General features: G+C 41.0%; 3 protein-coding genes across 9 annotated transcripts; all 3 read right to left on the bottom strand.

The window, feature by feature from the left end:
* Positions 1-2,507: 2,507 nt before the first annotated feature.
* Positions 2,508-14,036, bottom strand: LOC131243552 (uncharacterized). 4 transcript variants are annotated; one of them, XM_058242988.1, is made up of 4 exons: positions 13,780-14,036; positions 7,731-7,989; positions 5,150-7,623; positions 2,508-5,046 (listed from the first exon to the last, which is right to left on the bottom strand). In XM_058242988.1, exons 2-4 carry the CDS (start codon positions 7,746-7,748, stop codon positions 3,585-3,587), a joined length of 3,954 nt encoding a protein of 1,317 aa, XP_058098971.1. In that variant the 5' UTR covers positions 7,749-7,989; positions 13,780-14,036; the 3' UTR covers positions 2,508-3,584. The 4 variants fall into 4 exon arrangements, with proteins under 4 accessions (XP_058098971.1, XP_058098974.1, XP_058098972.1 ...); XM_058242991.1 differs by having other exon boundaries at positions 7,731-7,880; positions 13,780-13,860; XM_058242989.1 differs by having other exon boundaries at positions 13,762-13,842.
* A 3,747-nt stretch (positions 14,037-17,783) lies between these two features.
* On the bottom strand, positions 17,784-30,824 carry LOC131243551 (uncharacterized). Of its 4 annotated transcripts, none has more exons than XR_009170121.1 (5): positions 30,605-30,824; positions 23,431-23,583; positions 20,813-23,292; positions 17,953-20,730; positions 17,784-17,845 (listed from the first exon to the last, which is right to left on the bottom strand). XR_009170121.1 is itself a non-coding variant. In XM_058242987.1 (4 exons), the coding sequence occupies exons 3-4, from the start codon at positions 23,242-23,244 to the stop codon at positions 19,059-19,061; spliced, it is 4,104 nt and encodes a 1,367-aa protein (XP_058098970.1). In that variant the 5' UTR covers positions 23,245-23,314; positions 23,431-23,583; positions 30,605-30,824; the 3' UTR covers positions 17,885-19,058. The 4 variants fall into 4 exon arrangements, 2 of the variants coding, with proteins under 2 accessions (XP_058098970.1, XP_058098969.1); XR_009170120.1 differs by having other exon boundaries at positions 17,785-17,883; XM_058242987.1 differs by lacking the exon at positions 17,784-17,845 and having other exon boundaries at positions 17,885-20,730; positions 20,813-23,314.
* A 5,483-nt stretch (positions 30,825-36,307) lies between these two features.
* Positions 36,308-51,707, bottom strand: LOC131243550 (glucuronokinase 1-like). Its single transcript, XM_058242985.1, has 6 exons — positions 51,279-51,707; positions 46,442-46,591; positions 44,597-44,785; positions 43,923-44,039; positions 40,030-40,190; positions 36,308-36,586 (listed from the first exon to the last, which is right to left on the bottom strand). Exons 1-6 carry the CDS (start codon positions 51,567-51,569, stop codon positions 36,343-36,345), a joined length of 1,152 nt encoding a protein of 383 aa, XP_058098968.1. The 5' UTR covers positions 51,570-51,707; the 3' UTR covers positions 36,308-36,342.
* Positions 51,708-72,089: the final 20,382 nt, after the last annotated feature.

The raw sequence follows: 72,089 nt of genomic DNA, 5'->3' as shown, positions 1-72,089 counted from the left end.
CTGCACAGATAGATTACTCCCTCGTGAATCGGAACAAGGCAAGTGCGAGTTGCATTGCGACAATGGCTAAGAGAGATGAGTTAGGTAGCTGGGTTCAGAGTGTTGTGGGTAAGAGGTTTGAGAAAGACCTCTTTGCCTTATATAGGAACCATGGAACCGTTTAAGAGACCTGGTGTAACTGCTCATGCAGTAATTAACTAGACCATGCAAAAACTACTGCATGTCGCTAGCCTAACAGTCGGAAATGACTAACCACTGTGTCTAAACGGCTAGCATGCAACTAGCCTCCCACAAGCAAAATGGTAAAAAAAAAAACTGCCAAAAATGGCTAGTTTCTCACCAACAGTCAGAAATGAGTTATTATATTTATGAACCTGAACCAAAACGTCCAGCGACCCTTGCTTATATAAACAAAGCTTGGTTGGATCATTCCATCATCACAACCAAACCAACTCATTCTTCATATACCTTCAAGTGTTCTCTGATCAAGCCAGTAGGTTCATTACGAACCTAAGACCGTCAAGTCCATAAGAACCAGACCAATGTAGTTGTCGAATCCAGCAAAGCTAATCTTCATTTTTCTATTTCTTTTCATTTGGAAAATTTCTCTTTAGTTTTTATCTACAAGTAAAACTGTATTTATAGAGTTCCATCAATGGTTCCTTCGTGCTTGCTGAACATAGAACCATAAACAGGCTTGTCTAATCCTGTAAGCTATTTACCTGTAACTTGTCAGCAGTCTCAATTATTTTAAGAAAGAGCGAATAATGCTTTAAGGACAATGTGATCACACGTGCTTCGGTTGTCCTTAATATTATATTTGTTGGTTTTATTTTTTGGTTTCCCATTTCCTTTTATTTTATAGTAATTATTAATATGTAATTTGAGATTATCAAATCTTAACATTTTGCATGATCTTCTTTGAGAAATGTCTCATTCGGTTTGTTACAGGGAGCTCATAAATATGTAGAAATGAAAAGGGTGGATATGGGAGCGAGCAATGCAGGATGTGTGCTTTGGTGTACCTGTGATTTTGATGGTTTAGATTCACCAATAATCTCAACCAGTATCTAGTTGGAGCTATTGGATTAAACACCAAAGGTAGGTACACCCAACCACACTCCTGCCAGCGGGGGCAATCGATTTTCATCAGCAACAGTCCAGGACAACTCTGAAGGTCCACCTCAATCAGCCAACCCATTGAAGGAAGATTGAGTCAATGTTGCTCAAACTCGGAAATAGTGTTGTCAAAATCCTGTGATTTATGATTTATGATTTGAGTCAAATCTTAAGCAAAACGATTTGAATCCCACTTTCGAATCCATTGTTTTTTTTTTTGGTAATGAATCTTACCATTTACAATTCAAATTATTCTTGCTCTTTTCAATTTTAAGCTTCACTTACCTTTCATTTAATGTTTTTAAATTGGTAAGGGCTTTAAGAATCATTGAGGAAAAACTTCAAAAAATGAAAAAGACACATTTAGAAAAAGTAAATTATTTTATTTTGTTCTTTATAAGAAATTAAGGGATAAGTTACTTAAATTACTTATGACTCAAGTAACTTACCGTGCTTTCTACTTATTAAGCTTAAGTAATTAACTTTAAGTAAAAAAGTTATAATTTATCTTAAACCAAACATACTTATCTCAAATAAATTACTTATCCATTGCTATAAGTACAAAAAATAAACTTATTTGGTGGTATCCAAACAGGCCCTAAATGATACATATTCTCTTCGACATTAAATTGTAGAGCTTTAAAATAAAATAAAATAATAGTTTCTTCTCAATTGGTCAACACACCGAATTGGTAAGTCATTTTTATGGATGGTTACGAGACATTGAAATCAAAATATCTTTTTTCATCCGTTTATAAAATCAAATGCTACCTACATTTAGAAAATTAACAAGAACATAAAAATTTAAAGAAATCTTGATAAATTTTTTAATAGTTTCTTCTCAATTGGTCAAAACACCAAATTGATAAGTCATTTTATGGATAGTTATGATTATGTCAACTTGCGTCTTGTGGAATAACAGCTAGAAATCAAAATATCTTTTTTCATCAGTTTACAAAATCAAATGCAACCGACATTTAGAAAATTAACAAGAACACAAATTATTAAAGAATTCTTGTATGTTTTAAAAGAAAATTTCTTGATAGACTCAGAGATGAGAATCCTTTAACAATATAATGACATGCATATTGATGGCAAAAGGATGATTGCCAAGTTTTTTTGTTTGGTCTGATTATTTATCTTTTCCATATTTGCAAGTCGATACGATTGAACCCCTACCACAAATTGCAATACAATAACAATTTTGATAACATTGCTGGGAAATTTCCAATCCTACTGAATCTGAAAGACAGTGCAGTGTCCTTTCCAGATCATGCCAATATAAGCAAAACAGCCCCCATGACAAAGCCAGTCATGGAGAATTGGTTTTCTGTAGAACTAAAAGAAAAAAAGGCCCCATTCAAATAACCTTTTCCATAACAGCAAAATCACATTGATGAATACCTCACCGCTAGGAAGAAAATTTCATCAATGACTCAGTTCAACCACAGTGGACCCCAATTAATCAGGAAAAGACTTAACATATGATGACAATGATCAGTCAGTTCAACCACACCTGCCTACATTGGGGGCTCTCCTATCATACGACTGGACAACCTTCCTTCATTTGACAATGATTTCAACATCACTTGAGCATTATCAACCAAAAAGAACATCAATTGCATATACATTCCACAGAAGCCAACACGCAAACGTAACCAATGTTTCGAGAAAAATAGTGATACGGATGGCAATTGAATTTAGAACCCCAGTAGAGATCCCTCTCAAACCGCTGCTCAATCCAAACTGCACATTTGATCACACGACCAATCATGCAACTGCGTGAAGTCCAGTTTGTTATCTTAATGCAAACAGCATAGAAGATTTCGTGAAACAAGTGTAAAACAAACCCAATTTCCCCCATCTTCAACAGCAGAGAGTGCATACCCCTCAACTTCTGGGAATCATCATCTCCCACTACGATGAATTTATGACGGTGGAATGAGATGGCAATGAGTATGAAAGGCTTGTTGCATGGACCAAGAAGTGCAGTTCAAAATACACAAACCAATTTCAGCCATTGAATCTTCCTGACAATTCAGAAATCTGAAAGCCTACCTGTACTCCCAATTAAAGAACTGAAGAGATTTTGCAAGGAGCCTATAAATGGCGCTTCGATAAAGAACTTAGTAGCACAGAACAGCTCTTTACAAAAGGATAATCAGCTGGACGGTCTAAAATCAACTAGCAATATATCGTCTTGGACGAAAACAGTAAACAACAAGATCATGAAGACTCCATATGTACAGACCAGTAAAAGCCTTGGCTGCTTATTGCTTAAGGATGAGCTAAGATGCCCATGTTCACTGAAATGGCCAAGCTGAATTTCCTACAATTACTTATTCACCAGCTAAAAGCCAAGGGTAGCTTTGAGCATATTGTATACTTCTTCACTTCGAAGAGCACGCGTATGAGTTAGCAACTACATCGACAGAGCAGAACCATACCAGTGAAAATGAAGATGATTAGAGTCTTCTCTTTTTCAGTCGGATACCATCATAATTGGGGTCATGCCATCCCGGACCACCATGCCCATAATTCTCCTCTTGCTCCTCTATGCTTCTTGGTCTCCTAGGGTTCCCTAGTCGGAACTTGATATGGCGGTCGAAGTCCCTAGACACGGCTCGATCACGGAATTCTGCATCATCTTCAGGACAAATTCTACCAGGCCTAGAACCATTTTCTGCATGATAAGCAAAGGCTTCAGCATCAGCACCGATATCACAGGGCCTAAACGGACGAACCAGTCCTCGTCCCTCATTACACTTCCGTCTCTCATCAACACATTCATCATCCGCAAGCTCATGACCTCGCCCAGAGTGCGAAGCTACAAAGAACTCGTCGCCTTCCATCCTTTCTCGAGGGTCTATCATCTCCAACCTCCTAGTGCTTCTCCTTGTAACCCTGCCAGATGGACTCCTGCGAATCAAAAGGCGTCTCTCATGTTCCCTTGGAGGACCTGCATCTCTAATGTCATTCGACAATCGGGACATGAAAGGAGGCGAACCATGCCTCCTACCCATCACATTTTCTGGAAAGCAGGGGTGGCCATGAGGTGGTCTCATTCTTTCAACTCTGAAAATCTGTGGAGGCCTGCCATGCATCAGTTCCGCACGTCCATCGAACCCAGCAGGAGATCTCCTTCTAGGTGGAGACCCTTGACAAGGAGAGCGCGATCTTGGAGGAGATCTGGAGGAACCTTGAGGCCCACGTAGAGAACGTCTCCTTTGGATAGGAGAAAGACTCCTCTCTCTCCGTATGAATGGATTTTCTAATCTTGGATATTGAGGTCGACGGCGTGTAAATAAAGGATCCATCATATCTGGCATGCCCCTAATGAAATTTTCCTGATGCTTGAGAACAATCATACCAGGGCCATCTCCACCGATACACCTTTCGGGGCTAATGTCTCTCAGAGATCTACGGGGCATTTGCACTCCAAGTGGCATGGGCCCTTCTCTCCCTCCAGCCTGCCTAAGTAGAACCATCTCAGGACCACCTCCACCAATGCACCTATCCGGGCTAGTGTCTCTCAAAGGTAAGCGGACCATTTGCATGCCAAGTGGCATGGGACCATCTCTCCCTCCAGGAGATTGCCTTCTTAACTGCAGATGGCGGAAACTTTGAATGTCGTCATTTTTAGGCTTCCCCCCTGCCCTGGCAGCATTTACCATAGCACCATCTGGTGGAACAAAGCTGTCTTTTGTGGCAGCAAAAGCAGTGGCTTTCTTGTGTCTAGGGAGTTGAAAATCAGTTGTGATTGGATATTGTTCAGAAGCATAATCCCGATTTGAGTCACCTAAAGCATCTGACCAGTTGTCGATCCGTCCTCTGACGGGTAAAAAAACCGATTCAGATTTTCCAACTGATTGATTTTGGTTCCTCTCTCTGTCAAATTTCCGAAACCCATCCATGCAGATTTCATCTCTGAAACAAAAAATAAAATAAAATAAAATAATAAGAGAATCAAATGCATTTGCAAAAATGAAAGAGAAGTAGGAGAAGCAGAAAGAGGGACCAAGGAACATACCTGCTCCCCCGTGGATGTAACTTATCACCCCTGTCAGGAAATTTCTCTTTTCCAGTTCGCGATGGCAATGACCTAACTGGGTTAGATCTTGGTCTTCCTGATGAAGATCCATCATCAGCCCGAGCCAAGTTGATGATACGGCTACGGTTACCCTTACCATGAACATCTTTATTTGCTTCTTCACCAGTTACACATGGCTGCATCTTGGGGATATTTGCTTGGCTAGCTTCCACTGGGTTATGTTCTTTGACCTTCTCCCGTTGGTTTTTACTGTCACCCTGGCCATCATCTGTGACTGTTTCTTGACTTTCACCAACAGATGGATCAGGCATTGTTTCAATGCCCTTCGAGCAAACCCGTGGTATCCTCCGAGTGGCCTTGCCAGGTCTCTTCTTTCCAGATGCAACAGTCTCCACTTCAGTGGATGGCACTGCACTGTTACCTTGATCTTTCTTCTCACTGCTAGGAGCACTATCATCTCCTCCAATACAATGATCACTTGTTTCACAAGGAACCTCTGTTTTACTCTCTCCACCCTCAATATGTGATGATATAGTAGCACAATCATCCCTAGGAATGCCAGAATCATCAGCTTCCTTAACATCTGAATGTTCATGATCTATATTTCCTGCATTTCCCACATCACTGATACCCTCAATAGTATTATGCACCAATGGTTCTCTGACCTCACCATCTTCATAGTCATATTCATCACTCTGTTGCTTACCCACCATACTCATCATGCCAACTGCATTTTGGGAAACAACTGATTCAAGTTCATGAGTGGGAGGATCATCTACAAGGATATCACCTGATTTGTTAACATTCTCATCCCTATAACCTTCAGCTACTCCGTCATTCACAGATGAATGGACATGAAGCTCATCTGAAATGGATTTAGATGATTTGGAATCTGCACCCTCAGAAGAAGTCATTTGTGCAGTGTCCACCATCTGGTCACTAACCACCAATTCTTGACCATCGGGACCTACAGATTCTAAACCTGAGGTCTTGACAACATTTTCACTCGTTGGGGCTACCTCTCCATTAATGGGCATTTCTGAGGCATAACTATGAAGCTCCAACTGGCTTGATATCCCCTCAACTGCCTTGGGGCATTCTTGCCTACTCTCCTCCAACAGTTCAGATTTTACAGCTCTAGAATCTATAGACTTCAGCCTGCTAGGATGTGGAATCCTAATGCCTAATCGACCGGTCCCATCAAATGGTTCAGGTTTAGGGGTTCTCTGATTTACCAAATTCAGAATGCAGCGTTCAACTGTTTTACAGCCTCCTAGACTACCCACCTCGAGTGGTTCTGATTTTACAGGTTTTAAACCAACCAGTTTCACATTACTCATTGATGGCATTGGTTGACCTGACAAATTCAGAACAGATGCTTTTCCCATTGAATTTAATTTACTTGATTCACTAGCAGGGCCTTGACTCAAGGACGCCAGCAAACAAAGAGGTGGACTGAGCTGCTTAAGAAGGCGAGCCTTAAAGTTATGATCTTCATCAGGAAGTGTGGTGGAGCTTGATAATTTTATATCACTCTTACTTTCAACAGGTGAGTGTTTTGAACAAGTCCCTTCTTGTTCTTTAAGACCCGTATCCTTTGGGCCTATCACAGACTTCTGGTCACACATGCTCCCCAGATCCAACCCATCAGTTCCATTTGCTGGGTGGTTCATACCCGAATGGCTAGAAGGGTCATCCCAAGTTTCCATCATAGTATTCAAATCCCACTGCGATCTTTCCGCAGGCAAAGGAGTGCAACCAGCATTTGATTGGGCATGATGGACATTATCTTCTTCCTCGGCCAAAGCTAGACCTTTCAGCTTCCCCTCGTGAGCACCAAAGCAACTCTCACTGGCTACCAATGAATTTTGATGCAATTTCTCTTGCTCCTGGGAGCTCCCTCCATTATTCTGACCTTCTACAGGCAGCCCAGAAGGTTCCCCCAGTCCCAGTTGCAATTCAGTATTTCCTGAAGCTCCCTGAAAAGCTGGTTTATCATTTGGCATAAAATTTTCTTCACCAAAAGGTTCCTTCAGAGCTAATAACAGTTCAGTCTTTTCTGGAACCCTCTGAAATACCAATGGATCCTCGGGAATATTTTTTTTCTCATTGTTCATTTCCTCCCCAGCACTGGCAGTACCTGTTGAATGCTGGAGATGTAACCCAAGAGAAGTTGCATTGCTTGACAAAAGTTTTAAATTTCTATCAGCAGAATATCCTCCTCCATCCTCCAAGGAATAGCGCTTTGTATTAACAGAAATCTCTGAAACCGGCATCCGAGATAATTCCGGTACTGAGATGGACTGTTCATTTTGCAGTCTGTCCGGCTCCCCATGCGGTGAAGAAGGTATTTGAGAGGGAGAAGGAGATCGAAGAAACGGAAATCTCCTTTTCTTGATGGGTACGCCAGCAAAAGAATCACTGGACTGCCGACCAAGAAAAGCGACTCCAAGCTGCAAATAGAAAAATTCAATAATCAAATTTTGACTAACAACAATATAATTTCCCATGCTAGTGAATAACTTTGTTTAGCAAATACATGTAAAATTTTAAAAAGTACCTCCTCAGATACTGGCATATCTCCAAGTTTCTTTATAGATGGAAAAAACAGACCCTGTTGTGTTTATTTGAACCACCAGCAAAGGCACACCGGCTTTTGCTTCTTTACTATGCTGATGCAACTTTGATACTTTCTCTGAAATACAGTGAGCTGTCACAGAAGAAGTTTTTGCTACATAAGATGATGGAGTTGGCGAAAAGCTATCTCCTTGCAATCCTCGATCTCTCTCACAACTACTCCATACACATAGGCAGGAACTCTAGAAGAACAAAGACATAAACATTGATAAATTATTTATGGCCTTGCAGTACATGGATTGAAAATGAAATAGAAGCCACTTCAGACTGAATGTATATAACCATGCAAATTAAAAGGCCACATGGGGCCAAAAAAAAAAAAAAAAAAAAACTTGGGTAACGCTCCTTTGGCTGAAAGGATGGAAGGTATAGGTGGAAAATTTTAGCATTAAAAATTCACAAGCCACTGAAGACCGACAAAAGGTAAATAGCAGGCAGAGCGGAATAGTGAAACAAAGTAGTGGCATGGTCAGCAATTATCTGGTCAAGATTAATAAGCAAACTGGAAGAGGTAGATTCCTTTGTCCAAGTAAGCAAATGTGTCTACAGGCAGTGTTCAAAGTATTGATACCACACCATCTATCACCCTTGGGATAAGGAAATGTCTCGGGGAACTTTGGGAAATATTGCATGTATTTCATTATGTATCATAGTCTCAGGGAACCATTAGGGAAACTTCAGGAAAATGGTGGTACTTTTCAGTGAAACTTCAAGAACTTAAAACATTACAAAAAAAAAACCATGCATAACAGTTTTCCACTGTTCGAGGGACAAAAATCTGCATTGTCAGCCATAAGTGATGCAAATATATCTGAAATGATCTGACATCATTCAAACTTCATACGATACAAGCAATGAAACACAAACAATTTAACCAAGTTAGCACAAAGAGTGCTGGCATGCTAAATTCGAGAGGCATCTTTTTATGACTACCGGTGTAACTAGAGGAATAAGGTATTAGAAACAGTAGGATCTTATGCATCAGAAAATACATTTGGTTTCGTGCCAAAGAGGTCTACTACTGAAGCTATCTTCATACTTGGATAGCTAATGGAGAAATAAAGGGAGAGGAAAGATCTCCACATGATCCTTTTTTACTATGAGAAAGCTTAAAGGGTCCAGAGTTAACCAAGTGGGTGTTAAGAAAGAAAAAAGTTTCAAGAGGATATGTTGGCATGATTAAGGATACGTATGAGGGAACAATAACAAATGTGAGGACCACTAGTTGAGAGACAAATGAGTTCCCAAGTATTATATGCAAGAGTCAGCATTGAGCTCGTACCTTTTTCCGTTGCTTATGGACAAGTTAATGAGGCTTTTGCAAGAAGAGATCCCAACGTGTATGTTGTTTTTTAGATTACATAGTTTTGTTTGGGGGGGGGGAGGGAAGCCAGATTAAGCATTTAAAATTAGTTGGACTATCAAAGTATATGGAGTGCAATTTTAGTAACAATAGGAGTGAAAAACCACTGTGGTGTGAGTCCATGGGTGTGTGTGTGGTGTGAGTGCGTGTGTAACAATAGGAATGAGAAAGAAAAATTAGTTAAGATTGCTAAGTACGAAGTTTCCCAAAATGACCAATTTCAATATTTTGGGTCGATACTTCATGAATGGAGAGATTGAGAAGGATGTTGCCAAAGAATCCAGGCAAGGTGGAAGAAACGGAGATGTCCCACTAGAGTTTTATGAGATTGCCGTTTACCACACCAACTTGATGAGAAATTTTATAAAGTAGCTATAAGACCAGCCATGCTTTATGGGATAGAATGTTGGGCAGTAAAGGAATAACATGTTCATAGGATGAGTGTAGCTTAATGATATTGAGATGGATGAGTTTGAAGTCATGGAAGTGATGCAAGACAATTAACCACTTGCTCTAAAAGCTCAAATTGATCGAGCATGGAAAATTAATTCCTTTATCTCATAGCCTAGGCCCCAAATCCATAGGTTAGGTCCTCGACTGAACCCTCCTCATGCGCCCCAAATCCATGAGTTTCGCCCCCTCGTGGGCCCCAAATCAGATGTGTTCTGTGAGTTGCCCACCCCAAGTGTGCCCCCGCATCCCACAGGCCACCCTACTCGAGCCAGGTGTGAAAATGCCCCTACATTAGGAAGGATAGAACCAGAAAGAAATGCATTCAAGGGAACTTAGTAGCAACACCAATAGGTAATGAGATGAGGAAAAGTATACTTAGATAGCTTGGTCGTGTGCAATGGAGACCAAGAACTACGCTGATTAGGAGTGAGTTGGTACAAATTAAAGGCTCTAAAAGGGCAAGGGGAAGGTCCAAAGGGATGTGCGTGGAGGTGGTAAGAAAAGACTTGATGAGCTATGGTCTAACTAAAGTTATGGCCCTTTATAAAGTGGAATGGCAGAAAAAGGATTCATGTAGCTGACCCAAATTATTTGAGATAAGGCTTAGATGATGATGATGACAAAGTAGGATCTTATGGAGTGAACGACCCACAGATAAAGGGAATAGAACATGGGAGAAACAGCAGAAAGCAATTAAGGAAAGACAGACTGCATACAGGCCTGATTATTAAGACTTAAAAGAGTGTCGTTCGTAAGTAAAAAGACAACGCCTTTTAAAGGAAATGACGTGACAAGGGAGATGAAAGATACAAAGAAGATGAGACTTTAAGTAGAGAAGATCAATCAAAAGAAACCGATTTCATTACGTTTTCTAAGTGGAAGATAGAGGAGGGAGTTATCATAGTTGCCATTGGAAATATCGCAGATATTGCGATATATCAGCATGTGTTGATAGTATGATACCATGTGAATCATGCTTCACCATTCCACTCTATCAGTGACCACATCCTCAATTAAACCATAGGTCCACATGAATGCTGACTTCAGATCCCAAACTCATAAATTAGAACCTTGAACAGTGTAGAAGCATTCGCTGAAATCCCAACAACAATGTTTCATGGTTGCAGCCAACATCTACTGGTATTATTCAGGAGACAACACACCAATAAACCGGAACCATAAAAAGAACAAACCTAGAGTACAACTCAATTAGAGGAACCATGCTAAAAATATGAAACATGAGTTCAGAACACCCCCATTTCCTGTCCAACTTTAAGCATGTTCTAAAATAAAGTAAACCTGAGCCTAAAATGGAACCTGGTATTAATCAGAAAGTCCACTTTCCCATGACATATTCATACTAAACAACTGTGAAAATGAATTACGTCAGAAAACTCTAAAATCTGATCTCAGGATAAGGACTAAGGACAAGAACCAATTTCTCAAACCCTGCTCATACAGTATAAGAAAGCTGCTTCTAACTTTCAGCAGGATGGTGTCAAGCATGGTCATTCTGGTTTCATTTCTGTGTGAGTACAATTAAGAACTGGTCAGAAAATAAAAGATCAATCACACAAGTTCAAGACAAATGTATTGGGAAGCCATCCACCCAAGAAACAACCTCTTGCTCCAACACAAACATACATCTTGCCCTGAAGCTCTTGTTTGCACTGCAAGCTCCAAAGCTTCAAACATTATCTGACAAGTGTAAGCTCATCTAGAGCAAGCAAGCTGCCCTTTCTGACTTATTTCCCATGTGAAAGTTATCCTAAGTAGTCGGATGGAAAGACCATACAGTTCGAATGTGACAAAAATTCATGATGAAGGCACCTTTTGCTGCAAGACATTGAAGCACTTACAAAAATTATGAATTCAACCCTCACTTCTATTAAGCAAATTTCCACAGTTATCACTTGGTCCAATTACAAATAGACTAGCCAAAATCCACTAAGACATTTTGGATAACCAAATCAACACCAAAGTAGGGGCACCGAGTGTAAATAAGCAAAATAACCCTCAGAAAGAGACATCAGAACAGCTCAGCATCCTGTGAGAATAAGTAAGAGGGTGAGTCTTCAGTACCCTCATCAGACATCAGAAATTGGTCTCCTACAATCTAAAATTGAATGAATGCACACTTTAGCACAAGCAAGGTTATCCCTCTCTCACCATAAGGGCCATGAGAATGAGATTTGGACAAGAAGCCACTCCCTATTCGACAGTTTGAGAACCAAAGCAATTACATGAGATCCAGGCCATTCGTCCAGTGACCTTATTATGAATGTGCCATGCTGCTAAGAGTCTCATCCACAGGAGATAGGACAACGCTACATCAATGATTGTCTAATTGATGGTTTTGAATGCACGGTTTTAGTCACGTATGCATTCAACAAAAGGAAAATAGACCAATTTTATGTCTGAGATCCTATTGACAGAGAGATTAACAGTGCATGAGAAATTCATTAAGGGTCACAGCTTATGAATGATTGATCATCAGATGGTGCAAAATCAACCCCTTTACAGCCATTGAAAAATTTCATCAACACAATTCAAAATCGCTGAGTATATCATATAATCTCATGGGTGGATCACCCATAAAATCGAGAAACCCACAAACTGTCATGATTTGAGGGGGAAAAAAGAACATGAAGAAATGAAATCAAAGAATGAATGACGAGAATAATCAACTTCGGGCTGTCAATGGTCTGGGGTGTTGGGGTTGTATTTTGAAATGGAAGGGCTATGCCTATTCAAAAAACTAAGTTTGCTTGGCCTGGCCCAAGCTAGTTGACAGCCCTACATCAACATACGAAGAAATTCTGAGGCTTCCAGATCTTATCAGTAACAAATGACAATTCTGCATGTGTACCTGCACATGCATGAGATCCAAACCATTAATCAGGAGGCCCAACCATGTATCTGTCCATGAACTAAAAATCAGGCAGGTCCACTCACCATATCGAATGCAGGTTGTTGAACCATATTTTCTGTCATTCACTCCATCTTTAACGCGTGACCCACAAAATAAATAGACCAGCCTGATCCTTAGGCCAGGACAATGGGGGGCATGCATGATAAACGGCTCAGATAATTCTGGCACTTGCCAGTAGATGCGCATGTGGGTTAACAGAAACATTATCAGTTTATCTTTTTTGCTTGCCCCTCTACAGCACCCATGGAGCCCCACAAGCAAGCTATAGGCAGATGCATGCCATGGATTCCAGATCCATCAACCGGACCCACCAAGCTCTTGCCCAGAAATGGGGCCATTCCTATCATCAAGCTGCCACGTGTACGGAAACGGCAGACGCTAAGAAAGAAAGGGCCATTCATGTCCGGACGCAGTTTGGCTGGTGACCCCAAAACCAGCCAGCTAGCTGGTGTCAAAGCTGTGGGCCCCACCATGATGTATGTGTTTTATCCACGCCGTCCACACCTTTTGCGAGCTCATTTTAGAGCATGAGCCCACAAATGAGGAAGATCCAAACCTCAGGTAGAGCACAACACAGGAAGCAGTGGGGATTGAACCCTTACCATTGAAAGCTTCTGGGGGCCCACAGAAGTTTTGGATCAAGCTGATATTTGTGTTTTCCCTTCATCCAGGTCTCTGTGACCTTATCAACAGGTTGGATGGCAAATAAACAGTACAGTGGGCCTTGGGAGGTTTTCAACGGTAAGCATTCAATCAACACTGTTTTCCTGTGATGGGTCCACCTGAGATTTGGATCTGCCTCATTTTTGGGCTCATGCTCTAAAATGAGTTGGAAAAACGGATGGACAGCGTGGATAAAACACACATCATGGTGGGTCCCATAACTGACACCAGCTAGCTGGCTGATGTTGGGGTCACCAGCCAAACCACGTCCTTCACGTCCGACCAAGCTGACAAGACGAAGAGCCAAATTTTCGTGCTAGGATGTGATTGGCCCGCCCGATGAAAGGTTTGGATCTCCCAAACGTGTCCCAAGACGGCACGTGCTCCTGCCTCTAGAATCGGTAAAACTCCTCATCGCCAAAAAGATTAAAAATAAATAAATAAATAAAAATCTATCTTCCTCAATCAAGAGCAGAAAATGTAACAGAAGTATCAAAGATATCTCACAACATATTTTTTTTTTTTAGAAGGGAAGAAGATCACCGGATGATCATGGATTACCTGACCTAGAATAGAAAACAGAAAACCCTACGTGGTTTCCTGTTCTGGAATTGCAGAAAGCTCCTTCTCTCTCTCTCTCTCTCTCTCTCTCTCTCTCTCCTGAAACCCTAGAAATCGAAAACTGCAGTCTCTTGAAACCTTAGAAATTGAAAACTGCAGTATAAACCCTGGAATCCAGAGAAATCCTCTTTCTCTCTCTTCTATGATTTGAGCACACTATCTGAGAGGCAGAGGTGGCTTTTTGACGTATGGATGCAAGCGAGTTTTTGATACTCTGAAAGATTATCATGATCAATACGCAGGCCCTTAGAAATTGTACACGTCGACAAATCAACTCAAATGAAACCGGCTAAATTTTCGCCACAACTGGTTGAAAAATCATAATCTTTGATACTTTCGACACTTGCTACTTGAAATAAGATCATTGGATACTTTCAATTTTAACCGTCCAATATATGTCCACCAATCCCGTATTCAGACAATATAATACCATTAGTTTTTGGTTCACGCTACATCTAGACAAGTATACATAATTTGAACGGTTTAATTCCACTTAATTTCATGGCACGTGTGCGAGTCCAAAATAATTTCTAACTGCCTGCATATCATCCATCCGACTCCGTCAGAGTACCAAAATGTTTCACCACGATGCAGTCAAACTTTGCCTGCGCACTAAGAAATGTTATATAATCCATGTGGTTCATCCTCAAGCGCCAAAAAGAAACGCGCCACACATGATAATTTATAACACGTGTGATGGATCCGACACGTGTAAGGAAAGTTCGTTTAGAGAGAAAGTAATTCTGGTCCATCAATTGAGGTGGGTCACGGGTGAATGAAGAAACAGACAGTTAGAAAATTGAAGCATGCGTGCAACTTGTACGTGCTGACGAGGAAGCGGATCGCGTCCTACCCTGCCCGTCTCTACGCAAGAACTGGCAGATCAGTGTGGGGCCACCGTGATGTATCTGTTTATCCACGCCGGCTGTCCCTTCTCTCATGTCATTTTTAAGGTATGAGCCGAAAAATAGAGAGATCCAACGCTCAAGTAAACCACACCACAGATGCCGCCCATGATCGAGAAAAGGGACGGACCACACGTGAATAAAGGTGGCCCCCTCACGCATCTGCCCGTTCCCGGGCAGAGATGGGCGGGGTAGGACGCAATCCGCTTGAAAATGCAGCGTTTGAAAACGAATTCCAAGTTGATTACGACGTAATCTATCTGACACGTGTCAGTCTCTAGGAGCGGTAATCCGCCTCGGGTTTTGCGAAGACATCGAGAAGTTCACCGCTCCACACGAGCTAACATGAATCACGTGTAAACTATCCGAGCCACTCATTCAAGTGGGGACCATTACTAAGAAACCCATGCTCGTATGGTAGAAAATTACCAACCGTTAATCAATCTCTTTCAAACGCCCGCTACTTTCAATGGCTAAGAAGGAATTAGATTCAAAGGAGCGATGAGTTTTCAAAACATGCATTCGCGCGTTTAACAACGGAATTTTCTGGAAAGACAACAGCAAATTTGAGTGCACCGTCGATCATGTTCCTTTTCCTTTCGTCTTTTTAAAAAAGATGCTATTGCTACAGTGTCTTCCAGGAAAAAGAGATGCTACCGTAGAGAACCGGAATACGATAGAACCATCTCTCTACAGTATAGGTGGCAGCTTTACATATCAATCCAAACCGTCCAAACTGTGGGGTCCACCATCGATGAAAAATGTATAAAGAATTATACTTATCAGAAAGTCGTATTCATTACAACTCTTTAGTTCCTACCGTTGATTTTGCCCGTTATTTCCAAGGACAGTGGATCAGATGGTTGCGAGCATCGAATCTACATTTATGATGAATTAATTTACATTTATAGCAAGGCCCACTAGAAGAACAGTTCCAATGGACAAAAACATGCCACGTGTACTTTAATAGCAAGACGGCCATACCATATTTGCGTTCTTCTGCCTCTATTGTACGATCTCTTATCTTTAATAAAGAGTGCTACCCACTTGCCGCCCAAGTCTCGTCACTAGCATCATGCATGTCGTAGACAGCTGCGCCTGTCGTTTTCTTATTTATCTGATACTCCAGCGGACTAGGATGCTTCATACTCACCCGCCCAGCAATTTTGCATGTAGCATGAAACTTAAACTGAACCGTTCAAAATCGTGGGACCCATTGCACGTCCAACGAAAAATTAAAGTTAGGTCACTGGAATGAAAATAACCCCTGATTAGCAGAGTTATATTCCACCGATGGTTTACTAGTTATCGTACTCCATCAGATTACAAGAGATTTTTTTCACGTGAAATTATTCTATGCGTCGGCATTACAGTACGACAGCATTATGTATCACATAGAAAAAAAGCGTACGACAGCCGAGGGAGGAAAACCATGTTAGGAAGATAACCCGCAAGAAACGGCATAATAGCTGGTGACCCAGCCACCGGTGATATATCCCTGGTGAACTGACTGTGGAACCCTCTGTGATGTATGGTTTTTTTGTCCACACATCTGTTGAACCGAGAGAGGATAGTGATCCCACCGTTGAAATATTCCAAGGGCCAACCATGATGATTATCTTTGCCACCAAACCTGTCGATTAGGTCACAAAACTGTAAAAAGGGAAAACACAAATATCAGCTTGATGCTTGATCCAAGCCCACGAGATTTTAAAAAAAACTGGTTGGCGTGCAATACCCACGGCCTCCTGTGTTGTGGTCCACTTGAGCTGGTATGGATAAAACACATCGCGGTGAGCCCAGCAGGAGCCATGAGGCAATCTGCGTCCAATCCGCTGCAGCACACGGGGCAGGGGGTGCACCAATCGTCTTTCAATCCAGTGAGCCTGCATGGCCACGGTTAATTACCATTGATTTAACGGCTACGATCATCCAATTAAACCGTATTTTGAATCCAGCACGTGGAACTAGTTGGCCATTCAATGGTATGTTATCCAGCCACGTGTACTACAGAGAAGGCTCTACCTTGCGATCTTCGGTAACATATGCCGTCGAGTTAGACGGTCCAAATCAAGGGCCCCAGCTGCAGAAAAGTCTAAATTACCGGAATCACGTTGATTGATACTCAATTACCTACAAGTAATAGAGTTGACTATAGTTTTATAAACAAACGAATCCACATTTTTTTTAATTTCAGAAATAATCCCGTGCTCTCGGGTATTATTTAACTCGTAGGTCACCTTTTTGTATTGGCACATTTGAACAACTGATTAATTGATCCAGACCGTTCATCAAGTCAAGCATTGGACCGTCTGTCAGGTCGACCACACATCAACGCTCATTAGATGAACCAATCAGTCGATAAATTAGCCCTCTGACAATCTTAAAGTGGGCTTGAGGATTGCTCAATCCTCGGAAGCATTTCTTTATTGGACCTATTCTTTTAAAACAATAATCTTCACCATCCGATTTTATAGGCCATAGAACGGATGGTTAGAATCATCCAATCAGAATAAATAGTCCAGATCTGGATTATAAATGTGTAAAGATCATTAGGTGTGAGCAAACCTAGAAGGTGTTCACGTGACCTGTCTGAAAGTGGAGCGGCCGCAAGGCCGGCAGGCCGACGAAACTGCCAGTATCATGGCCCAGTTCCATCAGCATCACCCACCTGTACGCCAGCGAACATCCGTATCATGGCCCACTTCCGTGGGCATCACCGGCACCGCCCAGTTTGTACGGGCTCCGACACCCGGTGGGTGCTTACGTGGACTTCGATTCGACCATACATCAAGCATGAATAATGGGATCAACCACCTCCCATTTAAAAACATAATTATATCGGTACTGTATTGTCAGGAGAGAGAGAGAGAGAGAGAGAGAGAGAGAGAGAGAAGGATTACAAAGTTTAGAAAGTTGGCTTTAGATCAAATATAAATACACAGCTGCACAGATTGCTGTCCGGAAACAGCAATGGGACAGCAATGGCCCACCAAACTTCAGCCAGTCGGGCCCAACTCCTATCCACGCAGTCCATGCTTCATCAAGGGAATGATTTCACTAGAGGGGGCGGGCCACGCCCGTCACTTTCCATCTTAAACCTGCAGTGCTCAAAGCAAACTCTTCAGAAACCCAAATCCTACAGAGAAATGGAAATTTAAAATTTTTTTAAAAATAAAATAAAATGTAAGCATTTTGAGATTCCTACTGTTTCCCATTTCGCCTAGAAGAGATCTTCACTAACAACCCAATCCAGCTCACAGCATTTTAAAGGCTCAAAGATCAACACAAAACCCATGTGTCAATCAGATGGGCACGGGACAGGCGTTCCATCAATTTCACATCATCAGTCGAGCATAGCATCGAAGCAAAAGCAAGAGCATCAAAAGGTGACCGAATCGATGCCCCCATCAAAAGGGGGATTGCAATTCAAAGTATGGATGAATCATCAAGAAGCAGAGAGATCATGCAACAGCTCAAACTTCTTTCCGTTACGTTGAAGTAGGCTCGCCCAATGTACAACCCACTTCATCTTCAGCTGCAAACTGAGGGTGATTTGGCAATCTAAATGGTGTAGTCTCGTCTCAGGAAGACCCGTCTGAAGAAATAGCCATGAATTAGGTAATGCAGCCACAGTGTATATTGCTCGAGATAAAGCATAACAAGCAATGGCCATTAAAATGCTCTTGATTGCCACATTCCACGAATTCAAGCATCAAAGACCGTATAATGCTGAAGAGATTTGACTAGAGCCTTCACGCATTGAAGCATCAAAGACCGAATAATGCTGAAGAGATTTGACGAGAGCCTTCCCACAGTGCGTCATCCAAGTAGTACACTTTGCATTCTCACTCTGCCCAAGCACCAGTTTAGATAACAGTAGTTCAGAGATGTGAATTTTATAACCTCAACATTGCAGCTGAGTCTCACATGATTGTTGATGAAATCAAGCAGCAATCTTTAATCTTAGGATGAAATCAGCAACCATTTCACACAGTATTCTGCTTTTATGTACAGAGACCTTTGATTGCTTTATTGATACAGAGAAGCCAAGATGCACGCTCACCCCAAAAGAGCCGAATTCTCTTGTAGTTCTTAAAAGTTATTGATCCATCTAAAAACCAAATCAGCCACTTCGACCGTATAATTCTCCACTTAAAACTGCACATATATAGATATATAGATATGAGTCAGCAACTTCATCAGCAGAACAAAGTTAATTAATCAACCACAAGGGAGGCCCGCTCTTATGCCCACTTCCATCCTACACTTTGAACATAATGGGCGGACATGTGGCATTGAAAAAGAAGATTACTAGTTTCTTCTCTTTTTCAGTCGGACAAGATCATAGCTGGGGTCATGACATCCTGGCCCACCATGCCCATAATCATGTTCTTGCTCCTCTATGCTTCTTGGTCTCCTAGGGTTTCCTAGTCTGTACTTGATGCGGCCATCGACATCCCTTGAATCCCCTCTCTCATGAAATTCAGCAGCACCTTCAGGAAAAGCCCTACGTCTAGAACCACCTTCCGCATGATAAACTAATCCATCACCATCAGCAACAACATCATGAGGTCTACAGGGACGAAATGGTCCATGCCTCTCACTAAATTTTCGTCTCTCATCAAGACAGTCATCACCCACAAACTCAAACAACCGATCGGAGTACAAAGGTCCCAAGTGTTCATCCCCTTCTGCCCTTTCTCGAGGGTCTATCATGTCAAACCTCCTATTGATTCTCTGTACAACCCTGCCAGATGGACTCCTCCGGAGAAGAGGCCTTGGAAGATCTTGTTCCTTTGACGGACCTGCATCTCTTACAGCATTAGACAATCTAGATGCATAAGGTGGGGAACCATGCCTCCTAATCATCATATCTTCTGCAATACAAGGATGCTCAGGAGGCACTCTCATCCTCTCAATTCTGAGATTCCGTGTGAGTCTGCAGTTCATCAGTTCTGAGCGTCCATCAGGAGAGCGTGTTCTGGATCTCGGTGGAGATTTGGAACCAATTCGAGGTACACGCAAAGGACCCCTCATCTGCATTGGTGACAAGCTCCTCTCTCTCTGTGCAAATGGATTTGGTATACGTTGAGGTTCGGGACGTGGAAACGAAGGATGCATCATATCTGGTAAACCCCTAACAAACTTTTCTTCGTGCTTGAGTACAACCCTATCAGGGCCGCCTCCACCAATGCACCTATCTGGGCTAATGTCTCTAAGCGGCATATGGGCCATTTTCACACCGGGTGGCATGGGCCCTTCTCTCCTTGCAGACTGTCGTCTGAGAAAAATCATATCAGAGCCATATCTATCTGGGCTAATGTCCCTCATAGATCTCCGGGGCATTCGCATGCCGAGTGGCATTGGCCCCTCTCTCCCTCCAGGATGCCCAAGTACTATCATATCAGTGCCACCTCCACTAATGCGCCTCTCTGGGCTAATGTCTCTCATTGGGCTGTGGAGCATTCGCACATCAAGTGGCATGGGCCCTCCTCTCCCTCCAGGCTTCCTAAGCATGACCATGTCAGTGCCACCTCCACCAATGCACCTGTCCCGGCCAATGTCTCTCATAGATCTGCGGGCCATTTGCACATCGAGTGGCATGGGACCATCTCTACCTCCAGGTGATCGCCTTCTAGATGTCAGATGATGAAAAAACTGCATATCGTCACTTAAAGGCTTCCCCCGTGCCCTAGCAGCACTTACAATAGCACCATCAGGTGCAATAACAAAGTCATCTCGTTCACGCATCATGGCTGCAAAAGCAGTGGCTTTCTTAGGCCTAGGAAATTGAAAATCAGTTGAACTACTACAGTGCTCAGAAGCATAATCCCAATTTGGATCACTACCACCACCTAAAGCATCCAGCGAGTTGTCGATCTGTCTTCTGCCATGCATAAAATCCGCTTCAGATTTTCCTATTGGTTGATCTTGGTTTCTCTCTCTTTCAAATTTCCTGAAACCATCCATGCAGCTTTCATCTCTGTAAAAAAGAAAGCGAATCAAACTCTGGGATAGAAAAACGGATAATAACAGTAACAAACAATGAGAGCAAGGAGTATTACCGCTGGTGGTTTAGTTTATCACTCTTGTCAGGAAATCTAGCTTTTCCAGCTTGCAACGGTGATGACCTGCCTGGTATAGATCTCGTTCTTGCAGATGGAGATTCATCGCGTGCACGAGGCAAATTGATAATACGGCTCGAGTTGCTTCTACCATGGACATCTTTAACTGCTTCTTGACTTGCCACAGCTGGCTTCCTTTTGGGAAGATTAGAATGGCTTGCTTCTGCTCGGTTAGATACTTTGACATTCTCTCGTCGGCTTACAGTGTCAACCTGAACATCATCTGTGACTGGATGTTGGCTTGCACTAACCACCTGACTGGATGCTGTCTCAAGGTTCTTCAACCCATCTTTCCTTCCCGTGCAATCCCTTGGAACCTTCCGAATCGCCTTAGTAGATCTCTTCTTTCCAGATGCAGCAGTTGGCACTTCAGTGGCCAAAGATGCATGCAAACACGGCCCTGTACTCTTATCTTCATCTATCTTCTTGTTGATAAGATCACTATCATGTTCTGCAATGCAATGAGCATTGGTTTTCTCACCAGGATTATCAGTTTTACTATCAATGCCCTTAGTACGTGATGATACTGTGGCACGATCATCGCCATTACCACGAGAATGGTCATCTTTGCTACTATTCGAATGCCCTGCTTCTCCTGCATCACCAACACCAATACCCTCAATGGTGTTATGAACCAACAGATCTCTTACCTCGCCATCTTCATAATCATTGTCATCCTTCTGTCGCTTACCAACTGTATTAATTGGACCCTTCACATCATGAGAAGCATCTGATTCATGGTCACACTTACCAGGATCATCTTCTTGGGTATCAGCAGTTTTATTAGTCTCCTTATCCTCATAACCTTTAGCTACCCCATTATTCATGCATGAATCTACATGAAGTGAATCTGTGGAAATGGATTTAGATGATTTGGGATTGGAAACTTCTGAAGTGGTCACTTGTGCAATCTCTTCCATCTGATCAGCAAGCAGCAATTCTTTAAGATTGGGTCGCACAGATTCGGAAACTAAACCCAAGCCCTTGACAACATCTTCAGTCGCTTCCTGGGATAACTCTCCACTAACAGGCAATTCTGAATGATGCTCAGACTGGCATGATATTCCTTCCACGGCCTTGGGAATTTCTCGCCTACTCTCCTCCAACGGTTCAGATTTTACTGCACCAGAAACTATGAATTTCATATTGCTTCCCTGCACAGTCTGGAGTCCTACTTGCCCACCACCATCAGATGGTTCGGGTTTTGGTGTTCTCTGATTTACCACCTTTTTGTTGGCTACCTGACCATCACCTTCAAGTGGTTCAGATTTTACACATTTAAAATCAACGGATTTCATATTGTCTGCTGGTGGTGTTAGATTTGCCGAAGAATTCAGATTAGATGACCCAGTCACTGAATTCAGTTTAGTTGTATTACTAGCAGCTCCTTGCCTGAAGGATGGCAGGTAACTGGGAGATGGATTGAGCTGTATACGAAGGGGAGCCTTGAAATCAGAGTCTTTCTCAGGAAACAAGGAGGAGCATGACAGCCTTATGCTGTCCTCACTCCCAACAAGTGCCTGTTTTGCTGAAGTTGCATAGGTCCCTTTGGGTTCTCCAAGAATCGTCTCTGCTGGGCATATCACAGGCTCCTTGTCACGTATGCTGCCTGAACCCAACATGCCAGTTCCATCCGCTGTATGGTTTATGGCTGAACTACTCATAGAGCCTTCCCAAGTCTCCATCATGGTATTTAAATCCCAACGTAACCTGTTTGCAAGTAAATGAGTGCTATTGGAATTTGATTCAGCAAAACTACACTCATTCTGGATATCATGTTCTTCCTCAATCAAAGCCAGGTTTTTTAGCTTGTCATGGTGAACATCAGAGCAACTCTCATCAAGCAGCTGTGAATACTGATACAATTTCTCTTCATCCTGACAGCTCCCTCTACTACTTTGACCTTCTATAGATTGCCCGAAAGGTTGCCCCAATGACAATAGAGAATCAGAATTCCCTGAAACCTTCTGAAAAGCAGATTGATAGCCTGGCATAGATTTTTCTTCCCGAAAAGGGTCATTGAGAGTTAATTGCAGCTCAATGTTCTCTGTACTTCTCTGACATGCTGACTTTTCCTCCATTATAAGCTTTCTTTTACTGCTTATTTCTTCCCCAGCACTAGCAGTAACTGTAACATCAGAATGCTGAAGACTTAATCCAAGAGAACTGTCATTCCTAGTCAAAGACTTTAACTTGATATCGGTGAAGCATCCTCCATCCTCCAAGGAATAACCCTTGACATTGGCAGAACCCCCATAAACTGGCATCCACGTTGACTCAGATGCTGAGATGGACCGTTTGTTTGGAGCTACATCAGTTTCGCCTGTCAGTGAAGAAGACATTGGAGATGGTGGCGACGAAGACTGCGCCATCAGGAATCTCCTTTTCTTGATAGGTACACCTGCAAAAGTATCACTGGCCTGCCGACCAAGAATAGTAACTCTAAGATGCCATTCATTAATCAGAACTCAACTGAAGCCAGTAGAGGATATATATTCCCATTCACTTGATTAAATAATGTTGTTTAGCAATGTTAGCAACAAAAATAGAAAATGCACCTCTTCGGATATCGGCATCTCCATAAGTTTACTGTTGGAGAAAATAGAATCTTGTTGTGTTTATTTGAAGCAATTTTCCAACCATTCTCCTGAGATGAGGCAATAGGGAGAAGAGGAACGAAGAAAAGCCACCATACTCTGTAGATATGACACCTGCAGCACATGGATCAATAATGAATATAAGAAGCCAATTCAGGTATAGGTGAAGGATTTGAGTAACAAAAATCCCTTATCAAGGATACATGTAGCAGCAAATCACGTGCAAAATTAAATAACTACGCACACATACATACATAGGTCAAAGGCGTAACAAGATCAGCAATTCTCTGGATAGGTTGATAAGCAAAGTGACCAAAAGAAACAGAATACTTTGATCCTGTCAGTGAATGCATCCATAAGGATGGCAACCATCGATCTGCCTGCTAATAATATAAAGGCAGAAAGAATTATCCTGAAACTAGCAATTGAATATGTGTGTGTTTATAGCCTTTGTTCATAGGTTCATAATCATACATGTCAAGTATGGTTAGACATGTATCCGAAACCCATGAAACTTTCTAAGGGCGTGTTTGGGCGGTGGGATTAGAAGGGATTAGGTGGGATGGGATTCAAAAAACATAATTATTACCCATGGCAGGGATTGTTCCCTGTTGCCACGGGATAAGATTAATGTCATGCTTTGTTGGTAATACGGTGGTACATTGAATGGATATACCCACCATCATTTGAAATTACTGAGAATAACACACGTGTTATATCTAAACCGTTCATTTGTTTTGTAACCTCATTTTATGGCATGGGCCTAAAAATGAGGTAGATCCAAAACTTATGTGGCCCCAAAGAAGTTTTCAATGGCAAGTATTCAATCCCCATTGCTTTCTATGGTGGGGTCCACTTGAGCTTTAGATTTACCTGATTTTTTGGCCCATGCTCTAAAATAATCTCGAAAAATGGGTGGACGGTGTGGATATAGCCCACACATCATGGTGGGACCTACACAACTTGCTAACATTGAGTAAAATTAGCACGAGACCCAATGCAATTCCATCTAGTCTAATTCCAAGCTTTTCCATTCTTCCCAAACATGGAGTGGAATTGGCACAGGACCAGATGAATCCCATCCCACCTAATCCCCTCTAATCCCACTGCCCAAACACGCCCTAAAGGTTTACAACTCGAACACTCCTTGAACAGCAAGGAAGCAATCATCAAAATCCCAAAGACCAGATTCCATAAATAGATTGCAGAAAATTTTTATTATAAAGAAAATGGGATACAAAACTCCAAATATGCGATGCATAGCCTAATTTTGTTAACAACATCTTTAGCAAGCATGTATACTACTGCATTAGCTTCACTTAGAACAAGGCTAAAAGAAAAATTGATGGGAAAATGTGATGCCATGCTCTCATTGAAAATTAACTGGGCCTCCAACCTAGGTTGCAAGACTTGACCACCGAGGTCACAACATTGGCTAATCTCCTTCAACAACAAGTAGCATTTAAGACATCATAGAAGCACCTGATCCCTACCTTCATTGCTTCCAATTTAGTGCAATTGCTCCAAACCCCCTCCAGTCATGAGAACACCAATCTCATCATCTTTTTAGTTTTAACTTCCACCACCAATTAGAAGCAGATACAAAACACCAGTGACTCTCCCAAATAACCAGCCCAAAAAGTCGAATCTAAGACTTGACAGCGGAACACCTTGCAACTCATCTACAATGAAGCTCCATTCCCTAAGAGAATGCTTGATCCTATCCTTCAGGAGTAAGAGATGAGCAGTACCAATTGGATATCCTAGTATTAAGTTCCTTCCGATTATCCCACAAACTTGTAAGTGAATCATTCTCCACAAAATCTGCCCCCTTGGTCGGAAAATATACTTAGACGGGCCTTTTGAAGAGGTCCTCCACTTAATTAAGTGAGGCCCGCAAGATCCGAACATCATTACTCAAATAGCAGTGATTCTACCTAGTGATGCAGCTTCAATTTATATCCAGATCAAACGTCGAAACATCTTTGAACTCATTCACAAAGGAAGCCCCATTTCATAAGAGAGCTCAATCCTATCCTTAACCGGTCGAGAGATGATGACTACCCATAGAATATCCCCCTTTTCTTTTCTTTTTTAATGGCCAACCATAAATTTCCTATTATTCAGTTCTTTCCAAAAGAACATAAGGTGGTGAACAAAAGCGTTCTCCACAAAATCTTCCCTCTTAGGAGACAACAACATTAGACCAGCCTTTGAAGCAGACCACCAAATTAGGCAAGCCCAATGCACACAACTTCAAAAAAGGCTAGAGGAATATGACTCTTCCTTTGAACAACTGAGGTTGTGTTGGGCTCTATCAGCAAGAAAAATATTAAATGATTTTTGAGTCGTCAACTCCTATTAGAACTTCCCAAAAAAAATAATCATGAAGTGCTACTCATGTGGATACGAAGCTTTCTTTCCAATACAAAAACAAAAAAGCCCCATTTTGCTATTGTTGGAAATTCTATTACTAGAAACTCCCAAATCAAGAAATTATTTTTCTTCACTCCTGAAATGGCCATGATCCAAAATGCAGCCTTAAGAAATATGAATAGAATATATGTACCAAGATGTGAAACAGTGAATGGACAAGTGGCCCCGTGTTAGTGTTTTCTCCAACATATAAAACAGATATTCCATTTCCTTAGATTGTCCAATGTGAGGATCTTTCTGTTCATTGAAGCCATCCAGCAGAAAGCTTGCGCAAATGTAGGAGAGAGAGCACCAAACCTTAGCTTTAAGCAAAACTAGGAGACCCGGCAGTGCACAACAACTCAAGGGATGCTTTTGCAAAGAAAAACCTGGAGCAGAGGGAGCTCAAATTCTCTCATCAGACTCATTAAACACAAGATGTACCCCATTAAGCAGCTGCTCAAGCAACTCAGACTCCATACAATCTTTCCTTAAAAGGCCCCACTTCAAAATCCCACATTCCATGCTACCCGGCCTCCAAATTAGGCCTACTGACATGACTCAGAATACAACACCAATAGCTAGAACCAGAAAAGGAACAAACCCAAGGAATTTTGGTTTTCTGACACATCAATCATAGCATGCCAAATATGTGATGTGGTTGGAAGAAACCGTCTTATTTCTACTAAGGGCCTGATTGGATTGAGGATTATCACAGTAATATAATTGAAACTTGCAATAACTACAAATTCCTTTAGAACTTGTTTGGATTACTAATCACCATTGTATGTAAAGGAAAAGTGTCATCTTTATGATTTTACAACCACCAAATCAAACATAGGAATTATCAGTGTTTTCAGCAGACAAGTAAAGGAATTTGTAATCGTTGCACTTTTTCATGGCATTATTGCAGAAATATCAAATCCAAATAGCAACAATAGTGCACGGATGTAATGTTTTGGCATTAAAGTAATGGAAAACCACCATTATTACGATTTTACCACTGATAAACCAAACACAGGAATTGACAATCAAATGCAAATGTTGTAAGGAGATCGGTGAAGGAATTTGGAATCATTGCACTTTTCCTTTACATTACTATGGTTGGTAATCAAAATTTGTCATTACTTCTCTTGAAAACATATGCATTTGACTGAGGATTGTTGTGTTTGGTTTATCAGTGGTAAAATCATAATGATGACACTTTTCCATTACATTAATGTCCAATCATCAAATCCATACACTAATGTGTATATTTGAATTTGAGATTTCCATGGTAATGCAATTCAAAAGCAAAATGATTACAAATTCCTTTACCTGTTTCCTGAAAATATCTGCATTTGACCGACAATTGCCTCGTTTTCAAGGTGGTAAAATCATAATCATGGCACTTTTCCATTACATTACTGTGGTAATCCCCCATACAAACAGGACCTTAAAAGGAGGTTATGAATGAATTGTAGACCATCCAATAAAACCAAGCTCAAAAATAGAATCTGGCGTTAATTGTGAACTAACTGCTTGCAGATCAGTGACACACTAGACGAGTTACTGTTGAAACACAGATAACACTCCACAATACAGCCTTCTTGTGCTCTTCAACAAAGTCCATTCACATCTCTCCATAATGAGTACGATCCCAATGTATGCCTCCAACTCATAATGGAGCTCACAAACTTCCTGCTACCAACTGCAAAATGAACTCTAAATCGACCATCGACATAAGAGTTTCTCTCCCAAGAAAGTATGATCATTAAAGGAAATCAACCATTTTATGGAACTTTCAGGGTGAACTCTGTCCACTAAGTTTTCTGAATGTAAGCAGAAGATCCAAGTTCTCTAATCCTGCTCCAACTTCCAACATGGTTTAAAAAGTGCAGCTTCTAGCTTTCAGCAACTTGGTGTCTAGCATGCTCATCTTGGCATAATTTTGATGTGACTACTACGGTACTACCAGAATTGATTTTAACAGAACATTATCAATCACTTACATTTGAGCAACCCATGCGCTGATGGAATCCTCAGAACTACATGAGATGGGATGAATCATAGACCCCAGCCCCATCCTCTTGTACAAAAGAGTGGGGAATATCATAAATCCATCTCATTTGCAAACCCAAAAGCCGCCATTGCATCCTCCTTATGGGCTCCCTTGAGGAGGAAGAGAACCCTCCCACATAAAGGTCAGAAATTGAGGTACTTGCAAAAGCTGTGAATTAATCCCTCATGCTTGATAATTTACTTCTGTAGAGTCCATATATAGCAAATCTACACAGGTATCACTAGGATCAATTACAAATACACTTTCTGTCAAAATCAAGAGACGCAAAACTAGAGCAATCTGGCTTTAGATAGCCGAATCAAGAAGGGACAGGACACCGATAAGGCATGAATGAATCCCTCAATAGCATTCCAAGACAAACAACAAATATGTATTGGGTGTCCTTATGGTCTCTCCCAATCTAAAACCATGCATAGGCACACTTTAGCACAAGTTGGGGGCTGATCCCTCCTGCCATAATGCCAGAAACAAAAACATATTGAGTAGAAATGCCATAGATAACAACAGTTGCACAGGTGGGTCCCATCTTCTCGCACAAATGCTATCTACGAGCTCTATTATGGATGGGCCCTGCCATTAGAAATCTAAAATTGCTCTGATTGCTGGCTTGCAAAACCACAGCTTAGACAGTTGTCCATATTTGACAGAAGCAAACCAACCAATAGGTCTTTGATCTACTCATTGGGAGATTTTTGAGGCATGGCTCATTCATTTAATGAATGGTTAATCACATAAAGGTGATGAGTTCCTTGTGTATGCTTGCTGGCTGGGGGGAAACTATTGGACTCAATCGAAATTTGCAATCTCTCCTAAAAGAAACACAGAGGAGTTTCCTTTTTACTTCCTTTGAAAGGTAACTGTAATTTCATTGAAACCCAAATGGAAGAGAATACATTAAGAAAGAGGCACGAGGAGACGACGACAAGTGTCTCCCATTTTGCAAGAGTTTCAACCATCTCATTAGCATCCCTCTGCACATTGGAAAAGGCAATACATCTTATTCTTGCAAAAAACTCAAATCTCAGAAATATCAGAGGCTAATTTCCACAAGCCTAGCATCCCCACCAATAATAGACAAGCCAGAATCCGAAAGTGGCATTCTGAAGAGTTCCCCACACGGTCAAGATTCCATTCTTAGAATCCATGGTGCTGCAGGGACTGGAAACATTATGAGGAACTCACCTTCTCAATTTGAATTATGCAATCCAACCCGGAGGTGTCCGGGTTTCCAAACGAACAACCAATAAAATTAAGCTTCAAATGCCCAGAGGGCTTCCACTGGGCTTTGACCTTAGGCCTTCCTCCCACAATCCATTGCCCCTCTTGAATGCCGAAATAGTTCCGCTTAACAAGTGCCCCAAAACTCCAACGTAACCATCCTCCAATCAATAACTAGACACAGACCATTAAAGTTTCCTATCAAGAATTTCATCAATGAATGTCAAAACTGCAAGTTTAAAAATAATAATAATAATAATAAAAATCCTACCAGAGATAATGATATGCACAATCAACATTTTTCCCAAAAAAGAAAATTTGAGAAACCTACAAAAATGAACAGCTTGAGAAAATGAAGGTTGATGAATGCTGCATGCAGATAGAGATGAACAAGGGGGGAAAAAGTGTTTGGGAACAGAATCCCATCATTTTGACCAAAAAAATACCAACATTTATGGGTCATTTAGATGCCTCTAAATGTGCCAAGTTGTAAATGGTTTACAGGTAAATCATTTACAATGTTTTTTATGGCCTTTTTGCATGTAAATCATTTACAGGCTGTCAATGATTTGTAAATCATTTATTACAGCATTTACACCCATCTCATTTACAGGCAATCAGTTTGGATTTCATTTACAGACTCTCCCTTTACAGCATCCAAAGGACCCCTTACAGATACTATCAATAAGACTTTGATTATCCTATGCACAAAACTAACAGGCACATGTATAAGTGGGACAAGATCCAAGCCATTAATCCAATAGACCTGCCGCCTTTATGTTCTGGTGCAAAATAGACTGGTCCCATAATCAGGTGGGTCACATGTGTACAATGAATGTGGACCGAACATTTTTCAGCTGTTCATATCACATAAATCTTGAAGAAATGGTCTTCAATGATGAATTGACCAGCCTGATTGTTAGGCCTGGAAACGCAATCCTTACATCCAGCAGTCCACCATGAGCACAAGATCAACCGTCGATTAGACGGTTCACACCATATGACCTTGCCAAAATATCCATCCGGTCCAACCATCATGTGGGCCACGAGTAAAGAAATGATGGATGGTAAGAAGGCGAATACTAAACGGTCCGGATCCATCATACACATGTGGCGCACCTGATAAGTGGACCGGCCCGATTTTCATCTCAGTACACAAACATGATAGGGTTAGTCAGCTGAAGGGCTCAGATCTCGCGAACATGCGGAAGGTGGGCACGTGTGAGACAGAGATCAGTTAGAACTCTCATCACGTAAACAAACCAACGACTTTTCTCCAATCCAGAGCACAAATTCGAGCAGAAGCATCAACGAGTTCTCATCAGAGATAAAAAAAACCTCAACAGAAATCGAAAAAAAATAAAATACTAAAAGCCCAAGAAGGGAACAAAAATAGGGATGCATCGCACAAGAAGAAGATCAGAGTAGGAGATGGATTACCTTCTCGAGGAGAGAGGAAAAACCCTATATTACAATCGAGGTCTCTCTTTCTCTCTCTGTAAAACCCTTGAACCGATTAAAATCTCAGTCTCTCTAAAAACCCTAGAAAAGATCGAAAATCTGCTTTTTCTCTTTTCTAAAAACCCTATGATCGAGAGCTTTGCAGTCTCTCTCTCTCTCTCTCTCTCTCCCCTTCTCTCTGTCTCTACCACTGAAAGCAGTTTTCCGCCACAGGTGTCGTGTCTTCCCACGCTAGGGTTCTTTATTCCCATTTTGCTAGAATACATCCTGGTGTATAGAAATAAGATGCATCGTGACTCTTATCCGTTGGATTTAGGTCCTTTAAATGACCGAGGCCGTTTATTTGTTATGGTTCCTTATGGATGGTATACTTCCTTAAAAAAAAAAGTCTAATATAGAATATTTCAGTCTTTTGATTATAGAAAGGTTACTTTGACCGTTCATATTGAAAGCAAAAGAGCCAAATTATCGAAGCTTGATATAAACCAGTTGATAACCTTCATTTATTGTCTATTCACCAAAACAAATTGATATAAGACATATAAACGGTCTGGATCACTTGATGATGGACCATATCCAATGGATAAAGTCCCGACGTACCCCATTTCAATACATCGCGATGTATTCTAACAATCGTCTACTTTATAATTGATGCACTGCCCACGTCCTGTACGGGCGGGATTATAGGATCTTCCACCCCGGCTTTTTAATAATTTAATTTTAGCCCAATTTCAATATCTGACCAGTGGGCTCATGATTACAATAATCCAGACCATTGATCGCTTCCATTCCAAATTCATTTGACTTAGATAATTCAGATCTAGTGGCCCACTTAATCAGACGTTAAAGACCGACTATGGTGTGGTCGAGGATCCTCTAAATGGACTGCAACACAAGGCTCCCCAACAACTGTTTTATGCAGTACGTAATGCATGTGGGCCCCACTATATTGTACATGTAAAATCCACTCTGTCTATCAGATTTTATACTCGTTTTTAGGTATGCAGGCTTAAAATCTGCTAGATCTACAACTCGCATGGACCACGCCACATAGAAAAATGGGATGTGATGACAACCATAGGTTTGTATGTGGGGCCAGCATCGTGTGTATAATTCATCAAATCAGTCAATCAGGGGTATATCACTAGGATGAATAGAAAATACAAATATCAGCCTTATAAAAAAAAACTCAATCGATCTACACCGAGTGAACTTATCAGATTTGGTAACAATTTCACATAGTTCTCATTTGAGTGGTCTATATTAATTATAAATACATATTATTTTATATATTTACTGTCAAAATGAAGGCTTTCACCTGATGGACGGAGTAGATTTTATATTTATAAATATAACATTGTGAATACCACAGAGCTTGGGTTTTTTAAGCGCGGACTAAAAGAGGTTTTGCAGAAGATTCCGGTCCACCGCAGCCACGTGACGTAACCGACACCCGTCGGTTTACGTTTCTGCTAAAATACGCCTCGGCCGCCAGAGTAGAAACGCAATGTGTACTTTTCCAGGGAGTCGCAGCGTTTACACGTTCCAGCTTTGAATTACGTCTATCTAGTCCGTTCATAAGGTGGGACCCACGGTTTGGATGGCGGGGTCAAAAAACTGTTGGGAATAACACCTTTGAGACGGTTGAACCAGCACAACGTTGACCCGTGTATTACCTCTCCAGATACATATGACAGGCGGACTTTTCAATTGGAGCCGTCCATTGGGTGGCCGGCCAGTCTTTGTCCATATTCAAACGACAACTGTAGCCGTCAATTTTCTTTGCTTTTATCATCCGTGAACGGCTTTGATTTACTTGAAAAGATGCCAGGGATCATTACATCCTTGAAAATCACCCTGCCACTTGTCATTGCGCGAAACGGGAAAGGATTGACTACTCTCCCTGCCAGCAGCCCCGTGGCTGATGGTCGGTGCTCTGTGGGCCCCACCATGATGTATGTGTTTCATCCATTCCATTCATCCATTGTTAAAGATCGTTTTAGGGCGTGATACAAAAATTGACAGAAATATATATCTCAGTGGTATCACACCACAAGAAAACGATAGTGATTGGATATCCACCATTAAAATCCTCCTAAGGCCCACTGTACTGTTTATTTGACAAGAAATCTGTTAATTAGGTAATACAGGAACAGATGAAGGGAAAAAACAAATATCAACTTGATCCAAAACTTTTATGGCCCCCGAAAGGTTTTTAATGGTCGACGCTCATTCAACACTGTTTCTTGTAATGTGGTCAAATTGAGATTGATACATAAATAATTTTTATCCTTTTATCATAAAATGATATCTAAAAATAGATGGACGGCATGGATGAAACACATAAATCATGTTGGAACCCACAGAGCACCGACCAGCAGCCATTGGCTGGTGGCAGGGGGAGTAGCCAATCCGCGTCCGCGCGAAACCCAGCTCCGTCGGCCCACCGATGCTGAGTCTTAACCTCGTCGATTACTTGCAACCGTCCATCACTCCAATGGCTCATTGATGAGGGAACCAGCCAAAACCGGGGCCGAGGACCATATCAGAGTGCCCGACGAACATGGAACCGGACTGCGTACTGAGTAAACTCTGTGGGGTCACCGTGATTTATTTATTTTATCCACTCCATCCATCCATTTTATCATATAATTTTAAGCCATTAGCCTAAAAGTTAAACATACCCCAAATTCGAATAGAACATAACATAGGAAATAGTGTGAAATAGTGTGAATTGAATTTCTACGGTTGAAAATTTATTATGGCCCACATAAGTTTTGAATGAAGCTTATATCTGTGTTTTTGCTTCAATCATGTTGTCTGATTTTATAAACAGTTTGTATGACAAATATAAATCATTGTGGCCATAGGAAGATTTGGACTGTGAAAATGGAAAACGGAGGGCGGTGGTTAGTACTCCATGGGCCTCAACATGATGTATCTGTTTCATGCATTTTTACTTATTATTTTAGGGCTTGATATAAAAAATGAGAGGGATATAAATCTCAAGTGGACCACACCACAGGAAAGCAATAGTGATTGGATATCCACCATTAAAATCCTACTAAACCCCACTGTATTGTTTATTTGACATCCAATATATTGATTAGGCCATACAGACCCAGATGAAGGGAGCCCTCAAAAAGCTTTTAGTGGTCCACAGTCCACATTCATTCAACATTGTTTTCTGTAAGATGGTCCACTTGAGATTGAGATATACTTATTCTTGGTCTCATACCATAAAATGATCTAGAAAAATAGATGGACAGCCCAATGAAACATATACATCATGGTGGAGCCCACATACCACCAAAGGGGAGTAGCCAATCCGTTTCCAAATACGACAAGGTGAGGCTTCACCGTACGATCGAAGTCCGGACACCATGCAATCGGCTTCCATAAAACACATACATCACAATAGGTCCCACAAAGTCCTGCAAAGGGTCGCCACATAATCACATCTCGAAGGATGCGGATTGCGTCCTACCCTAGCCTGGACAGATTACCGGTCAGAGATCTATGGGGCCCACCCTGATGTAAGTGTTTTATCTATGCCGTTCATTGCTTTTATAAGATCATTTTAAGGTATGAGACAAAAATTGAAGAACATACACAGCTCCAATGGAGCACATCAAAGGAATCTGCAGTGATAATGACACTCACAGCTGAAACCTTCATAAGGGCCACTGTGATTGTTTTCTTACCATCGAACATATTAATAAGGTCATGCAGACGTGGATGAAGTGAAAACACAAATATCAGCTTGATCCAAAACTTCTCCAGATCCCAAGAAGCTTTTAATGGTGAACGTTAAATCCCCACTTTGTGGTCCATTTAAGCCCTGGACCTGCCTCATTTTTTGTATCTCACATTATAATGATCTGAAAAAAAAAATGATTAACAGAGTGGATAAAACACTTACGTCACGGTGGGCCCCACAGATCCCTGCCCGGACAGTAATAGTCCGGGCGGGGGTAGGACGCAATCCGCGTCCCATCTGGAAATGCTAGGTGTGGTAGCTTGTGTTCCGTCTCCAATTGGGTATTAGCCTCACCTGTTTGTGGTAGGATTTGAATGGATTGCACTTGTTCAGTCCATTCCTATGCAAACAGCCTTGATAAAATAATAATAATAATAATAATAATAATAAAATAAAAAATTGCTTCTATAAAACATATACATCATGGTGGTCCCCACATGGTCCTGCAAGGGGTTACCACGTAATCCAGGTCCGAATTTACTAGGCATCACCTGTTCCATCCCCTAGAATTATTTGATGGAACATTGATTGAGCATTGGCCTTGCTTGTACGTGTCACAATTTAAATGGATGGCTTGGTGTTGTTTGCGATGCTTTACAAAGCATGTTTGAAAGTTGCTCAATCTAAATTATTGTGATTTAATTGGTCCACATCATCACACATAGAGTTGTACACTAACCGAGCTAACTCACCCGACTTCACTTGAAAGGGCTATAATCAACTCAGCTCGAAACTGGGTTCAAGCTGAGTCGAGTTAATTTTTTTAGCTTGAAAAATTTTCGAACCAAGTTCAAACTGGAACAAACTCAACTTGACTCGGCTCAGAACTCAACTTGGTTTGAATCAATTCGACTCGGATTGGGTTCACTTAATGTAAATATTTTGTTTGTGTGTGTATGTGTGTGTGTGTATCTTGAACTCAGCTAGTAGGCTCGAACTCGTACTAGGCTTGAGCTTGCCCGAGCTGCTGACTGAGCCGAGCTGAGCCGGTCAATCAAGCTAGAGGACTGAGCCAAGCCGAGTTCAAGTTGGAGTAGTCTGCTGGCTGAGCTAAGCAAAGCTGGGCAAGCTTGACTCAATTCAACTCATGTACAACTCTAATCACACACTCCATTTAATGCAACCTTGCTAACAATGTCAATGAAGATGTGGGCCAGCCAAGATGCATAAAAGCAATATTTTCACAGGCATGGATTCTGATTCCCATAAAATGGCATGGCAAAACATTACTTGAAAGTTACTTGTCCCTATGATTTATGTGGGCCACACCAAGGAAAACAGTTTAGAAGGTAAGTATTGCCCTGTACACTGTTTCCAATCATGTGGTCCACACGAACAACGGAAGAAGTGTTTTGGGCCCCAGGCCTCGCAGTGGGTGACACACCTACTGGTTGTGCTGGATTCCACATAAACACAACGGTGCCCAATTGAGCAGATCGCCTTTGCTGGCCTGGGTCAACCTGAACCACCATTAATAAATTCTAGCTCAACTGGCAGACTGAGTGGAGATACCTCGTTTCAACACTTGAGGTCTTGGTATCGATCCCTAGCGGGGGTGGCTAACATGGAGTGTGTGTACTGACATGGGGTTGTAAAAAAAAAAAAAAAAAAACGCACTCAAAAGGTAATTAGATTAATGGGGTAGCTTATTGACAACTTCTTTGAAAAGGGCACCCCGAATATATATTATATACTAATTAGGGAGTTGTTTTGTAAAATTCCTTGCGGAGGGGGCCCACATTCTTAAACGTTGGGATCGAGCTTTATACATGCCATTCATTGACTGCAACACATCCTCCATCTGCTGACCCACAGCGCACATATCGATCAGTGAAAAACAAATTTTCAAAAAAGAAAAGATAAGGAGAGACTCGAAACTGTCCAAAGGCTACTGAATCAAAAGATCAGATGGATATGATATGGAGAAAAGAGACTATTGCGGTCCCACATATTATTTCTACTTAGATAAGGTTTTTAGATCCTCATCATTAAGGAAAGAAGGAACTACAATAGCTGGTTGAACAATGAAACCTGCCTCATTGCAAGCATCCTCAAGTAGCTTTACTTGGGAAGGCCCATTTGGACAGAATGCAATCACAGCTCCGCCACTGCCCGTGAACTTGGCTGCTGCACCGACCTTTCTAGCCAACTCGATCATCTTTATGTTCAATGAGCCAAGCGCGGCATCCCCAAACATGCGCCTGTGACACCCACATACCAAAAAATAAATAAATGACATCAATACATAAATAATAAGGGCATTGACATATAGCACCATCCCTATTCCCCTAAGGAAAATAAAAAATAAAAAAAAATAAAAATAAAAAATAAAAAAAACACCCTCCATCATGTGTATTCCTAAATAACCCCTTCCCTTTTACATTTGTGTCAAAAACCACCTCGTATCAATATCCATCTGTAAAGCGTTGATAGAACCATGTCGTAGCCATTATAGTTGATTGTTGACTGTGGAAAAAGATATATTACCCTTGGGTTTGGGAGAGGACAGGGTTAGGGTTAGGGTTTTGAGCAAGGTGTTCCATAATGGACAATTACCATTATGATACGGGCCGTTACAACCCTTGTAATGGCTGTTACGACCTTTTTATTAAAAAAAATGGAAAATTTGTTTTTCGACTGTTACAGAGCCGTTATGTCTGGTTTTTTCTGTAATGGCCATTACGGTTGTTTCAGCCATATGACACGTAATGGCTACGACCATTACAGCCATCACATAACTGATTTTGAATACCTTGGTTTTGAGAGGTTGGGTTTAGGGTTGGGAATCGAGAGAGGGATACTATTATCATTTTTAAAAAAGATTTTGCGAGCCTAATCATGGCTAGTTTTTCTGTCTAAGAAATTGACCACAGCATCTGCCCTCCCATGTGTTTGGTTCCATTGGAAATAGTGTCTTTTAACCAAACTATGAAAACAGAAAGTATTATTTCGGAAGAGCTTTGCTAAGCACGCATGCGTGTGCAATAGAGCTATGTACATGCCACAGTTTGCCGACCAGGACTCGGCTTGGGACTAGAGAACTTGTTCAGAAAAGAAAATAAACAGAGAACTTTTCTTCTTCAACAATTAATTTTATTTATTATTATTTTTTAAAAACGAAAGTAAAATGAGAACTTGCTCAACCCATGTTCACTTGCCCTAGTCAAGCTCGTTATGCATTGATTTGGGAAACCAGGCCCAAGTCATGTGGACCCCTGGTTCTCCCAACCCAGTGACCAGGATTGTGAACGGGACTGGTCGACTCAGGCGAATCCGTCCACTTGCCTAACTTGCAACCTATGGTACATACCACACATGTGCCAGGACTTGTGACTCATCCAAACACAACCTTAGTCTAATAAAGACTTGCAACTAGAGCTGGGCAAACCTGACCCGATCCGCTGGATCCTACCAGATCCGACCAGGTCCGACCTGATTCGAGCCGAACCGACGACCTGAATCGGTTAAGTTCGAGCAGGATCAGGCAGATTCGACCGTTAATTCGGTTAGGGTCGGGCAAAGTTAAATCGGACAGCAGCGAACCAAAATTCGATCCGTTTGGAACCAATCTGATTCGGACCAGACCGGACCGGATCTATAATTACTATTTTACCCTTAACTATATATATATATATATATATATATATATATATATATATATGCACGCACACACACACTTTTTACCCTACCCTCCCTCTCTACCCGAACCCTAAATCCCCAAACCCTCTCTACCCTACCCTCCCTCATGCTTTGAATTTCCTTTTTAGCCCCTATCGTAATCCCACTTCAAGCAAATAAAAATTCCATTGGAAATCTTCAGAGAGAGAGAGAGAGAGAGAGGATGGGGAAGAAGGTTCTTCTAATATGTCTTTCAGTGGGATTTCTTGCGGTATTGACTGCCACTTTAGGTTTTGCTGCAGAGGCTAAAAGAGTTAAGGTAAATTAGAAAAGAAGCCCCTTTCTTCCATTTCCTGGAGTTTATTTAAATGGGTCTCTTTTTTTTTTTCTTTTTCTTTTTTTTTCCTTCATTTTAGATATGGGTTTTAGGCTCTTATAAGTCTCAGCTTTTTTTTTTCTTTCTTTTTTTGTCATTGTCCAGTTTCAGTAGTCCTGTTTTTGGATTTTTCTTGATATGGATTTCTTTAATGGAAATATTGTTTTTCTTGAACAGGGGTTGCCTTTCCATCATTCAACTTTTCTTTTATTTTGGATTTTGGTCTTAGTTATTTGGAAATGATTTTCATTGAGAGCTTAGTATTTAGCAATGCTTTTGGGTTTTGTTTTCTACACCCACCCCTGATTGATTTGTATACACCCATTTTTCATCTTGGGATATTGAATAGTACAAATGGGTGTGTGGGCAATCAAAAGGAGTGGGTGTAAGTAGTGGTTCCTTTATTTTTTGTGGTTGTTATTGAAGAAAAATGGACCGATCCGAATTTGGCATAATCCGATCCGACTCGGTTTTTCTGACCGAGTCGGACTCGAATCGGTTCAGGCCAGTATGGGTTAGGATCGGATCGAGTCAAATGACCCAGACTCGGTCCCAGATCGGACCAAGTTCGGGTCAGGCCATGCAGAACTCGGACTGAGTCGAGTTGGACTCAATCCGATTCGACTCGGTCCGATGCCCAGCTCTACTTGCAACCTATGGTACATGCCACACATATGCCAGGACTCACAATTTTTTTAAAATATAGAAATGACAAGGAAAAAAAAGAGGTCGTGCAGCTATGTTATCATTATTTGGACTTCGGACAACTGCCCATGAGTGAAAAAAAAGGATCAAGTGCCCATGTGGTGTGGGTTGGTGTGTGGGTGGGGTGTGTAAAAAAAATGGCTTTTCTTTGTTTGACCCATCAATGTCCTCCAATGTCCAATATATCATTTAAGGGTCTAGGCCTCAATATCTCCCATATTAGATGATCCAAGCCATTCAATGAAAATGAACAACGATAAACAGTAGTCCATCTATGGGTCCCGAATTGGATGGTTAAGATCATCCAACTGGGGGCATTTTTGGGGGGTCTCCCAAAAATCCATGCCTACCATATCAACTGTTTGGCACATCAAACTATACATGTGCAGTTTGTTGGCCAAGCAAATGCTGGATCGGAGTCATCACACAGCATGTTGCCCCAAAAACTAGAACCTGTGTTATTCATATATATAAGAGGCTCTCGAATCCAACCGGTTGGACTATTAAGTCACAGTCCACCTAGTGGATAACTTCCAACCTTTCACGTGTATGCGACATCCAATCCGTCCAATAGGTTGGCCCCATCCAACCACACTTGTATTTTGCTATTTATCAATGGCTAGACATTGTTTTCTATAGTGTAGCCGCCTAATGAGTAGATAGGGATGATTTTTGCTAGGTTGTCCTTGTGGGGTGGCCAACCTATTAGAATGGTTGGATGTCACATGAACTTAACAGGTTGGAAGCTTTCCACTGGGTGGACCATACCTTCTAGTCCAACCCGTTGGACTTGAGACCGCCTCTTTTTTCACTGGCTTGTTTACAATAGTAGTTGACATTTGTTGAGAAGTGGGTTGCTATGGCTACCACATTCAAAGAACAATAATCATAACTTTTCAACGGATTATGCATGGAAACTTCATTATGATTATTATTTTTAAATACCTTCGAAGATCAAAGTTCTGATTCATAAGTTCTGCAAGTTTAGCATAGTCCTTTCCTAGCAAAACCGTCTGACCTTCCAATGCTATATCGGCAACCTCTTTCATTGATGATATTATAAACTCATCGCCATCAAGCCACCTCTTGCGAACAGTGCTATGTACCTGCAATGACAAATCACTCAACAATAAGAAAAAGCAAGCTAAACATAGTTGCAGACATGCAGACGCACATATAAATCATGTAGAGGCTACAACCTCTAGATGAGAGGGACAGAAAAGCTCTCTAGCTATACTTGCAGTTGGCCACGTGGAAACTCCAATAAATAGATCTTGACTGTCCATTTAGTCCAGAGAGCTCCCCATGGTTCACCGTACCATATGAACTTTGCCTACTTTCAGATCATCATTCATTAGACAGGGTACAAAAGTCTTTTTTAAAAAAAGGTGAAAAAAGAGATGGTGTGGAGGCTTATCAAGTAATTCTAGAGAACCATAGACAATCTTAATAACTGATTTTTGAGAACCATAGACAATCTAATGTGGGGCCAATTGAATGGATGTGGCTATTCCCTCAATCAGCAGGGCCTCTTACTCTTATCTCTCATGAATAATATTGACCACATGCTTCGGACAAAATGTTGGGCAGTTGAGGAACAACGTGCTCATAGGATCAGTTGCTGAAATGAGGATGTTAAGATGGATGAGTGGCAAGACGAGGAAGGATAGAATTGAATGGATGAATTGACTTCCGAGTAGCACCAATAGGTAATAAGATGAGGGAAACGAGACTTAGATGGTTTGGTCATGCATAACAGAGATGAAGAATCGTGCTGGTTAGGTGTGAATTTGTACAAGTTGGAGTCTCTAAAGGGGCAAGGGGAAGGGACAAAAGGTCGTGGATGGAGGTAGTAAGAAAAGACAGGATAATCTATGGTCTAATTGAAGGTATAGCACTTGATAGAGTGGAATAGCTGAGCAGGATTCATGGACCCGACCCTAATTAATTGGGATAAGGCATAGATGATGATGAACAGTATTGACCATCCATTTTTGCAGGACCTTGATGGGACAGGATCATTCAATCGGTCTATTTTTGCACGAAGGATCATGAGGAGTGAGCTGGACTGAATTGAAGGTCCAAATCAATCGATTATCAGTTAGTGTCCATGTGACCAGATTCAAATTTGTCATGAGGAGCTTCCGAAACCAATCAGATAAGCAAGAATAAAGACAATTAATTTCAAGCTGCATTTTATCATGCTTATAAAAGCATGCATGTGACAATGTGGTGCATATGCACCAGAAGACTCACCCTTGGGGCTGTGAACAGGTACCTAGGTCCATGGAGATCCCTACTACTTGACCAGATTTAAACAGGTCTGGTTCCAAAAATCAAACATGACGATAGATCAGGCTCTCTCTCAAATCTACGAGTAACCAAACCCAACTCCCTACAGGTACACCAGTACCCTACCCAAAGCCAACCCTTTGGCAGCCCTACTAACCTTATCCTTGCCACATTACCTTAATTGTTAGGGGACTTCAGGGCACAACCATACTAGAATACTCGTACATCCCACAAAAAGCTAATCTACACCCAAATCGTCTCCATGATGACACTAACTGTAGTTTCATTTTTTTTCCTTCTTTTTTTTTCTTTTCTTTTTTTGGTACTTTAAAATTCCCCATAGGGCCTTCTAGAAATGAGCCATTGAGTGATATTTGGGCCGTCACTTCTCTCAACTTATTTATCTTTTCCCTTTTTTTTTCAGATGAGGAACGATTTCATTAGAAGATAGAAACAGTTAAGGTAATGGATAAAGAGTCATTGATATAAAGGGATTCCCAAGCAATGGCTTTCTTGACTAACCAATCAGCAAGGGAGTAGACTTTTTTGGTAAGAAGATAAACCGAAAATGAATACAAAGATAACGATCCTTCTATTTCATTTATAGAATGAATTGCTGCTTCCATGCTGCCTGCATGACCCTGGCAACCATGCTAGTGCCCTCTCTGAATCAGCTTCAGTGATGATCTTAGCATGCCCTATCCAGTCTTTAACAGACTTCAGAGCAATTTTAATTGTTTCAAGCTCTGCCTAGTTGGAGCCAGCAACAGGAAGAGGGCCTCAAAAAAACTTAAATAAGTTTGCAATGGATAAATTGATGGTCGCTGGTCCCTTCATCTCTTGCAAAGAATGCACATATACGGTAATGCTTAGTTGCATTTCTTCAAATTACAAATTAATCATTTGATAAGGCAGTCCAACAAAAAGCCTCAACTCTAGGATCTGCAAGAGAACCCCACACTTGAACTCAATCCATGATCGAAAAATTCTTTATCCAAAGGTTCCTCAAGAACTTGTTGGAAGAGAAGTTCTGACTTGTCAAGTGAGCCTAAATATGCTTATCTGGCTCATCTACTGAGAAGAACGCTCTATCAAGACATTAAGATGTTCTTCAACCATCTGAACGTCCTAATCCTGCAAGTTTCTTCCGAAACTCAGATTCCAAACCACCATGACTACCCAAACTCCATAGCAATCCTTTATTGTCATGAATAGTGGTGTATTGCAAATGTAATCAAGAAGTCTTTGAAACAGCGATGTGCACCCTGCCATTTGTCCTCTCAAAATCTGTTTCTCCTCCCATAACCCACTGCCAACTAAGAAATATGTACCTTTTTTTAGGATTTACCAAAACCATCTAAGACATCTAAAACATGGAAATAGCCCTCCATTCCAAAAATAGAACCCCCTATACACATGCTGCCACAGCTGCCACCTGGACAAAATGCCCATTTCTTTTCATGAATCCTTCTAACAGCCAATTCCTTACTATATTCTTGAGTTTATTTGCAAGACTTTGAAAAGGGAAAGATTATAAGTGGAAGGTTCACTAGAATTGCTTTTATGAGAGTGGTGAGGCCACCTAGAGAAAGATGCACTCTTTTCCACAAAGCCAACTTCTTCTCAAATCTTCAACAATGGATCCCAAAATGATGAACTCTTGGATTTGCCCTGAACAGCAAAGGTGGGCGAAGGGATGGATTCCACTGTGCATTTCAAGAGAGAAGCCACCCTTTCATCTTGAATTGTGAAGATTTTTTGGAGATAATGGTATGGAAATTCACAAGCAACCTCTACTAACACCCTTCGAAACTTGTGGATACCATTAAAAGAGTTATAGGCATTTCCATGCAACAGGCCTGATGGCCCCCTCAGTTTATGTAATTCAGAGGGTCTTAGAGGTTTGGTTGGGAGTTTGATGATCGGGATTTAGATTATGAAGACTGCATGGTATGGTAATGCATCAAAGGAAGAACAATAAAATTTAAGCAAGGAATTGGACCATTCATGCTCGACTATCCTGTGGGCCACAAGAGAAGACCTTTGAATAAGGAAAGTACAGAAAAATGAAAGGACAAGAGAAGTTATTTAAGGTAGCATTTAACTTTTGTCACCCTCTCCATTTCAGTCACTTTGTCTAATATACTCAATATGAAATGAAGGTTGACATAATCCAGCCATTTGTCCAAGTTAACCTTTTGAACAGTAAAGAAAGTTAGTTTGGGATTTTTAATGAATATAGGTGGTGAATTTCATATTTATTATGCATGGACGTGTCAAAATGGGCATGCACAGCAAATCAGCTCTAGACGCATCTTAATATGTGCCACTGGTTTTTAGGTTTATTCATGTTCAACACCCCATATCTATCTCCGATCCAAGTTGCATTGGACCTGTCCCAATCCTATTGTGCTGCTGCATCAATCTTGACGACCTCGGATAGTATCGTAATGCTCTCAACTAAAGACAACTGATGCATTGAAATGATCTGATCAATGTATGGTGTGTATTGAAAGGGAAAAATGAAGGCATTATGAGAAACGGACCTTCCCAGAATCACTTGGATTTTCTGCATAAATGAGATGGAGTTGAGGAAGAAGACTAGTATCCATGGGCGTATATATTCCATGCCCCAAATCATCCATATATTCCTTGCTAAAATCCTGCAAAATCATTGTTGAACGTCAGTATTGGAAAGAACAGTACAGAACTAAGCAATTGGCTACAGATAAGAGTAGGAGTTCAAAGCCTACCATGGAACGTACATGCAAGGCCTAGGCTCCACCATGAATGCACCATGGCCCAAAATCAGGCTGCTCTGGCCATCAGTCAGGCCACAAATATACAAAGAATGTGGGCTATTGGTCAATTTTTCTCACCATCCATTTTTCTGATAGACATACGGCCTACTTGACCACACCAACTGGGCAATGGCACATAGGGCCCACCAGATGAATGTACATCTCTCCCACACATATGAAACATTGGTACATGTTGAGAGAGTTGGGTTGCAACCAATCCTCCAAACATCAACTTCAAGTTTGGATTAGGATGTCCCACCAAAGGGCCAATAGAGGATTGGTACATATGGGGAAGGTAAGATCCAAACATCCCAATCCCACTCTCACAAGTGGCCATGTCATTCTCATCACTAAATTAAATGCATTAGTAATCATCAATTTCCTAATTACATCCTTTCAAAAATTCAAATGTCCCATACCATGTAAATGAGCCCCCCGTAGACTTGTGCAACTCGATCTTGTAGCCCGGCAACGATTCCAAGTTCTTTTTCTGCACTAAGAATGAGGTTGGGCCTGATCTCCACTTTAATCAGATGCCTGACTTTGTAGAAATCGAGTAAGCAGTTTAAGGCAGCACATACTATAGCACTCGAACCAGAAAGCCCTGCCTAAAAGATCAAAATCATGCAAGTTCTCTGTCAAAATTTCCAATTAGCAACATTGCATTTGCAAGTCAATTTCTGTGGGGAGATATGGACTGCAGAACAAATTTGAAAAATATGTATGGTACTCAGGTATTATTCCTTTATGTATAATCATGTGCATCACTCCAATACATACACTGTGCATGCATATCATTTTACATAGAAACTCATAACACAATTAATATATGAAGTGATGAATGTTACTATTATAGGCCCTACATGCTTAGTATTATTTTATAAGTATGTAAATTAGGGTTTTGCTAACATATCTCTCAAAAAAAAACAAAAGCGTGGACTTCCCCACCTTCATGGGGAGGTTGGCGATATCAAGCTTTTGAATGACAAGAGAGAGGTCCCATCCTCAGTTTGGACAGTCCGTTCAATAGTAGCATTGGGAGCAACCCATGGTGCAAGGATCACGCCAATCGGATGAATGTCCACTTTCCATGCTATTGATCGGATGCTTAGGATCATCCGCTTAGCATGATTTTTTGCACCATGGCTTGTCCCTAGTTGTATGAAATGGACGGTTCAAACCGATGATTGAGTGCCCCACGTGTCATTCAAAAGCTTTGGGGACATTGCTAACATACCCATGAAGGTGGGGATGTTACCAAAACCCAATAAATAAAAGTATAAATCTCTACATTGACAAATGGCCCATAATCCGACCGTTCGATTTGGAACAGAAAATGTGGGGGGTTTCATGTTTTAGTTAACATTGGTCCATCCACTCTGGGGTCTATTGGATGAACCGTCTGGATCACTTAACCATGGTCCAAACTTGTCTTTGCTGAAACCCGAGAATTCTAGGCATACTCTCAAGCTTGATGATCATACATTTCCTTCATTTCAACTTTGGTGAATCTGACAATTAGTTACATGCTCAGAATGTCAAGAGCAAAAAGAGAAAATATTCTAGAGAAAACAAGAACGAAGCCAACATATATGAGTATTCTAGAAATGGTTTATGATCAATATTTCTAAAATCAACTTTGAATTTGGAAAAATGCCCATAAAAATTTGGAAAACAACTCGTCGTGTTTCAATGAATGGATAAAATGTAATGGAAAAAGGATTCTCATGCCATAATTACTTAACAGGATCTTCAGAGGAGATCTGATCCACCTTGGAGGACAAAATTTTTTATCTGCCACTTTCTAGACTGTACAGGTGGCAATGTCTATGACCCAAACTGTGAATTCATCAGGGACAACCACGACTGGGTCACTGACCAAAGATCAGTGAGTGGGCCATTCTGAAAAAATGAACAAAAATCACTAAAATCCAGTTGGTGATTTTGGTACAACATATTTCATATAGTTAGTATTGTCCAATCATTGTGAATTTTGGTCCATGGTCCATTTGTGGAGATTTTTGATGAACGGATAGTTTGGATCATCATACACATGTCACAAGAATGGTTTAAAGCTGGGAGGATTTCATCCTCCCCAGGCGGCCTGGATCTCCTCCTATGGATCTTATAAGTTCAAAATGTTATATCTTGCAATTTTGACCTGAATAAGCCAATTTATTTATTTAATAAAGTGACGTACACTATCAAGATGGCACAAGTCAATCACATGAAATTTTAAAATGATGACGGTTCAAAAGCTTCACCTGGCGAGGTATATTGGTTTCATATGATAGAGTGAAATTTCCACCTTTTAGATCAATCTTGTTCTCAGCACAATAATTGAAGAAAACCATACAAACTGACATAAGTAAGCGGACTCCTCCATAATAACCCTCATTTTGCAACCGATTCACCTGAAAAAGGATAACCGCTGATCAAAAAATATAATATGTGTTGAAATTTGAGCCATTGGTTCACTTACGGTTTTAGAAAATATTGCAGAACTAGACATTTTACAAATGGCTGTTTTCTCTTTGATTTTTTTTTCCAAAGAGACTTGATTCCAAACATTTAGGAGACATTCTTAAAGTGATATTTTTACAACCTTATTTAATTAAACAAAAAGGTAACTGTGGAAAAGAAAAAGTTTTTCGCAGATGTCACGTTTTCCACCGATTGCAACAATAAACCTGTGATTTTTTTTTTCCTTTCCACACTTTTTCTAAAAAGAAAAGAGCAATTTCCTTGCAAAAACCTAATGATCTTGCTTTCCACAATTTTATTTATTTATTTATTTATTTTGGTTTTTTGAGAGACGATACTCACTTTTTAATCATTGACCGTTTCACTTTTCCATGGAAATAACACTTGCTAAAACAAACAACCTTCAGAGAATTATTTTCCATGAATTTCCTTATCCACGATTTTCCTCATATGTGATGTTTTCTTTTCTAATCCTACTTTTTGGATTCCACTGATCTAAACAAAGCCCTTAATTTGAATAGCGAACTCAACACTATCTATTATAGGCTTATGTTTACCACTTAACTAAACTAGATTTCAAAGGCTTATGCTAACTGCCGCCAATGAACTAGGTTGTGTGTCTCCATTTTCATTCAATTTGAATAGCAACCCCAACATTACCCATGAATCTGAGACTAGGACATCTTTCCACTAGTTATGGTGTCACATCAGCACACGTAAAGTTTCTAAATTTGGTCTTAATTCCCAAGCTTCGTTAAAAGATCATGGTGGTGTTATTGGTTTTTTTTATTTGTCAGGTAACAGTATAAATAAATATATAGGATAACAAATCTGTGAGAAGAAGTGCCTGCTTCCCAAGTAGTGAAAAGAATCCAAATAAGAAACCATAAGAACCAATCCCATACCACACTAAGTGATCGGCCATCCATGCATACACCAGGATTTCGGGACCTCAACATTCTTAGTTCCTTTGCTTGGGTGGTCCATGTAATGGCTTCACAACCTCCAAGATTGAGAGATTGAAGAGTTGGTGCCAACATCTTAAGAAGAAAAAAGCATATGCTTTTCTACAAAAGCAGGATTCCTAGCTAGTCTTCTCCAAGCCAAAGATACACTGCGCACTGAGCAATAGTGTAATGTCCAACCCCAATGGTTAACAATTTAAGAACATAGGAAGAATCACCATCAAGCGGATTCGGTGAGAGGGAAGCAAGAAATCTGGTTTCCACTATCACATTTCACTCAAATGGTCATTGAATCAAAACCATAATTGACCCAGCATGACATATATAAAATAACTCCTTGTGGTGGAAGATTCTTGTGAAGCTAGGTCAATTTACCAAAGTAACCTTCCCACAGCCATAAAAAATTAAGATTTATACAGCTTGACCAAAGAGGGAAAGGGAGGAGGAAAGAGGAAAGCTCTTGGGAAAAGATTCAGGGTTTTGAATTTAGAGAGAAGGGAAAGGAAAGAGAGATTTTCTTGGGGAAGGCAAGAGAGGAAGAAAAGAGAAGACAATCAAATGGAGAACTCTAGTTATTTTATCAAAATAAAGTTAGTACAGCAAGATATATATATATATATATATATATATAAAGAAGAAGCCAGATTATGGGTGTAGAAGTTCCTCTTGGGCACCTTTAGTCTTTCCCATTGCACTTAGATATCAAACCCTCATTTCTCTATTCTAGGCAACACACTTAGGACTGCACAAGACTCATGACAAGTAACGTAATCAAGCACAAAAAGGGATTCACAAGCCATCAAGGAAAAAGAACATTCATAGAAATTCTGTTCCCCTCTAAAAAATAAAAATAAAAAAACCTCTGTTCACATCAGCCACTTCCAGTGCACCATAGAAATTTTAGACCCCACACAAACTCTCTTGAGCTTCATGGGTACATCAATGATACCTTGGCCACTTATCATTATCATGTCAATGTTTAATAACTAAATTGGTTAGAAGAGCGAGAGGTAACAATCATAAATTCCAAAGATGTAGTAAAATTTTGAAATATTCCAATGGCCACTCTAATTAAAAGTCCTTAGGTAATAGATGCATTCAAATACCACCTCTTATCACTCTACAATCATACCATGGAGTAATGGGAACTAGAATGCTTAGCATTGTCACATAAGTAATATTAGAAATAGAATTACTATATTATATTGAATGAGAGGCATGTGAATCCTTTTTAGGAAGAAGTCCAACTGATCCATAGATCATTCAGACAATCGAATCCCAATCTGGTACTCTGAAGAAAGGTTATTTATGGGAAGAAGATGCTTATCCAGATTCACATTTCCCAACAGTCCAATATTAACTGAATGGCTCGAAACAAAAACCATGAATGATTCTCATGTATGAATGGCAGTTATGCACGAGTTTTACAAGAAACACAAACTCAATAGTCCATTTGCAGCATGATCCAAACCTTTCAGGCGACCAATTGGAGGACCTTTTTCGCAATTGAATGTGGACAATTGTTCTCTTTTTTGTTTCTAACCATCCATTTTCAGGCAACCAATTGAATGTTAGGATTCTCTAATCAGTGCAATGTTCATGCCATCGCTTAGCAACAGAGGGAACCGCCAGATGAACATCCAGATCGCTAGGCATGGGCATGATTAATGTTTTCAATATCTTGCAATATTGCCGATATATTCCACGATACAACAGTTATCCCAGTTGGGATATACAAAACCCAACTTTAATATCCATTTTTCATGTCATCGTGCACTTCTTCGGGATGATGGATCATATGATATGTACGGTCTAGATGGGGCCAAACGTGACATGGTGTGAACAAGTGCATAACATAATCTCTCATAAATAATTAAGACTCTAGCATGAAAAGGAGCTTGTTATCGATCCACCTAAACAAAGGTGCATTTCGTCCTAAACAAAATAACCCAAAAGAAATCACCACATGAGCCAATGTAGCATTCGTGTGCGGGACCCAAATCGTCAATCAAGTGGTAGCAGCATGCATGTGCCCTAACCCAAGAATCAGGCTGGTCTAAGTACTCACTTGGGTACAAAAGAACTCAAACCAACAGTTTGATTTCTACAATGTGGCCCACCTCATGAATGGACTATCCTTACTATTGGAAAGAACCTCTAAATGGTGGGCCCACAGCATGGGCAGCTCAAATGCTCTGTATACTACACATGCCATTTTGGCACATGCGGCAGTGTGCGGAGAGGACTTGGATCTACATGCATGTGGAATTAGTGAATGTTTGACTAAGATATATCTGCTTGGAAACAGAATGTAAGTGATTACAGAGGTGTGAATCTTTCATCTGGCATGTCTCATCACAGATTGGCCATAGCCCAATATGCGCATTCAATCCAATTTGTTTCTAACAGTCAACTTGCAGCCAACAGATCCAAATATGTGTTGATCATGGGAAGTGGATTGCGTGATGTGCCACACACCACTGACCCCGCTGGTGTGTTGATGTGGCAAAGTTCTGTAGACCCCACCACATCCACGCCGTCCATCCATTTTGTGAGACCATTTGAGGCAGATCCAAACCTCAATTGGACCATACCATGAAAGCAGTGGAGAATGGAGATTGAGCACCTACCATTGACAACTTCTTCCGTGCCACAGAAGTTTTGGATCAAGCTGATATTTGTGTTTTTCCTTCATCCAGATCTGTGTGAATTTACGAACACATTGGATGGAAAATAAACCTCATGGTGGACCCTAGGAAGGTTTAAGCGGTGGGAGTCATTGTCCCCTCTGCCTTCTGTGGTGTATGGTCCAATTGAGGTTTGGATCTGCCTCATTTTGAGCTAATGCCCTAAAATGATCTCGCAAAATGGATGGACGGTGTGGACATAACACATACATCATGGTGGGGCCCACAGAACTTTGCCATGCCAACACAACACCAATGTCGGTGGTGTGCGGCACACCACGCATCCGCTTCCTGCTCATTGGCCGCAGTTCTTGGGCAATGGCCCATCCATGGTGGGCCATGGAGCTGACCGGATTAATGGTCGAATACCAACATGTAAAGTATGTATAATTAACGATTGAGAAATGGAATTTTTGTGAATTTCAAAATAAATCTCAAATCTTCAAAAAAAAAAAAAAAAATCCATTAGAACCAAATTATGGATGTCATTTCCAGTCAGACGCACCAGAAATTCATAGTCTCTTGATCAAGACCGTCCATCTGCTACACCACACTGTGGATGGGCCACCGTCTCAAAATCACACAGATCACATAATTCTAACCATCCATTCAACGAATATTTTTCCAATTGCATCTGGACCATTGGACACTTTCATTGCCAACCATCCATAACGAAATTCACTGATTGGTTGATCATATTACAATCCAATCATTCACATTTCTCGTTCATCGTCACAGGCACCCGATGAACGGTCCGGATCACGAAACCGATCGTCCAAGCGTACACTAGCAAAATCCGCACCGGCCAATTACAGTCCAGCGAGCCTTACCAAAAACGACATCCTCCCTCCAATGCCAAAAACCTCATACCAGAATCAACAAAACCGATCGACAGAGAGAGATAGAGAGATAATAGAGAGAGAGAGAGAGAGAGAGAGAGAGAGAGAGAGAGAGAGAGATCTAACCAGATGGTGCAACGAGTCGAACCGGACAAGATCATGCGTTGGATGAGGCTGGATGACGAGATCATCCGACGGCTGCAGATGGACGGACGCACAGAAGTTCCCGAGACTAAAGGAGATCGTACGGCCAAAATACACGTCGCTAGGATTCCCCAGGAACCCCACCCGAGCATAGGATTTATGCTCGATGGACCCAACGTCGCCCTTCATCTCGACGGACGGAACGTCGCTCCCCATTACTTCTTTGGTTCTCTTCTTCCGCCGAGCTGAAAACTCCTCCTCGGCGTTACCCATCGTCTGCGAGTCCTATTTATCGCTTTCGTCGGACGCAAGACGGCAGTGATTCTGACGGCTTGTAATCGGCGCGTGGGCCCCAGCAGTCTGCTATTCATGAAAATCAATCTTTCCTCGCACCGTAGGAATGCAATGGGACACGCACGACTGAGATGGAGGGGGAAAAGAAAATATCACATGCGAAAACAATGGGATTTAAAAGAGAATTTGGGTCTTTTCTGTGCCGCAAGAGAGACTCGCTGCTTCCTTGCACGCGGTATCGCTCACTATCCAAAGTTCGAGTTGGGGTGGACCATACTGCTGAAAGTAGAGGGGACAATGAGGCACGCCGTTGAAACCTTCCTAGGGCCCACCATGATGATTATTTGCCGTAACCTGTTTACAGGATCACTCACAGCTGGATTGAAGAAAAAAACAAATATCAGCTAAGAAGCGTTCAATGGTAGGTGATCAATTGCCACTACTTTCTATGGTGTGATCCACTTTAGATTTGTATCTACCTTATTTTTATGCTCATGTCCTAAAATAATACCTTAAAATGGATGGATGGTGTAGATATAACATGTATATCACAGTGAGTTTCATATAACATGGTACTACTAGCCAATGTGGTGAGGTCGATGTTGGAGGGCGGATTTCCTGAGGGAATGGGAGATCGACTCTCGTTTCTTATACCGGTTACCTCGTTCGAGGGCTTTCGTTAAAATGGGTAAAATGGTGTAATATTTGACTAGAGACGCCATTAACTAATTATTACGATTTTACGTTTAGTTAGATCCCATAGAAACGCTTAAGATTGAGAACCCGAAGATCTTTAACTCTAAGTTCAAGAGATTCTAAGTAAGATACCGCAGTTACAGAGAGGAAAGGTATTAGGCACTCACTCTGTCCATAGGATGTATAGTCTTTACTTTACAAGATCTGGCTAATTTTTCGAAAATAAGGGTAGTTCTCGGGTGTAAAAAATTTAATGCGATGCAATAACGGTGATGATTAACTAATCTGAATTTTCGATGGGTAGGGTCCGATTATTTCAACAAACTAAATAACATACGTTCGAAAAGATCAAGTGTATGGTGTATGTATGTGATGCTTATGATGTTGTATGGATGTTTATGATAAAACGACGGCCAATTAGTTAAAGTTAATTTATGGTATACCTACTGCAATTATATCGATAGGTCTTAGAACATACGCTCGTCAGTCATATATGAGAAAACAATAAAATGCAGTGTATATGATAAACGACGGCTAACTAGCTAAAGTTTATGGTGGCCAAGATCCGATTATATCGGCAAGCCTCAAAGCATACACCCGCCAGTCAGATGCGTGAAAATGATGAAAATGTACTATGGTATTGATGTATATAAGGAGTAAGAGGATTAAGACGACAATGAATGTTGAATGATGCTACTGCGCTGATTTGATGAAACTGATAGAAGCTTGAATAGTCGGATGAACGGTAATGTCGCAAGGCTAGATTAAGTGACTCATATTTGAACTTAAATGGCTTGGGAGGCTTGGACTCTGGCTAGACCGGGGTTTGGCTCTCTCACTCTCACTCTCCTTGGCAGAGGAATGCTTCCTGATGGGTGTGCTCTTTAAAATGAGAATGGATCTAAATGAGAGTGGATGCTTGAAATGAGAAGGGGAGGGGGCTATTTATAGCCTCCCAACTCAGGTTTTATGGTAATTCCTAGTGATCCTAGGGGCAAAAAGTGATTGAATTGTTGAGATTAAAGATTGCCACATGGTATCATCTCATGTGTTGGATGAGGTGGTAAAAGGATAATTTTGGATAAGGAGATTAGCATCGAAGTAAATGCACTTTAACCACATACTTAAGGTTCGAAAAAGGAGTTCCACATGCTTAGGGGACGTTACCCCAAAGAGGGAGAGTGCTACGTGGCAGGCGGCAGTTTGACTGTCATCGGTCCCTACTTGGACTCCATGCTTTGGCAGGTAACATCCTCCAAATGTGTAGAGGCTCTACTGTGAGGATTGCTACTTTAAGGTTTCAACCATTTCTCCGATTAGGCTTGAGTTTGGGCTTAACTAGGTGAGTTGACTGGGTTGTTGGATTGGGTAGGTTGACCGGGTGAGTTGACTCGCCAACCTTACTAAAGGTTATAGGGTTTTAGGTTCATAGGGTTCGGGGTTAAGCTATCTAGATTACCTGATATGAGTTTAGGGTATATGACAACGGTTCCTAAGGTTTAGGTTTATAGGGTTTGGTTGTTCATCCATCAGTTCAAACTTAATTAGCTTATCATCCTAGGGTGGGTGTCTACACCTACACATTCACATTATTAATTAAAATAGCCCACAATTATTATGTCATAAAGTTGATGACATTAACTTTTCACAAAAGTCAAGAGAGCCTTTTGAGAATTGAGTGTGGGACTCACTAAATCAATGATTAGGGCTCCATTTTCGGCCGATCTAATCCTTTCACTTTTACTTAGACAGTTGTGAATCCACATCAGGATCATTAAAAATAAAATAAAATTGGAGCTGTCTGTGGCCCATAACTACATGAGCACCGTGTGCTAATTTTGGACCGTTTCCATCTGTGTGGTCACCTGTGATGAGATTTTCCCTCAAAATTCAACAAATGCATGAAATAAAAACCTCTTTCATGTGGAGTGCTTGGATCTAATCTTAAACGATCTAGTGAGTGGGGTTCTGATCGATCTCTGAATCCACTATGGATCCTAAATTTAGGGCCACTGTGATGTGTGTGTCTTATATCCGCTCCTTTTATATGCTCCCTCATAACAATTTACGGTATTAACCCAAAGATACAATAGGTCCAAATCTCAAGTGGATCACACCATAAGAAATGGTGATGATTAACCATTAAAAACTTCTCGAGGGGTATAAAAGTTTAAGATCAAATTGATACTTGTGCCCTCCTTTCATCCATGTCTTTGTCACATTATTATCAAGTTGGATGACAAGTGAACATTCTAGTGCCCGCAAAAGTTTTTAATGTGGGTATTGAATCACCATTATTTCACGTGTTGTAATTCACGTGAGATTTGGATTTAATGTAGTTTTTAGCTTGTACCCTGTAATGATTTGGCAGACATATGGCTGGCATAGATATAAAACACATATATCAAGGTGGGCTGCATAGTCATGAATCCATGTAAGCCACGTCCATCTCTCATGCAGTATTGGATTAAGTATTACTTTGGATAAGTGGGTGTTAACATTACCATGTGGGCCACCTGGATGAGTGTGTGTGTGTGTGTCACGTCCCAAAATTTGGTACTCGAGTTGGCCAGGCCTGAATCCGAATTCCCTGAGTATGAGTTGACTTTTAAAAAAATATGCACCGCAACCCACATTAGTTCCATGATTTTCAAGGCAATCAGAGTAGCTAAAAGGGTAAAAATAATTGTCATTAAATAACATCCACAAATTAATCCTTAAATATTTAATTATATTGATATTTAAAAATAAATAATAACAAAATACATTAAATTTTAATTAATTTCCAAAGAAACAAGAGGAAAAAATCTTCAATCTTGCGCAACAGGTTCTTTATATACAAACCCTACGAAATATTTATACGGGTGTGAGCGCAACGACTCGTAGGGTTACGTCCTTCCCAAAATTGAAAATTTCAACTATAATACCAATATAACATAATAACATAAACATGATCAATTGCAAGTATTGAATTGACATTTTACATGACAATATAAATGATTTAGTATTCACAGTAACAAAATAAGATAAGACAATTATCTAAGATTGTTTTTTGTTCAATCCAGGGCAGAGCACCCGTGTGTGTTGATCCTTTTAGGGAATTACCCTCGGCAAAGCACCTGGTGAATAGACTTCTAGGGTAAATACCTAGGGCAAAGCATCTGTGTGTGTTGATCCTTTTAAGAAATCACCTAGGGTAGAGCACCCATGCCGATCCTTTCGGGAATGACCCTAGGTCCATACCGTGCCGATCCTTTCAGGAATGACCCGGGGCAGAGCACCTGTAACAAAAGTACAATAATCATTTTAAGGCAACGTACCCATAATTTAAATACATTTTTCAATCTGTAACAAAATAAATTCCTTCTTCAACACTTAACCATAATCACTTAAATCATGTAACAATAATAAATTCGATATATAACCCATAACAATAATTCAATAAAATTTAAAATACTCAATCACACAACAATTAATCAAATAAATCTAAAACATGCTACAAGTAATCAAATAGATCTAAAGTATATAACAATTAATCAAATAAACAAATTTTGCAGGGTAATGTAATGGAACAGTGTACGCAGGATTTTCAACTGGGAAGATCACCTACCTGATCTAGTGTGTTAGAAATTGATGTATGATTGGTCTTAACGTATCGACGATCCGACTATGCTCCATTCCAACTCAGTTCAAAGCACGCATAGTTGATGCAACTCAATGGGCATTTCTACACAAATTGATGGATATCTCTATATGGACCACGTAATCTGATTATAAGCCTAATGATCTAGAGTTTTCATATTTATGAAATTAAATATAAAAATTATTGAATTGACTCAGTGCCTTGACTCAACGAGTAGATTAGATAAGCCACTAAAGTCGAAGGCACAACTATCACGCTATTTATGAATTGAAAGAGTCAAAAGAATGTTACCTGTTGTAAGACACTTAAGAGCCCAAATTTCATTCTGAAAATCAGCCAACTCTCGAAAATACAGTGCTGAGTCGGCAAATGGTTGGAGAATCTGTATCTCTTGGACTCTCTCCCTCTCCATCTATCTCTCCTGCTTCTTTCATTTCTTCTTTTTTTTCTCCTCTGGTCTTTCTCTTTCTTCCACCTTCTCCTATCTTACTTGTTAGATGGCTGATGTAAGGCGTTGAAGTCGATAGTGCTACGACTGAACCCTATAGCAATGGGTCAATTCAGATGATGTGTGGAGTGCACACCCTTTTTCCCTCATTCTCAAACTCTGTAACGCCCTGAAAATCGAGGGTCCAGCAGGAGCCCAACTCCCGAGTTCCAACACATTACTTATGCAACATAAGTAATGATGATTAAATGTTGACCGTATTAGTGCATTAAACATGAATGGGATTATACCAAAACAATATATCATACTCCGGAGACAATTGAATTACGCAAGCGGAAGACTGTGATAAGTATATAAAGCATATAAGTGATTATATGACTCCTGAGTATGATCATGTTATCAGGTCAATTAATTACATGTAAAATTTTCAAAATATACAAAATGTGTAATGTCATCTATTTAGCACCCTGGTAATCCTCGTCGACCAGAACAGGGCCTACATAGACCCGCCTGATAACTGCATGTAGGAGAACTCCTCATCGTCATTATAAAAGTCTGGCTCCGCTACGTAAGCATCGCCATCATCTGCAACTACAACAGGGTCTGGTTGGTGTTTAAAGCACCGTCCCAGAACATGAGAGTGAGTGATCAACTCAGTGGAGCTATGAAGCAAAGGTTAACGTGTTATCAATTCAGTTAAACAGTAATGATAAAGCAATACGACACCCATGTCCTAAGTACTCTTATTAATGCAAGGATGATATGTGACAATGATGTATGCCCTCGCCTATACTCCCTCTGCGACATCGTTTCACAATCGCGGCATGCAACAATCCCGCTATACTTAACTCCAACGCCAAAGGCACATGCAATGCGGTGCATGTGCGTGATTAGCTAAGTCCTTAGATAAGTATATTCATACAACATGATTGAGAAGCTAAGGCACCTCTCTTTATATCATTGACCCAAATAATGATCCATCTAGGGTCGTCAATCCTAGTTAATCACATACGATAGGCAGTTATAGGTCGCTGCGGAGAAACTCGTCACCATCAGTGCATGCCTAGTTTATACTCGAGGTTACTATGGAAAGACTAGTCACCTTAGCGTAATCCTAGTGTATACTCGAGGTCACTACGGGCTCGTTACCTGATCGTAGGCCGACAACTCGAATACAGTATCTCATACCACCATATTCGGCTCACGAGTTTGGGTTGCTCACTGGTCACTACGGGGAGGCTCGTCACCCCAGCATAGGGCGACAGCTCGACCACGGTGTCCCATACCACCATGCCCGGCTCATGAGTCTTAGCGGATCGTGGTACCAAGGTTAAACGGGCTTTTCATTGGTAAGTTGGTACCTTAGATTCAAGCAGTAACGTCCATACATGGTGAACATACATTAGGCCAATCGGGTTGCTTAACAAGCTCGACTAGCACGAGCGTACGTTGAGCTGATTGATATGGAGCGCCTAAGCATTCCGCGTGGCCTAACCACTGTTGACAAGCAGTGTACGACTCGGATTCATTGGGCGTATCCGTTGTGGCTAAACAGTTCGGCCATCGATCGTAAACTATTACCGATTGCCTGGACTACATCGTAGCCCCAATCATTCTCAACACAATAAGCATTCATGTTTGATAGTCAAGATAGCATATAACAACCAATTCAAATGTAAATCTCATATAAGCATTTTAACAATCACATAGAGAACATGTTAACATACATAGGCATTCATCCATAAAGCATGTAGTAGTAAGATAAGTTTCATAGAGGAAATTATAACTATAGATAAGGTCATTGAGAATCCCATCTCAATGCCCTCTTTACATGCATTTTCAACAAGCATTTCCTCATTCAAGCATTTTATCAAACACTTAGGCTACACATATCACACATATGTAATAAATTAGTAAAACACATATTACGACAAATCCTTTTACATAGGAGTTGCCACATACACAACAATCATGTATTTACAATCAATAATCCTGGCGAGCACAAGTTCGAATTCCATATTCATTCAAACATTTCAACAAACACATGGAATGCATTATATATCAACATAGTTTATATATAGGCATACTATATGAAAAACCTCGTATCTAAGCACATGTGATAGCAATCAAGCCAGTCATAAATCATTACTGACATTGAAAGCCTTGAAAACCATAACCTAAACATTTATAGTCCGCACCTTTCGCCGGTAGACTCGTAACGAGCTCAGTCTGAACTCCTTGTCTTTGTCTACAGCACAATGACAACCTATAGCATGAAATAGGTTAACTATTTCATTGTTTACTCTATTTCAATCCCTAGAATAGATTAGGGTTAGGATTGCTTACCCAAGAACGAAGTCGGAATCGCCGGAATAGCGACACAGACAGATCGATCCAGCACGTGGAGCAATGGGATCGAATCCCAGGAACTCTCTCCCACTTTCTCTCTCACTTTCTCTCTCTTTCCTCCTCTATTTGCTCTCTTCTCTCTCCTAGGTTTCCAAATTCGTATGGGATGAGAGAGGGGTAGGTTAAGGCACTTATATAGGCCCAGAACTGATAAGAATGGCCCCAGGACCATGGTATACATAGGTTATAGCCAAAAGTTGGCTGTTTCGGTCCAACGGTGCTCATCTGGAGGCTCATTTTCTGCATACGGTCGGGAGTAAGCCCCCTGACGATGGATCTATGCCAGGTTAAGATCTCGGTCCGATTGGATCAGGGAATCGACCGCGGAGGACCTGTTTCAGTTCAACGGTCATCAATACTCGATCAGAGCCACAAATACACTTACATATGTTGAAAATTTTTCCTGATATGAGGGTGTAATTAGGTCAAAATCTGACGGTCTGAATCCTTAGATTTCGCCCGCAAGCGAACGACCCAAATCACTTAAGTTTCAGTTCATTCCCTAAAGATATTCACGTTTCTCACACACTTCGATCCGGGCTCAAGTTGTGCGTTTCGGGACATCACTTGGACATGATTTCTGAGATGGTTGTCAAGCCCAGTAATGCGGTCATAACCGTATAGTTTCGCGGTAATCAGACTTTCGACGCGCGGTCCAGGTCCGATACGGAGTTCCGTGATGCTCTTAAGAGCAACTGGGTTTTGAGATGGGTCCTAAGTCTTTTTGGCAATGTAACATTAGCGATCCTACTGATTTTAGGTCTTGCAGTTTGTATTGAAAGCTGTCCAAGCTAATTGGACAGGTGATCTAATTTAGCACCTAGTTAATTCTCGTCTAATTTCTAAAGGATGTGGTCCTTAGTGATCTTTGTCTGAGGTGGTACTCGGGTCTTTATACGAATTTTTCCGAGACGTTACAAACTCTCTGTCTAAACTCTCTCTCTAGAGTCTGAACCTGATGGATGGTTCGTATCGGTGAGGTGGGTCCCATGTGCAAGACAGCGTGCAAGAATGGGTCGGTTCGTGCGGAAGCTTGGCACGGCGAAGAAGAAGGAAGGATGGAGAGGAGAGAGAAAATCGGGGAGGGGGTTGGGGTTGGTTACGTGAGAGGAGTGACGTGCTATGCACGTTACTTTCTTTATTTTGCTTTTCTTTCTTTTCTTTTAAAAATATGGTGGGATCCACAAAAGATGATGTGGAAAATCCAATCCGTCTATCTGTCTTACTGGATGATGTTAGGACATGGGCCAAGAAATGAAGTAGATTCAAGGCTTAAGTGAGCCACACCAATGGAAAAAGTGGGATATAGTTCCCACTGTTAAAAAATAGACGGGTTGTTATAGTGTGTGTGTGTGTGTGTGTGTGTGTGTGTGTGTGTGTGTGTGTGTATTCATGTTGTCCATCCCTCTTCCAGCTTATTTTAAAATGTGGTTCTAAAACATTTTTTTTATTGGCTTTTTAGTACACCCCACTGTCAGTTAACACTTCACTGTTAGCCACCCCCACTAAGGAATCGATACCAAGACCTATGTGTTGAAACGAGGTATCTTCACTCAGTCTGCCATTTGAGCTATGGATCAGGGTGTGGTTCCAAAACATAAAGAAGATTCAATTAGAGTTGTACATGAACTGAGTTAGCTCGGTTAACTTGCTCGAATCAACTCGAAAAATTAAGCTTGACTTGGCTCGAATTGAGTTTTATTTTTTGAGCCGAGTTGCGTTGATTTTTTGAACTTGAAAAAAGTTCGAGCCGAGTTTTAGCTAGACCAAGTTCGACTTGACTTGATTCAAAACTTGACTCATTCGAATTGATTCAACTCGGATCGTGTTCACTTAATATAAATATTTATATATTTAAATAAACTATATATTATATATATTATAATATATATTATATACATTAAAAATCCTAAACCTAAACTCAAACTCAATTTATAAAACTCGGCTCGAACCTGGCTCCACTTGCTAACCAAGCTAAGCTGAGTTGAGCTGGTCAGTCAGGCCTGATAACTGAGTACTTGAGCCGAGTTCAAGCTAGGATAGCTTGCTGGTCAATCCGAGCCGAGCTGGGTTGCACCAAGCTTGACTTGGTTCAGTTGGTTTGCAGCTCTAGATCCAATTCCTAGGTATATATACCATACCATTAGCAACTGTGGTGAATGACAATTAAAACTTTCCTGTGGGCTAGGAAAGTTTTGAATCAAGCTGATCTTTATATTTTCTCTCCATCCACATTTATTTGACTTTATGAAAAATATATATATATATATTAAGGTGGGCATTACTGTAGGCCTTAGAAATTTTTTAACCCTTCCAATCATCACCATGGTATGATCCACCTGTGAGTGGATCTACTTAATGTTTCGGAAGGTAGCTAATTAGTAGGGCCACTGGGATGCTTGTGATAAATTCACGTGGCATAACCATTTTGCCCCATCATGGTAGGATATTGGAAAAAACTGAGACATACAAAGCTCAAGTGGGCGCCAATTAGGACTGAACTTCCACCGTTGGATCATTCGTAGGGCCACAGGAGTGATTCATTGGGCTAATACTTTTGTGTTTTTATTTCTTCCTATCAGGAATGACCTAATGAACTGTGTGGATGGTATATAAAAACCATGGTGGACTCAGAATGGTTTCCTAGGTAGGCACTTTCATGCCCACCGTCTAATGTCGTGTGTCCACTTGAGTTATGTTATATCCACGCCGTCCATCTATTTTACCAGATTAAGTTAGGGCATGAGACAAAAAATGAATTATATCCAAATCTTAAGTGGGCCACACCACATAAAGCAGTGGCAATTGAACACTGACCATTGAAAGCTTCCTGGGCCTACGGAAGTTTTGGATCAAGTAGATATTTATGTTTCCCTTCATCTAGCTCTGTGTGACCTTGTAAACAGGTTGGATGAAAAATAAACATCATGGTGGGCCCAGGAAGGTTTCAACGGTAGACCTCACTGTCCCCCTACTGTCCACAGTATGGTATACTTGAACATTTGATCCACTTTATTTTTGGACCCACGACCTAAAATGATCTTTTAAAATGGATGGACGGTGTGGATATAATATCTATAAATAACGGTAAGCTAAATAATTAGGTGACGTAAACACACCACGCAATACCCTCCAGCGGAGAACGAGAGTCGAGAGACACGATCCCGCGTGCAAGGAAGCAGCGAGTCTCTCTCGCGGCACGGGAAAGACCCCACTGCATTAGGACATAGATGCCTTGATCTTAACCGTTTATCCCAAATGATCAGAATTAGGACATAGATGGATTGATCTTAACCGTTTATCATGTTTTAAAGATTTTTTTAATATTCTATAACATAAAATAAGATAGGATATTTTTAAATTTACAAATAAATATTAAGTATAATTCATCTGACGATCTATTTTATACGTCGAATCCTGGGCCAGATGATGATATTTTCCATCCATATTTTAATTTTTTTGAATGGTTGAGATCGAATATCCTGATGAGTGTCTGAGACGTATTACATGAGTGAGATGTAACACGTGGTAGACGATGCTCTTCTCTATTACACCCGCGCGATTCGCGTTAAAAAGGTTAATTTTTCGTTTAGTACGAGTCTATCCGGCGTCTATAGGTCTGAATCAGTCTGATACGCGAAGAAGAAAACGCTTGCGTGACTTTCGGAGATGCGGTGGATCTTACTTGAGCCGACGTGGATGGAAGGACTTGACATGGATAAGATCCAGACTGTTCATCAGGTGAGCCCCCTTGTTTTTGAGTATATTTCCAAAAATCATGTCGAAAGAATACTTCGATCTGCACCATGGGGAAATAGTTTGAGATGTGAAATCCTACGGTTAAAATCGTTCAAATTGTTTGTGGGGTTCAACGTCGTCTGAATTTTACATCCAGTATATTCATCTTATGATACGTACCCAGTTGAACTGATACATATATATATAAGATATTTTAAACTTAAGTGGTATGGAAACGCTCACCTGCGAACCAGTTCGTACGTACTACGTACGAACTTTTTTGAGAACCCATCATACGTGATGTGGATCCAAAATCTGAACCATTCATGTGAAACAGCACCTTCTGAAACCCCCCAAGCCCAAGTTTTATTTTGATCTAAAACTTTGATGGGCCATGAAAAATGAAAACAATTTCCTCCCTTGATTTGTATTTCTCTTTGCTATGGCCCACTAGAATATTAGATCAAGGTGAAAATTTGTCACGTAAGGTTTTATGGGATTCCGCATCACATGGGCCGTTCATATTAGACACCCATTTCACGTGTGCAAAGGTGTGCACGTGCGTAGGTGCGCAGGAGAGCATGACTCTATATATATAAAAGATATTTTAAACTTAAGTGGCTCAAACCATGAGAATTGCCGGTTTGTTAAATATGAAATTTGAAGTTTGAACCTTAAGTATGAATTTTGAAGTCTCAATATGTAGTGGGAAAATTAATAATGAATCTATAATAACTTATTTGTTAATTAACATTTAAAATGTTTGAAATATATTATTTTGACACATATACTCGTGTGAAATAATTACAATTGAATCCCTACTTTTAAAAACTTCATGAATATCAGTGAAATGTTTATCTATCGTCTAACCTATTGAAAAGGTCACAAATAGTAAGATGAAAATATGACACAAATATCAACATGATCCAAAGCTTTTGTGGCTTAAGAAGAATTTTTAAATGGTGAATCATCGTTGTTTCTTATACAAAGGTCTTTTTAAAATTTGAAGCTAATTTATTTTTTGAATCGTGCATTAAAATAAGCTTTCAATATAAATGGAAATCTAAGTGGGGCCCACCATAATGTTTGTGTGAAATTCACTCGTTCATCTGATATATGACATGATTTTTAAACATAGTGCTAAAAATGAGCAGTATCCAATACTCAAATGGTCCAAAAATGTGAGGATTGGATGCCCATAATTAAAATATTCACGGGGTCATATAAGTTTTTAATCATGCTAATATTTGTAGTTTGAGTTCATCTCACTAGGAATGACAGTATAAATGATATTGATGGCATATAAATATTATTATTGACCCCGAGAGGTTTTAACAATAGGAATTTTCCCACCCACCTTTTCCTTTAGTGTAGCCCACTTAAGTCTTATGTCATTCTCATTTTTTGTCTCAAGTCTTAAAATGATCTCAAAACACGAATGGAAATATTAGATTTATTACAAATGTAACAGTTTTAAGGGTTTTGTGGGGCCTATAATGATATATATGTTTTATCCATATCGTTAATTCAATTTTTTTATATATATTATTTTAAAAATTAAAACAAAAAACAAGACAAATCTAAGGCTCAGGTGAGCCACACTACAAGAAATGGTGAGAATTGGATATGTATCATTGAAAACTTCTTAAGGCCACATAAGGCTCTGATCAAGTTAATTTTTGTGTTTTTCTTTCATCCAGGTTTGTATAACCTTATAAGAAGATTTGATGGCAAATAAGCATCACGGTAGATATCTAGAAGATTTTAACCATAGTCGTTTCTGTCCCACTACTTTATGTAGTGTGGTTGACTTTAGCTTTGGATGTGCGTCTTTTTTCAGATCATGCTTTAGAATGATATAGAAAAGTTGACAGACAATGTAGATTTAACACATAAATCATGATGGGTTTCGAGAAGTACCCTTGTTAAAAGTTAGAATGTGCACAATGTAAGGGAGAAAATTTGTGGTAAAGGGCAATTTTGAATAAAAATAAAAAATTAAAAAATCAATAAGTACATTCTTAATTTCCGGATAAGCTATACTAAAAACTTTCGGCATAAAATGGTGGAGCGCTTTCCTTTTTCTGCATTAACAAACACCAATATTTTCCAAATATCAGTTAAGTGAAAATAATTCAGCGTTAACAAATAAAACCTTTGGGTGGATGTAATTAATCGTTGTTTCACGTAGCGATCCGTTTGAGCAGTTCAGGCCATCCGCTTGTCTACCAAATTCAAGTGTGCGCAGTCCTTCTGAATAGGGTGTCAATGGGCCGCGATTAGAACTGAAAAATCAGATTTTTGAAGAATCAGTGGCTAAGATCTATTACACACGCTAGATATATCATGAAATGGGCGTTTCTCTTCTCCATCTCACCGGCGCGATTCTCTTTAGAAAGTCTGGTTTCTCTTTCAAGTACTAGTTCCATCTGGGGACGGGAGTTTCTATAACTCATGTTCAGAGGGAGTTCCTGTTACCCAAAGGTCTGCGGTGTCCATCGTGATGTACATGTAAAATCCAGTCCGTTCATCACGTTTAACATCACATAAAAATATGATAACCCAAAAAATAGGCATATATAATATTCATTTATCCTACACTAACAGGAACAGTGGTGACCATCGAAAACTTCCAGGAGCCCACTGACATTTCGGATATTGATCTGCTATATTTTTCGGTTCTCATTCTAACCTGAGCTGGATAAAGTGATGAACGGAGTGGATTTTACATAGTTATCTGGTAGGCCCCAGGAGCTTTAGGTTACAGTAACTCCCCGTGTGACAGGTGTTGCATGAACTCCATCCCCCGCCTGGCATACGGACGCGGATTTCTTAGTTTTGATAAACATGCTGACTTGTTACAAGAATCGCAAAGCGACGTGGGCGGTCGTTTTCGGATGCCGATTGCGTACCAACCCGATGTCCCGAGCTGGGAATAGACAGTGGCTCTGAGGGGCCTAATGTGATCTATGGATTTATCCACACCGTCCATACAAATTTTTCATATATTTTAGGGTTAATAGAAAAATAAGGCGTACAGAAATCTTAAGTAGACCACACATTAGGTAATTAAATTATACCATTAAAAACTTCTTGGGAGACGCATAAGCTTTCCATCAAGCTGATATTTGTATTTTGACTTCATCCGGGTATATATGACCTTATGAACAGCTTAGATGGAAAATAAAAATTACGATGGTCCCTAGGAAGGCTTCAACGGTGGACATCATTATCAGAGCTGAGACCTATAGTGTGATCCATTTGATCTTTGTATCTGACTTTTTTTTTTTTTTGTTTCCAATCTAAAATGATATGGAAAAATAGATGGACGGTGTGGATAAATCCATACATCACGGTGGGCCCTTCAAAGTCCCAGCATGTTCCAACTTGAGAATGGGCGGGGGTAGTATCTAATCCGCGTCCGTTGTTTTCGCGGGCATTTCTAGAATGGCAATTGATATATGGTAGACGATGGTGTATCATAATACCATAAGCCACCACAAGCAGCAAGAAGTGGATTGCGTAGTAACTCACTACGCTTAGCGTACTGAGTAGATTGTTTGAGGTCCACCATGATTTATGTATTTTATCTGCTCTGTCCATCCATTTTACTAGATAATTTTAGGTTTTGAGCCCAAAAATGAAGCATCTAAAATGTTCAAATGAACCACACCATAGGAAACAATTGAATTAAATTTCTACCGTTAAAAGATTCTTGGGGCCAACAGAAGTTTTGGATCAAGCGTATATTTGCGTTTTACCTTCATATATGTCTGTATAATCTTATTAACAGGTTGGATGAAAAATAAACGACGCTGTGGGGCCTAGCAAGGTTTCAACGGTGGAAATCATTATCCTCACCGTTTCTTGTGGTATGATCCACTTGATCTTTGGATATATTTCAATTTTGGACTGAACCTATTAAATTAGATGGAAATACCGATGGACGGCGTGGACAGGCTACATACATTCAAGGTGGGCCCAACTGAGTTTACTCAGTACGATAAGAGCGTACCGAGTAACTCAGTACGCAATCCGATTTCCAGCGAACGGGGGATACCTTCCAAGAAAAATCCATCAAGGAGTACTACTTTGAAAAAAAGGATACGTTGAGGTTGAGTTTATCCTGTGCATCCCCAGTGATGGTGTATGCTAATCTAGTGCACCATCATCTACTGTAGCATTTCCATCCGTCCTTTTGGCCGCTTTCTGACATATCACTCGATATTCGAGACCGTTCCCGGGCCGAGTACGGATCTGCGTCGTGCAGGAAATCGTGGTTAATGCGTTATAATTGGACGGTATCATTACACACCGTCATTGCAGACATGAAGAGATGAACCCGTAAGTTGGGAACTCCTCTTGACCGTTCATTCTACCTACTTCGTACGGACGGTGCAATCACTTAGCGAGGTGAGAAGTCCGGATCATCACATGCTGAGGCATAGCTCAGATAGGCGCGGCTCAGGTGGATCCTGACTGTGGGGCGCACTCCGTCCAACCGTTTTGACAGCTTAAGGCATGATGAAGAAAAAAAATGAAGCGGATCTAAATCTTAAAGAGATCAGGTTTATTTTCTACTTTAGCTTTCTACAAAGATGTTAAGACCTTTCAGTATGGTACTCGTGCTTTATCCAAGTAGAAACATGTTTCTTTTCCTTTAGTCTTGAATAAAGACTCTGATTCTATATTTTCTATTATTTAATCTGATGTTTGGGGACCTGCTCCTATTTCATCTTCCATGAGATTCTGGTATTTTATGTCTTTTATAGATTGTACTACCAAGATGACATGAATTTATCTTCTTAAAAATAAAAGTGATGTGTTTTAAACTTCTCGTTCTTTTCATGTTTGGTTGATTAATCAGTTTGCGGCAAAGATCAAAATCCTTCACTAAGATAATGGTGGCGAATACCTTTCCACTGTTTTTCTTTCCTACCTTCGTTAGCACGGCATCGAATCAAACACTGCTTGTGCTTCCACTCCTCAGCAGAATGGGATGACAAAAAGAAAAAATAAACAATTATTGAATATCACTCGTTGCCTCCTCACTGAAATGCATATTTCCAAACGTTATTGGAGAGATGCAATTCTCACCGCTTACTACTTGGCCAATGGACTGCCTCATTCTGCTTTGAACTTTCAAATTCTATTTTTTTTGTTTAAGAAAGTTCACCATGTCACCGATACTCCTCTTTGAGTTTTCGGTTGCACTGCTTACGTGCATGACTTCTCTCTATCTCGAACAAATTTATCAGATAGATCCATCTCTTGCATGTTTGTTGGGTATTCACCTACCCAAAAAGGTTATAAATTTGTGGATCCGCATACTAGTTGTCACTATGTCACTCTAGATGCGACATTTTTTGAGTCTCTCAGTTTCGTTTCTCCAAAGACTTCATCTCCTATCTTATCCCCACATGTCACTTGTCACGCCCCAAACTCGAAAATCGGGCTCACAAAATTTTCGATTACCGAATCCGGCACCGACAGCCTCCGTAGAACCCCATTCTCAGCTCCCGGCGCCCATTCGCCAGGTTCCGATCCTGAGATGCTACGAGGAAGATTTCCAATGTTAATTTAATTCGTAGTAAGCATAACCAAAGACATAACCCACAAACAACAACCAAAAACTCCATCACATTTTCACTATGATCAAAAACTTTAAAAGTACAATGAACATAAAGGAAAATACAATGATAATGAACAAAAAGCTCCAAAATGATCTGCAAAATGCTCCTGCCTCAGCGCTGCTGTGCTCCAACATTACCTACACGCAACGGTCGTGCATAAGCTTATGGAAAGCTTAGAAGGTGGTATAAGTGTGTGCGTAAGGTAGTAGTTATGCAGTATCAGAGTAATGCGGAACATGCTGATAAATCCATGAATATCATTAGCCGTACCAAGGCTATGCGATACAAGGTATGAATGATGTCGGCCATACCAAGGCTATGCGATGCATGATGCAAGCTCAAGCATACGAATCCTCATCTAAGTCCACATATCAATACAGCTCAACTCTAGAATATCAACGGGGTCCAGTACACTCCAAGCCAAATTGTCGCCCCATCGCGCGCAATAGGGTGAGTGGAAAAGACCTCACTATCCACCTGCCAATATCGGGCTCGGCTCGTCGATAGCGGACCCATTCCTCGAGCTTGTCAAACTCAGCCTAGCTTTGTCCCCTCCTCTCGGGCGGGTAAGGTCGCACCCCCTTCCAACCGACCACGACACAGTGGAAAGCGAGGCCGTCTGGTAATCGGCACTCGGCGCTCATGCACCCACTCGGTTTAGATGTTGGAGCAACCTCCTGGTACCATAAGGGTTTAGGAACTTTCACCCAGGGATATCTATAGCACCCCATGTAGAACAAGATTTTTGGTATCCAATCCTGCCAACCATGATACGTCTGTGAAGGCTACGGCCCCGATGTCGCTAGGGCGTACAATAACCATATCACATAATGCGAATGCATGAATCACACTATCCAGTTATATAACAATCCTGTGCGTATCGTGCGCTCATGTAGGGCAATACCGCCTATCCGGGAGCTCCTAAACAATCTGCCTGAAGGCATATGCTATGATCAGTCACTTCTCATATCAAGCATACATATGATGCGCATGGTCATGAATCATGGAACTATACTAAATATGTTATATGGTGATGGACGCTGTTCATAACGAAGATGGGCCTAGATGGCCTACAAGTATGGGCCTAACAATGAACCATAGGGAGAATTATAATGCGGACATTTAACCAACATTATTCTTACAATGTGGACGTCAAACCAACATTGCTCCCAAGGTATGACCGTCATAAACATCATTACCTGCATGATAGTGAAATCGCACATTACATCGGGTGCACCTTCCTCGCATTAAGCCTTATGTACATCCCATTGGGCCTCGACCCATGGGCCTCCAATACATCAAACGGGCCTCCTAACATGGGCCTCATATATATCAAGGTGGCCCTCAACGGATGGGCCATAACTACATCAAGATGGGCCTCCTCAAATGGGTCTTATATACATTACAGTGGGCCCTCAAATGGTAAGTGGGCCACATCACATAGGCTATATGTACATCAAGTGGCCACACCAATAGGCCTCATGCATATCAAATCGGGCCCACCCTTGTATGTATTTGAGACTCGACCTATTCACAAGTTAACATAGAGATAATTGAAGTGGAAACAATATTGGGAACTACGGTGGCCCGTAGGAGTTGATGTCATGGTACACTATTTAAATGGCGGGGTCCACTAAATTTTTTGATCTGACCCATTCTTTTGCTCACATCATAAAATGATACCTCAATGGTTGGATGGTTTGTATACAACACATGCCTCATGGTAGGCCCCATAGATAGACCGCGTGGATGGAATAAGTGAGGCTTATAGCAGTAGGTCTACACGTCACATGACAGTTATATAGCTGCCGTACATGCAGCTAATGCAGCTTAAATAACAGCAGATGTGGGTCCCACGTAGGGCCCACCCTCATGTACAAATATATAATATATAATATATTTTATTGAGATACCTACCGCTGTGCAGCTTTAAGCATTAAAAAGGCACATATAAAATATATAATATATTTTATAACACAGCTGCTGCTAGTACAGCTTCAAGCATTTAAAGACAGAGACGGTCCCACGTAGGGCCCACCTTCATGGATATATATGTTATACATTATATATATATATATATATTATATAAAAGTGACGTCCAGGCCATGGCCTGGACGGTTACATACAATAAGGAGGGCCCCACACGTGGGGTGGGTCCTACCATCCAAGGACGGTGGACACCACACGTACGTGATGGTGTGGCCCACTCCAAATGGCCGGACGGCGTGGATGGGTCCCCTAAACCCCACTGTCAGCACACGCCCATGTCAATACACACTCCATGTCAGCCACCACCACAGGGATCGATACTAGACCTCCAGTGTTGAAAAGAGGTATCTTTCACACAGTCTACCACGTTAGCTATGGAGCCCACCGTTGAAACGAGGCACCTCCACTCAGTCTGCTAGTGAGCTATGGATTTGGGAGGAGGGCCCCACCTGGGTGTGGCCCCACCATTAGAGGTGGTGGACGGTTTGGATGAAACACACATCAAGGTGTGGCCCACTAAATGGGTGATAGACGGTGATGGGTCCCATGGACCCCATCGTCACTCACATCACTGTTAGCCACCCCTTGTCAGTCCGCATTAGGGACAGATGCCAAGACCTCAGCGTGAAAACGAGGTATCTTTCACTCGGTCTGCCAGTGAGCTATGGATTTGGGTAAGTGGGCCCCACACGGACATGGTCCACCGTCCAGAATGGTGGATGGTTTGGATAAAGCACATATATCATGGTGTAGCCCATTTGGAAGGGTGGAGGACGGGAGTAGTTCCCATCGACTCCACCGTTGGCTGAGCCCCTGACAGTACACCCACTGCAATTCACACTCCACTGTCCCACACGTCCAGCGTCCCTGGACGCTGGACGGTGTGGATATAACACAAGTCTCATGGTGGGTCCCACATGGTCGTGGCCCACCTGATTTTGGATCAAGCTGATAAGTGTTTTTCATCATCCAGGCCCACTGGATGGCCTGGATAAAATAGATGGACGGCGCCGGTTAAAAGGGGCATGATCAAGGGGGTCACACCGTTTTGGATGGGTGGATGGGGTGGATGACATCATGCATCAAGGTGGGCTACAAGCCATCAAATACAAGAGAGAGATAGAGACATAGAGAGAGACATCGACAATATTGAAGGGGCCCCACCACTATGGGCCCCTCTTGAATATAAGCATACATTAAGGTGGGGCCCACATATGTGGGCTGTTAAATTAAAAAAAAGATAAAAGACAAACATTCACGATCACCCACCGGCTTCTTCTTGCACCCTAGGCTTTCTCAGCTCCTTAGCTTCAATTCCAACGGAGGAGATGGAGTTTGGATGATTGAGATGGAGGATGAGGGGGGGTATGAAGTGGGCCACAAACAAAGCTCTCTTGGAGGTAGAAATGGCTTGGACGTGTGATGCTTGGTTGCTTGGAATGAGTTGAAGAAAAATGGGAGAGAGGGTTGTAAAGAGAGAGGGATGGGTGATGGATGTGGTGGTGATGGGTGTGTAAGAGCTTTTTGACTTTAGGGGTAAATGTTGTAAGAAAAGCATGGGTTTGTAAGAAACTTTTTGACTTTGGGGATTGCTTGGGGATGGGTGAGAGGTGATGTGTACTTGACATGTACTTGACATGATGAGATTGATTGATTGATTGATTGAGGTGACATCTCGTAGAGATTCTCTCGAAATTCGCACGCGCGGCGTTTTCCTCGCACCGAACGCTGGCCCACATCTCTTGGCCAGAGTATCGCCTCGGCGCGCGAGACGCGGCATCGGAACCGCGACGACGGCGCGGTCGCTAGGGTACAAGTCTCAGTTTGTGTCGACTCGGGTTGACGGCGTGTGACGCAGGGTCGCACGTAAATGTCTATTAAGGGTCGAAGGTTGCCGGAATTTGACCGGGAAGACTGCGGAAGTCTATGGAATGGTACGGTCT

The sequence above is a fragment of the Magnolia sinica genome, chromosome 4, assembly GCF_029962835.1.
Source record: "Magnolia sinica isolate HGM2019 chromosome 4, MsV1, whole genome shotgun sequence".
Lineage (NCBI taxonomy): Eukaryota > Viridiplantae > Streptophyta > Magnoliopsida > Magnoliales > Magnoliaceae > Magnolia > Magnolia sinica.
This window is presented reverse-complemented; position numbering and strand designations above follow the sequence as displayed.

Bases quoted from the DNA above. Each gene is read 5' to 3' on its own strand.
- LOC131243551 (XM_058242986.1), bottom strand. From the start codon at position 23,454: ATGGAGATGCCGATATCCGAAGAG. The intron at 23,293-23,430 runs GTGCATTTTCTA...CTTGGTCGGCAG, and splicing joins AGATGCCGATATCCGAAGAG to GCCAGTGATACTTTTGCAGG. The intron at 20,731-20,812 runs GTAATACTCCTT...TCTTTTTTACAG, and splicing joins GATAAACTAAACCACCAGCG to AGATGAAAGCTGCATGGATG.
- LOC131243550 (XM_058242985.1), bottom strand. From the start codon at position 51,569: ATGGGTAACGCCGAGGAGGAGTTTTCAGCTCGGCGGAAGAAGAGAACC. The intron at 46,592-51,278 runs GTTAGATCTCTC...ATCCTTTTTCAG, and splicing joins TCGACTCGTTGCACCATCTG to GTGAATCGGTTGCAAAATGA. The intron at 44,786-46,441 runs GTGAAGCTTTTG...TTGATCTTTTAG, and splicing joins AAACCAATATACCTCGCCAG to GCAGGGCTTTCTGGTTCGAG.
- LOC131243552 (XM_058242988.1), bottom strand. The intron at 5,047-5,149 runs GTATGTTCCTTG...TTTTTGTTTCAG, and splicing joins TTACATCCACGGGGGAGCAG to AGATGAAATCTGCATGGATG.